General features: G+C 37.1%; 1 protein-coding gene across 3 annotated transcripts; it reads right to left on the bottom strand.

The window, feature by feature from the left end:
• Positions 1-4,228: 4,228 nt before the first annotated feature.
• On the bottom strand, positions 4,229-43,871 carry LOC115410618 (uncharacterized). 3 transcript variants are annotated; one of them, XM_030122342.1, is made up of 13 exons: positions 37,791-38,060; positions 35,905-35,907; positions 33,714-34,563; positions 30,973-31,153; positions 27,645-27,784; positions 24,753-25,318; positions 23,334-23,607; positions 22,990-23,185; positions 20,689-20,873; positions 18,700-18,795; positions 13,920-14,084; positions 11,052-11,145; positions 4,229-5,666 (listed from the first exon to the last, which is right to left on the bottom strand). In XM_030122342.1, exons 3-13 carry the CDS (start codon positions 34,528-34,530, stop codon positions 5,603-5,605), a joined length of 2,778 nt encoding a protein of 925 aa, XP_029978202.1. In that variant the 5' UTR covers positions 34,531-34,563; positions 35,905-35,907; positions 37,791-38,060; the 3' UTR covers positions 4,229-5,602. The 3 variants fall into 3 exon arrangements, with proteins under 3 accessions (XP_029978202.1, XP_029978203.1, XP_029978201.1); XM_030122343.1 differs by lacking the exons at positions 35,905-35,907; positions 37,791-38,060 and adding an exon at positions 43,778-43,871; XM_030122341.1 differs by lacking the exon at positions 35,905-35,907.
• Positions 43,872-64,214: the final 20,343 nt, after the last annotated feature.

Here is a 64,214-nt window from a genome sequence, read left to right as displayed (position 1 = left end):
AATAGGAATTCAGCATGATAGGACACTCAGAGGAACGCACAAGCCATGTGCCTTTGAATATTAGTCATCTTAAATTGGCTTCTCTTCCTGACTTCACATTCTCCTACTCTTTGACTGTAGCTTTTACTGTATATTTGGGGTGGCCATGGCTCAGGAGGTAGAGTGGGTCATCCAGTAACCAAAGGGTTGGTGGTTTGAATCCCACTCTGTCCTAGTCAGCCTATTGTGTCCTTAGACAAGATACTCCACCCACCTTACCTCCAGTATCACTCACTGGTGTATGAATGTTTGGTGGTGGTCAGAGGGGCTGAATTGGCAGCCATGTTTCCATTACTACAAACATTCATTCATTCATTCATTATCCACCGCTTATCCGGGGCCAGGTTGCGGGGGCAACAGTCTAAGCAGGGATGCCCAGACTTCCCTCTCCCCAGACACCTCCTCCAGCTCTTCTGGGGGGACCCCGAGGCGTTCCCAGGCCAGCCGAGAGACATTGTCTCTCCAACGTGTCCTGGGTCTTCCCCGAGGTCTCCTCCCGGTGGGACATGCCCGGAACACCTCCCCAGGGAGGCGTCCAGGAGGCATCTGAAACAGATGCCCAAGCCACCTCAGCTGGCCCCTCTCGAAGCGGAGGAGCAGCTGCTCTACTCCGAGCTCCTCATTACTACAAACAGTTAAGGATATTTCTTTTTTTTTTTTTTTTTGGGGGGGGGGGTAATTTTTTTGGTCATTTTTGCCATTTGTAAATAAAACTATATCTGGTCATTAAAAAAATGTGTTTCAATTCAATTCACACACAAAAAAGTAAAAAGCACTGTGCAAGAATCCCAACTGAAAAAAAATAGCCCAAAAATTAAAAATATCCTTAACTTTCTGTTTGTAGTGTATGTAGTTTAAAACCAGAGTGTGAATGAATAATGGATCAGTTATGTAAAGCGCTTTGGGTGCCTTGAAAAGCAGTATAGAAATGTAATCCATTATTGTTACTAGTGGCATTGTACCTGTGGTGCCATTGTACGATAGCATGAGAGGCTAAAATCACCCAGCACACCTCACAACATTTGAATACGGATATAAAATTGTGCCCAGTAGATAGTCAGGTAATGTTTCTATTCATTTGGCGAGTTTGGCAGCGATCGGGCCTGCGAAGGCTGAGGAAAACCCGTACAAACACCCTCCTATGCTGCAACATCGATCACACATCGAGCGGACACAGGACGTGCATTATATAGTAGGATTATCATTATGATTTTATGAATATCACAAATGTGCAATCATTAGCTTAGCTTCCTTTTTACAACTAGTGATGCAGATAGATGACATGTGACAATATTTTCTTCATGTATATACATTTAAGTGCATCGTAGCCTGAGATTCCATTGCACATTGCATGAAGACCGAGCCTTCGCTGCAGCCGCCCCCACCCTATGAAACTCACTCCCACAAAACATCAGGAACTCTGACTCAATACAAAACTTCAAATCACTACTTAAAACTCACCTGTTCAAACTTGCATTTTCTTGAGCTTCTTTGTTCTTTTGTTTGTGAAGCGTATTTGAGTGTCCAAAAAGTGCTATGTAAGTGTGATGTATTATTATTATTCTCTATATGTCAGGTTTATTAGATTTACATCTCACGATTCACTTGACAATAAACTTATGAAATGAGATGGAGAATCCTTTAAACCATATGTTGTCGTCAGTGATGCCTCCTCCATTCTATTGTCAACAGGGGTCTCGTTGCTGCAGTCCATCAGGCATCAAAACAATGTTCAAGCAGATTAAATAACTTCTTAATTTATACAATTTCTTAACTTCTTAAATATAGTCCTGACTGAAATGTAGTGTATGTAGGGATAAACATTTAAGTAGGCATAATATCTGACATATCTTTATCACTTTTGCCATGTACATAACTGTTAAATGAACTTGTGATTAGTATTTCAAGCTTCTTCAAGACTAATAATTCAATTTATTTGAGACACATTTGAGATGTTTAAATATTTTTAAGCATTTATCAACAAAAAAAAAAAAAAAACAGATAAAGGGATTTCAGATCTTTAATAAACATCAAATCATTTCAAAAGGGACTTCAGGGTTTGTTCCAGTTTTACATTTTCATACAACTGTCACTTTAACATGGACTAAAACTGATGTAAATATATGTGATTTTATGGGAGTGTTTTTGTTTGACAGAAAAATAAAAGTCAGTTTTGTAAAAAAAAAAAAAAAAAATTGCAAATTAGGGAAATGGTAGTGAACGGGAAAATGTCACCAAGGTGGTAAAAGCAAACTGAAATGATGCATACCTCTGTGAGTGAAGATGCATTACAAGGCAAGCAGGAAGTGGAGTAAATCCAAGCATACATGTTTATTTCATGGCCCTTCATCTCGGCAAATGTAAAACAATTTTAAATTAACCTTAACTTCAAGAAAAAAATTAAATAAAAAAACTGGAACAAAACTGTTTTAATTATTCTAATCAGATTATCAGTTTAACCCCTCGCTGTCAGGAAAAACACTTATCCACAGTATGTACATGTATGGCTGAAACAGAACTGGCTGTAATTTTGCCTCAAACAAATGAGGAATTAGTCCACCAAATTACACACACAAAGGCACAATAGGGGTTTCTGAAACACTATTAACACAAATGATAAAACAGCACATCTTTCCCCTTAAAACCAAAACAGTCTCTCATTTATAAAAAACACTTCATTTAAGAAATCTCGTCTCACATCTTTTTCAAATTTCCAGTAAAAATGTAAACAATTTGCTTTAAGTAAGCACACAAAGTGGTTACAGACACTCATCACCAGTTAGCTTAATTCACATTAAAAAGACAATCAAGGCCTCTGACTGAAATGGACAGCTGGAGTTGCAAAGAAAAGCGTTAAGTGTGGATAAAGGTCAGCTGAACAAAGACTGTTAACTGGCTGAATAGGTTGCAATTAAAGTGTGATGAATGACAGGTCATTTTAATTGTTGGAGTATTTTGACATGGAAACGCTGCTACCACAGTAACATTAAAAGACCAGTGTGTAAGATGTAGGGAAATCAGTTTCAAGCTTAAAATGAGTCTTAATATTTTTGTACAGAAGGTTATCCTACATTGATGGCCAATCCCTCTGTAATAAGATACTGTATGTAAAGACATTTAGGCATATTAATTATTATTTAAAATTTCCAATATACTTGTGTAACTTAAAGACAGAACCCATGGGTTGCCTAATGTTCTGCAAATTTAAACAGAATTTGAGAAAATGTGCAAAAAAAAAAAAAAAAAAAAAAGAAGTGATTTCTTGTGCATTTCCATCCACTGCTGTTAAAAATTGGTTTATCAGCATGTTTTATATCTCTTCTAGTGTTGAATTTAATAACATACTGAGCTTTTTCAATGAGGAGCAGAGAGATGTAACAGGCATTTTGTCTGAAAACTCAACTCCCCGGCTGAACGGTATAATATTATTTCAAACTCTACATTCTTTTCAGAATTTTCCACAGTTTGTCAAAGCCTGTGTCTAGCATTAGGTCCTGCAGCTTTATACATACTAGTATTTCATTACTCTTTCCATCTAATATGGCATCTTTGTTTTGCTACATTTTCCTTACTGATCCACACATGCACCTGCATGATAATTTGCTATATAAATTTAGATGCCAACTTTTCATTTACAATATTGTAAACATTTCTTCCAGCATATTAAAGCTATACCGCACGATGTGGCATTTTTACACTTTTCTTTTGTCATCTTAAAATGCTCCTAATAAGCGTGTCAAACTAAAATGTAAAAGAAATCCACCAGGTTTTGAAACTCAAAAATGTTTAATTCTCATATATTTCTGCTAAAAGTCTGACCAATCATTTTATTCGGTCCGAATGAAATAATTGGCTGAACCTGACTGAGCCTCCTGTCAATCATCTATTACTGCCGTCCAGCATCTGATCCATTATCGCCGTCTCCATATCCGATATGGGTACCCCTGAATCTGACACTTCACTCACGGTGCTTCTCCTTTCTCTGACCACAGTCTACTGTCTAAGGATGTGAATGGATAGGACTGAAATGCACATGTGGAAGGAAAAAACAGATTTATTAACAAAAACAACAACTAAGGAGAACAAACAGGAGTCTGATGAATGAAGGATGGAGATAAGAGTCCGGAAGTCAGGTGTACTGGACTAAACAGACAGGTCTGCATAAAGGTCAGCTTTTATGACTGCAGTACTCATACACGTACATGTACTTGGTGTCACACAATGTAGGATTATGTAGGATTTTAAATGTATGGACTATGAAACCTCAAATGTCCACGGAAAATTCGCGGAGGCCACGTGTTCACAGTATGCACGCCCGTCTGGGCACCTCATCAGTTTAAGACACTGACCCAGCACTGCACAGACCAGACCCTTAAATTCAGGGTCTACTGATGAAACAGGAGCTGCGGCAGGTGGATGATGTATCTGATTACCGAGGGAGGGGTCCGCAGACATGCCGAAGTGGACTGGACGTCCACCTCCACCTCCGCCGTGCGCATCAGGTAAAAGGAGGAGAGCGTCAGAGCTCAACGACACTGAGGGATTTACATGCAGTTCAATCAGGCTGCCCTGCGTTGGATTTCGACATGGAAGGGGTACCCCCTGCGTCAAAAAGTGCTGCTACGGGGCTCTGACCATGTGTTGATTTCTGACGACTTGGGAAGCGGGTGGGGCTTTGGAGGGAGGCGGGTTGTTCATGTTCAAACTTTTACTAAGTGCTGTGAGAAATGCCACATTGGTAGGTGTAGCTTTAAATGGGGGATTTCTTAGGATCAAAATGAAAATGCAAATACAAGCAGCTGGATGGAAATGCACCTATTCTCCCATTAGCCTAACTATGTAACCACATAAGTACATATAGACCTTACACATCACACATTTAACACCTCATTGTCCTAGCATTTGACATATGCTTTGCCTTTTAACCAATCTCATCTAGTATTCAGATTGTTGTTTTTATTATTGGATTGTCAGTCTTTTGTGAAGTAGTTTGACCAGCACTAAGCTATATGAAAGGAGCATGTAGAAATAAAGCCTGACACGTTGGTACAGGAACCCACAATAAACAAACCAAAGGGAAGTACTTGGAACTTGGAACTAAAGGGGTATTAAGTCAGCCACAATCTACAACCTCACCACTAGATGCCACTTAATCCTACACACTGGTCTCGAGGACATTTCAGACGTTACTTTTCAAGTACATTCAAAATCCTCCCTTTTAGCTTCCTTTTTTTTCTTGTAAGTAGTAACCAGCACTGCTCAAAGGCAAATAACTTTTATAAAAATATGCTACTATGTTTTTATTGTGTCACATTCCTCATGGGTTGTCTGATTTTATGTCTCCTAGGCCACGAAAGATCATACGCTGGATGCAACCACACAGTTTAAGCATGACTACATTTTCATAAACAATCTCCTAAAAACACAGGACACTTGTAGAGGCACTTGCATGAAAGCAACCCTCTTTAAGGAATATACAAGTCAAATTCAACCTCTTTCTACCCGATGTCATCCCATGCACAAACACACTCACAGATGAAAACACTATGATTGCGAGCATTAATTATAGATCTGAGAGTCCCTCTGCGTGCTCACTCAGCTCCATGGTGTAGTAGTCCAGAGGACGCCTGAGAATAGAAACAGCATTGTTAACAATAAACAGATTCAGTTTGCAGTGCATTAACATCACAGCTTTAAGTCACTCATGTTCACAGTTCTTGTGGAATGTAGTAGTGTTAGTAGTTTTAACATGTACCCACACTTACCCACACTCTGCCCTCATGTGATTCATGTTAAACCACTTGTTCACTTACTGAGGAGCTGTGAACTTTGTGGATTTAGTTGTGAAGTGTGTGCATACAGGTGAGAGATTTTCTTGTCTTTGCAAAGAATACATTTCATCATTCAGTATTCCAATGAACTCATTTTGATAATCACAAATCCTTATTGTCATTTTTACTTTTTGCTTGATTAATAAAATATAATTAATAAAATAATAATACAATATAATAATATTGATAATATGATTTAAAAAAATAGATATATAATTTTTGTGTCCCTGCCTTTCTGATATACAACACAACTCTAGTCATTCCTTATATTCACAGTGACTGAGTGTTTCTTTGTTATATCTTTGAAACTAGGGATGTAACGATAAGAAAACTTCATATCACGGTTATTGTGACCAAAATTATCATGGTTATCATTATTATCATGGTATTGTTAAAATGTGCTCAAAACATTCAAAAAGTACTTAAACACACACTGAAATAATTTAACCAAGCTGTATTTTGAAAAAAACAAACAAATAAAATAACACTGGTCAACAACAAATTTATTGTTTAAGTTTTCTGAGCTGATTTAGGATCATTTTGGTGTGCTGAATCCAAAAATCACATTAATTTTGCTCAATCAGGTCAACTTTCTGAACTATGCTACATATTGGCTTTTTAACATTTTTGCTTACATTTATGGCCATTTTCACGTCATATGATACGAAATTCTTTCATATTTCTAGCAATAAACGAGTTCTGAAGATTTTACTTTTGCCAATTTATGATTAATGGTTTTTTTAATATGACAGGTGAATGAAATGGCTTCGACTAGAAGATCTTGCAAAAATAAGCCCGACGTATTCTGCTACATCTGCGGTGAATACATCATTGTACCTAACGGGAATCCTGTTAGAAAACGATTTTCTTTCTCTTAAAACCTATTTTGGGTGAGAACTATATAAAAAATCAACTGATAAAGTCACAAAAATGTAATCAATTTTGTGAGAAGATCAAATTTTTCAAAATCAAATTAGCAAACAAACCTGACCTGATTGAAAAAAACAGATGTCATTTTTGGATTTGGCGGTGCAAAATGGTCCTAATTCAGTTGAAAAAACCTAGATAACTTGCAAAAAACATTTTTTAGTAACCCAGTGTAATAAGCACAATGTACTTTCTGTTGGTAGAAAAACATTTAAATATTAGCATGTAAACATCTAACATACAAATGTGCATTAAAGATGGCACCTTATGGCCATTGTTTGACCATTTTCCCTATCAAGTTTGAGTTAAAAGTGCGGTAATCAAACATGGTTACCATGATAATTAGAATTTAAATGGTAATACTAACCGTCGAGAATTTTACCGCAGTTTATCGTTACACCGGTAATCGTTACATCCCTGTTTGAAACAAAAGCATTTTATCACCTACTACTACAGGTATGCATTAAATACATTCACTGGCCACTTTATTAGGTACACCTATTCAGCTGCCCATTCACGCAAGTATCTAATTGGTCATGGAGCAGCAACTCACTGCATTTAGACAAAATACTGTTGTTTAGATCAAAGGTGTTTTAAAGAAGTGATATTTTGCTTTTTTAAAAATGGTAGTAGAAATCCACTCGATTTTTGCCAAAATCAATATAAAGATAGCTTTGCAGCACCTGGAGGGTTCAAATTCAAACTTTTTGGAACTATTAGGGTCCAAATACACAAATAAATGTACCAAAGACTAATAAAAGTGGGTTTAGCAAAATATGACCCCTTTAAGTAACTTTGAACATGATATGGTTATTGTTGCCAGACAGGCTGGACTACTGATCAACTGGGATTTTCATGAACAAACATCTCTAGTGTTTACAGAGAATGGTGTGAAAATGAGAAAATATTCAGAGCGTGGCAGAAAATTTTGTTTGATTGATGCCACATCAGAAGAGAATGTCCATAGTGGTTTGAGCTGATAGACAGAAAACAATAACTCAAACAACTACTGGTTACAGCTGAGGAATGCAAAAGAGCATGTCTGAAAACACAACTACTTGGTCTTTGAAACAACACCAACAGCAGCATATACACTCACTGGCTCATTTATTTAGGTCCACCCTGTGAATACTAGCACCTAATAGAGTGGCTGGTGCGTGTATATTACCATCGATTACTAAAATATATACAGTCTAACCAAAAAAAAATGTCCTCACATAGATTTAATCAAGCAAATAGTTCAGATTCTTCCATTGGTTTGGTTCTAGTGATTAATATGTTTCAGCTGCAACAAGTTACTTAACCCCTAAAATGATGCAATCAAACCCATTTTCTAAAGAGTATAAAGGTTGGACAATGCCAGGATTTAATGAGCTTATTAGGCTCCTGAAATAATAGTTCATGGAGCATGAGACATCATTTTCACACATGGATAAGCCTCCACAGAGTCCAGACCTGAACTCCACTGAGAATCTGTGGGATGTAATGGAGAAGACGTCATGGAGTGGGCTGAGGAAAATGAATGTAACCATGGACGTGACATAGACGAAGACACAGTGAATAAGTAATGTCACCAAAGCTAAAGGCATCCAAAATTGCATGTGGGATTTTGTTTTGTATGTTTATTTTGGCCAGAGTGTGTACATGTACTATGCACATATCTCTTACTTTGTGAGTAAAGATAGGTCTTGTATTTCTACCCTACCTTTACAGAAAATACCAAAAAAAACTACAAAGACCATAAATAACAATTCTCTCTCTCTCTCTCTCTGATATGTATATGTATATATAGCATAGTATTGTTATTTCCCTTTATTGACTGCTCAGATAAGAATGTTGGTAAGGGTGGATTTTGCTCTTTAGTTCTGTGTAACACCTAAAACTGACATTTACTGCTGACATTTCACACATTTATTATGCCACCATGCTGAAAATGTGTCAGCTAAAGTCTACAGAAATGCGTCATTGGTATAGATCACATCCCTAAAACTGTCCACATAAGGCAACCTTTAGTGTTCTGTTACCTAAATCCTGCTGCAAGAAACTGTCACATGACATACAGCACATTTAGAAATGATGGTAATGATTTTTCATTCATAATAAAATGCTATAGTAAAGAGCTTGTTTGCAATTTTTTTTTTAGTTTCGTTTTTTTTCGAATAAGCAACAAGACAAAGTATTCTTACTTTGTCCTTAGAAATAAAACAGGTAGTAATAAGGCATGTTGGAATGAAGGAATACATGACTTCATTTGTACATTAGAAAAGGAGTGGGAGGAAGTATAATTTATTTAATCCCACCCCTTCTCCACACAACAGTCTATCCTTTAGCTTCCTATCAGCATAATATATGAAAAGTCAAGTCCCTTGGAACTTTCGTAAGTAATTAACCTCACGTACCATCCTGACATACACATACATACACACCCACACTGCCATACCAGAAAAGTAAATAAATAAATAAGTACATACATACTAGGGTTGCATGATTAATCGTTAAAAGATCGTGATCTCGATTCACACATGTATACGATCTCATTTCTAAACACGGACGATTCTTAAGCATTTTATTTCACAGGCTGCATTACAAACAAATGCCCACAAACGCAGAACCGCCACTGCCTCTTTCCTCAACCAATGGTAAAGCGTCTTTACAACATGTGAGCCTGCTGCTGTCGGCTACAGGTGAGTGAGGAAAGAGTGAATTACAGCGGAGGAACATTTGCAGTAAATAGAGTGAAACGGTTGAAAACCAAAGTGGTAGTGGCAAAAGTCACCCATCCAAACTTGTGCCCAATAAAGGTTCCCATTCGGCGGTGTTAATCTCATGTCGGTCTTCTTTTCTGTCATCCAGATCCAAGTGTCTTTTCACTTTCACTTCTCTGACTTCTGCTGTTCTTCTTTTCTTTTCTTTGCCGGTGAGGATAACTCAGCCTTTAACCAAGAATCAAAAGTCCTGCCCTCTCCAAAAATTTCATATTAAAAAAATTCCATTGTGCCGGCTGGGAAGTTTCTTTGCACTGCAAACTTTCACAGATCAGCTGACGTCGCTTAGCAACTGGGACCATAAGTGACCGGATTACTTGCGGAGTGATATGAAAGTCGCAAATCAGAGGTAAAAGCATCCATTTTCCTTGATGGCAGTGCAATAAATATTTTGTGAAAAAAGTCATGCAAGAGAATCGTGATCTCAATTCTAAGCAAAAAAAATTGTGATTCACATTTTTGCCAGAATCGCGCAGCCCTAATACATACATACATAAATCCTTGAAGGCAACACAAATGAAGACATAATAAAGTAAACAATAAGACAAAGTAAACAACAACAATAATCAAACAAACATAGCAATCAACAAATACACAAGAAACAAGGAACAAATAAAATAAGACAAGACAGAATTATTAATGTAACATAAGTATTAGGACCCTCTACCTTTGTACTGGGACCAGACCATCTGTTTATATATCAGTTTAAATCTGTGGATATTTTGGTATTGCTTGTGTTGGATATCCAGACTGTTCCAAAATTTCACTTCACATACAGACACACAAAAACGTTTACGAGAGGTTCGAAATTTTGGCAATGAAAAGTCTCCAAAACCTCTCCGATTATGAGTACTCTCCCGAGTTGTGAAGTTTTTTTATATATTACTTGGTAGTAATTTAGTCACACACAAGACATAAGTGGAGTTATTGCGTTCTGTGTGACTAAGTATTCTTATGAAACAGTATTATGATTAATTTTGAATTTTCTTTTGTATTCAGACATAAAAAGACTAAATATATCCATTTGAAGGCATAATAACGATAGACCTTTTTCACAGCATACATTTCGGTCAACCGCAAGTTGTGCAGTTAAGATCACTAATGGCTCTATTCCGTTCTGATACCCCAGGACACTATTTTAGCGAGCCAGCATGACCAGTTCCAAAGACCAGAACAAACGCACCTAAATAGAGTGAATCACTTTTTAATGATGTCATTCACAATTGTATGCTCTCTGTTTGAAAAGCTCAAAATGCACACTCCAAAAGGTGTTATGCTCCTGTTTACAAAAAGTTAACTGTGTAAACAACTGATGTAACAGTTCAGAATCATGCCTGAATTTCACTTGTACTCCTAAATACCAAAAATCATCATGAGTTCCTTATCATTTTACAGGACAAAAGACAAAGAAAAAAGTGTAGGGTCTGTCGTTATGGTGTAAAATCTGCTTGGTGTGGAAGAGAACAAATACGCACGAAGCAGTTCCTACCTCCTCCTGTAGAAATATGTGAATAGAGCAGCTCCGAGTCCAAACAACAGGAGCACTGCTATAACCAGTCCAATCTGTAACCCCAGGGCGGACGCTGAAAGAGAGACAAAACAGCTCAGATCTACTTGAAGTGCACGCTTCTTAAAAAATGCCAAAAACCTCATAGCAATTCAGTCACTTTTGTCAAACCGCAAAACATTCAATTTCCTACAGATGTTAGTAAATGTACTACACAAGGCACTAAAATATGTCTGCAAAACAGATTTAGGCAGGGTGCCGTCTTTCAGAGTACTATTTAACACAGACCATTTGAGATACAACAGAGAATATCATATAGTGGTGTGTTTTTATAATTTGGATCACGCCTCAGAAGAGCTGCAACATTTTCGCCTCATTACTTTTCACCTTGTGGTAAGCACAAACAACATCTCTGAATGCCTGTTATGTGCTCCTGCTGGTTTGTATTTATGTAGATTAGTGCAATTTAGAGTCACTTCTGTTTTAGTGTCTCTGGGTGACTGCTGGGGTATGAGACTTTGAATAAGTTATGTCTGACAATGACAAATGTTGAGGTGTGTATGTGGATCATGTTTCTAGAGAGCAGAACAGGTTGGATTTTATTTTTATAATGAAGGCTTATGTTTTGTGTAGCTTCATTATACATTGATATTTTTCATTCTTTTGTTTAAATATATTAAGCAGTGTAATGAGGTGCCACTGTAGTGTTTTCACGCCTCAACACTTTCATATAATTCTACAGCATCTCTTCTTGTGTTTCAAGGACCGAATGAAATAAGCAATTAAAAGATAGATAGATAGATAGATAGATAGATAGATAGATAGATAGATAGATAGATAGATAGATAGATAGATAGATAGATAGATAGATAGATAGATAGATAGATAGATAGATAGATAGATAGATAGATAGATAGATAGATAGACAGAAGCTTTATTGCCATTGCATAGTGAATACAACGAAATTGCACGTGCCCCCCATATAAAAGGAACACAAAAAACATTCAAACTACACTCTTCCCACACATAAATACATTCATCAAGCACAACAAACACACCAAACATATCAGTATTAAAATATTTCTGTATAAAAGTGCAACTATATAAAAAGTGCTTCTGTATAAAAGTGCAACTATATAATTAAAAAAGCCATTTTTTACATACAGACCAGGTAAAAAAAAAATAATAATATGCATACATTTCTTGTGCTTATATTGTACTGTTGGATAAGCAGATTATTTACTCTTACATTCAGCAATATAATAAGCCATTTTCAACAGTCTTAAGGTTAAGGTTAAGATTAACTCGCTTTTCTTGCTATATTCCCCAAAGGCAAATTGGGTCTCTGCATTTTACCTATTCTAATACACACAGCACCTAGCATTACCATTAGTAATGAGCATAAGAACGTAACTCTGTGAGCTGCCATTGAATGTGCTCCAGATCCTCATCAGCACTAAGAGGAGAGTTAACCTATAGTAAATGTACTTGTTACCTCTGCCAAGGAGGTTATGTTTTTGCCAGGGTTTGTTTGTTTGTCTGTCCGTTAGTGTGCAACATAACTCAAAAAGTTATGGATTGATTTTGATGAAATTTTCAGGGTTTGTTGGAAATGGGATAAGGAAGAAAGGATTAAATTTTGGTGGTGATCGGGGGTGGGGGGGCCCACGGGGGGGGCGCAGACCAGAAAATTTCATCAAAATCTGTCCATAACTTTTTGAGTTATGTTGCACACTAACGAACAGACAAACAAACAAACAGACAGACAGACAAACAAACCCTGGCAAAAACATAACCTCCTTGGCATGGGGGGGCCCACGGGGGGGGGCCACTGATCAGCCTTGGTGGAGGTCTGCGCTCTCCGAGTGCTTCTAGTTGTTAATGGAAACTGGAGGACTTGGACATCGAGAAAACTCAACAGGGGGTGGAGGGAACAGGTACATTCAACAAAGAAAGCCTCCACTTTGTGAAACCTTCATGCTGTGACATACAATTGCTAACCACTATGCCACTGCACTGCTAAATCATCCAGTTTCAGTCACTGCAGGAGTGTGTCTTCAATTTCAATGACATTATAATTTCTAGAAACTTTATAGAAACTTACAAGCACAATAAGAAGATGTAAATACAACTAGAAAAGCAGTCGGAGAGCGCAGACCTCCGCGCCAAGGCAGATCAGTGCCCCCTCAATCACCACCAAAATTTAATCATTTGTTCCTTGTGCCAGTATCAACATTTCCTGAAAGTTTCATCAAAATATGTCCATAACTTTTTGAGTTATCTTGCTAACAGACAAACAAACAAACAAACAAAAAAATCTGCACCCCTCCCCCCGATCTCCACCAAAATTGAATCATTTGTTCCTTGTGCCAGTATCAACATTTCCTGAAAATTGTATCCAAATCTGTCCATAACTTTTTGAGTTATCTTGCTAACAGACAAACAAACAAACAGGCAAACCCCGAGGAAAACATAACCTCTGCCGTTCCTTGGTGATGGTAATAAATGTAATGAATAGTTTATATCCACTAGAACACTCGAGCACTGTTAGAGCCTTAAGTTTGTAGTCAATCCACACTCCAGCACTTTTAACTTTGCAAACTAGAGCTGGTCAAAATAAGTAAAAAGAAAAAGTTATAATTATGACCACGTGTACTAAAAAACAAATTAAAACCTGACATTAAGGTCTGACTCTTAGTACAACTCTCCCTCAAATACAGATACAGTACCACCTGCAACTGAGGTAAAAATAGGCTGTACCTCCTACACTGCCTCTATAGATACTGCATTTTGATAGCACACTATTAACTGCACTGCTTTTATGTTCTACATTTGCATCATGGTGCTAACCTGCGCTTGTGTAGCGGTCAGCGGTGGGAGCGGAGCAGACATCTCCCTGAGCAGGTGCAGGATTCAGGTGGGACGTCTGGATGATGAGGGCCTTCTGATGGTCAGACAGCGCTTGGATTTTGCCCCATACTCGCAGCCAGCCAGACACGCAAGAAAAGTTGGCCCCTTGACAAATACATACTTTTTTATTATTCACTTCAATTATTCAGTCTTATATAAAAAAAACCTTAACTCATAAAGATCCAGAGCTACTTTTGTGTCAGTTCCCAAGTGAAATTTTCTCTATATTTAACCTTTCTTAAGTGATTCATCACCATTTATTATCATATTCTAAGATGTATTTTGCATTTTATCAGTATAAATCAGGTATTTTCCTGTATTTAATTTACTGATTATGTAGATGTTCATAAAAGTTCAGATTAAAGTTGAGGGTTATTATATCAGAAACAAAGAAAATGGCAGAAAAAGTGACGTTTTCTGTAAAATACATCATTATCTGAACATAAACCCAGTGTCTCCATCCACTGTCCAACTCCATGGGTTTTACTGGTGAATCAATGTTGTAGACGATGATGGTGTTCCCATGGTAACTATGGAGCCTCTGAACGTCCAAACAGATCATATCTGATGACTGTGAAAAGATGAATAACTGTATTTTCCAATTACTGACATGGATTGATAGGATTAATGGATCAACAGGTATTTAACTTGTTATATAATATTGGTCACCAGTGGATGTTTGGGTCCTTATGGGTTAAACTCTTACACGTTTTGCAGCTTGAAAAGTAAAAACCATTTGACATATGGGATGCACAATATACCTTAATGTGAGTCCTTTACTGTGCTTAAGCACTGCTTGGACTTAAGACTCTTGAGCATGAATGCTGAGGTCTCAAGACTAGACTACTGTAATATCAAGGTCTACAGGGGAACTTAACAGCCAACAGTGAGCCCGTTTACATGACCGTAAAAGTCCGACATCTGGGAGTAATCGGATAATTGTAATAATCAGATCTAACCCATTTACATGCACTTAAGAAATGCGATAATTGAAAAACCCTGGTTTAGACACTTCAGTCCATTATCGGCTTTCTTTCGGAATATGTACGTATGTAGTGATGATAGACTTACACTTCCTGTTGTCTTCCACTCACGTTTGAATACGCAACTTCTGATCTCTACTATTTTTAATTGTGTTTACATATGTGCAGACGTAAAAGAACCAAATAAATCAGATTAACCTGTATACATGCGGGAAGACATCAGAGTATTGGGGAGAAATGTGTGTTTATCCGACTTCTCATAATCACATAACTGCTGTTCTTAGATAGAGCCTGTCAGATTATCCTGTTTACACAAGCACTTGATTAATCCGATAACTTCAGAAATCGGATAACGATCGGAGTATTGGTGTGCATTAGAGCTGCACAATATATCGTTTGAGCATCATCATCACAATGTACGTGTGCATAATAGTCACATCGCAGTCCTGCAGTGTAGGAGGCAAATGAACTCAATGTGTTCTCATGTAATTTCAACCTGGGTACCTGACACGCACTGCGCACAAGTATTCACCAATTACAATCATTCTTAGTCAGTTTGCCCAAGCAGACCACACCCCTGCACATGGAGTGAGTCGCTGGTAACAACATTGAAAAATGAACAACGAACAAGAGAAAATCCCTGAAAACGAAGACTTGGTGCCAAAAAGAAAAGCAACGTTAGTTATCTGGAATTATTTCGGCTATAAGAAGGATGAAACTGAAACATGTGTTCTGTGTTGCCACAGTGAGAGGTAACACAACTAATTTGTTTGACCATTTACAGCGGTGTCACACAGCTATTATATTCTCTTGAGTATTTTTTCATATCGCAATATATATTGCAGGGTTAAAAAAAAAAATCACAATGTCAGTTTTTTTCAATATCGTGCAGCCCTAGTGTGCATGACCTTGTGGCCTTGGTTATGTACTGATGTGGTGTCTTCTGACATGTTGTACTCCTGTACTGTCTGTTGTCTTCTGCTTGATGTCACTGTTGTTGCTGTTGTTGCTGGTGTGTTCTTCTATGTTCAGGAACTGCTTGAACTGAATTGCCCCCTTGGGGACTAATAAAGTTGTCTGTATCTGTATCTGCATCTGTATCTGAAAACAGGCTCAGTGTTATTAAATGCTCCGGCAGACCTTGAGATTAGGGCTGCAAAATATTGGAAAAAACTGACGCTGCAATTTTTTTAACCCTGCGATATATATTGCGATATGACAAACTACTCAGGAGGATATAATAGCTGTGTGGTGCCGACATACATGGTCAGACAAATTAGTAGGGATGCACTGATACCACTTTTTTCTAGACCGAGTACAAGTACAAGTATTTACATTTGAGTACTTGCCGACACCGAGTACCGATGTGAGTACTTAGTAATACCATTACAGTTCTTAGTTACTTTAGAAAATGTGCTTTATTGTCGTTGTCATTAGCCTGACTGTAACAAAGAGCTGCTACTGATATTTAATGCGTCGGAATAAGCCTTTCTCAGTCAATCCACCAGGGGGCGCCACTATTAATTAACCATACTGGCTGAATACCACAAAGAAAAGTAAAGTTTTTTGAGACGAAGAAGACGAAAGTCAATAATAATAAACATGGAGACGACAGAGGTAACACTAATGTGGATGCTAATGTTGGTACTAGGGCTGCACGATTAATCGATTTTAAATCGAAATCGGATTTTTTAATTAGGACGATTTTTAAAAAAGGGAAATCGTAAAATCGATTTCATCTTTCTTCTGCCTCCGGGCCGCGCGCCTCCGCGCGCCCGCGGGCTACCGTAGGCTCTTCCTGTGACAGCGGTCTGTCACAGAAGTCTGTGTAATGACCACAGACGTTAAATCTGTTAATGAGCCCGCAGTACTTATAGCAATATAAGCCGTGGCTTCACGCAGGGATCCCGCAATTGAAATATAGCGAGATGGGGATCACTCATCTTCCGTTGTCCCGGATCCGTACCGTACTGTCTTCCGAACCGGGTCTGGGTCTCGGGGTCATCAGCCTCAGCAGAGGAGCCCACACAGCCCTGTGCCCACACACATCCACCAGCTCCAGGACAGAATCCCTCCAGCGTGTCCTGGGTCAGTCTGTTCCACACACAGATCCCTCAGTTTAAACAGAACCACATGTGGATCACTTATATTAACCTGGTCCACGCACGCACGACTGATGCCTGTCACTGACTGACACTGGTATCACTGCTGTGGACCAGATACCCAGGAAAGGGTAAGGGTAAGGAAAGGGTTTTAAATAATTAATTTAGTCCTCTTACTTGCCTAATTTTTCATTCACAAATGTAAGTTCTTTAACACAAAACCAAATATTATTTATATTTTGTAAGATGTTGAACTTTATTTAAAGCTGTTAGATAAATGTGGAAACAAAAAGGCTATAAAAAACATAAGTATTTGCTCTGATTTGGACATTTTATTATAGTGTATTCCCCCTGACAAACTTATGTTATTTTCTTGTTGTATACATTGTTTGAATACTCTACTTCATTTTAAAGATTTAATGAAGAGAAAAAACAAAACAAAACTGTGGGTTCATCACGTGATCCCATCACAGCTTTGAGGTCAGAGCAGTGGCTTGCATTGTGGGCTGCTCATGAAAACGACATGCTGACTTCTGTTGTCTTTTCTAGTTATACCCAAAAATCGAAATAGAAATCGAAAATCGAGTTTTTAGAGGAAAAAATCGGGATTTTTTTTTTTGCCAAAATCGTGCAGCCCTAGTTGGTACTGATATTGATGAGGGTAGTTGTCATAAATCTGTCAGTAGTTTTTCTCTAACTCACACAGTCGCTCTGAACAGATCCTCTACCTCCACGGTTCCCGCTGGTATTCTCCGTCTGGGTACGCATCTGTGAGCACCTGGAAAACGGATGGAATGTACACAGAGGACGGACAGAACGCTCCGTCTGTATTCATCTGTGTTTTTAACGTTACTTGCAGTAAGCTTTACTTTTGTCACTGTCATTTATTGTGAAAAATCTCCACATTGCTGACATTACTCCTCTGCCGCGTACCTGCTGCACTTAACTGCAAGTATCACACTGCTGTAAGTGGTATCAGTGTGGTTGTATCAGAGTACTTTTACGAGTACAAGTACACACGCTGAGTATTGGACCCGATACCTGATACTGGTATCGGTATCGGTGCATCCCTACAAATTAGTTGTGTTTTTGCTCTCGTTGTGCCAACAGGTGCAAGACACTCTCGACACAGAACACGTGTTTCAGTTTCATCCTTCTTGTAGCTGAAATAATTCCAGATAACTGACGTTGCTTTTCTTTTTGGCACCAAATCTACGTTTTCGGTGATTTTCTCTTGTTCGTTGTTCAATTTTCAATGTTGTTACCAGCGACTCACCACATGTGCAGAGGCGTGGTCTGCTTGGGCAAACTGATTAAGAACGATTGTGATTAGTGGATCGCTGTGTGCAGTGTGTGTCAGGTACCCAGGTTGAAATTACATGAGAACACATCAAGTTCATTTGCCTCCTACATTGCAGGACCTGTGATGTGACTATTGTGCACAAGTAAATCGCAATGGAGCAGATACATTGTGCCACTCAACTTGAGATGTCACAATTATTGCTTTATGTGTTCTTTTTTTTTCACTGAAAACCTTAGAGAGCATAGACCACAGCAAGGACAAAGCAGCACTGTCTTCATTTTAAAACAACCCTACATTTTGCTCTTAGTTTATACCAGATGGATTTTCCTCACCTTGAAGATACAGGGCGGATATGCCACAGTGACACCTCTGTTCCAAATAATCAGCAACTTCTGCGATTCTCCTCCCCTGAAGCAGACCAGTACAGTCTGGAGGAATAAAACACATATTCATTACGGCTATTTAATGAAGCGAAACAGTTACTTTACATTTTAATTCAGAGACAGATAGAAAAAAAGATCAACAACAAAAAGTTTCTGTGGTTTTACTTTTCATTGTCTAAATTTAACAGTATTGAATTAAGGGACTGTGGTATTTCTCAAATCAATCTATCAGCATATATTCTAGGTGAAAATTGGAGTTAGAGTCAGTCTGAATTTAATGTGGGTGTTGTTCGTGCTCTGTATTTTATATTACATTATGAAAGATTTGTTATATGTCAACAGGTTTCCGGATGTGTGCAAATATGACAAGCTTTTAAAAAGGGCAGTTGAAAGAATGGAGGCTGTTTTGTGCGTGTAAATGTCCACAGGGTAGATAAAATACTGATGAGTGTGGATCTGGGTTGCGAAATGACATGAGTAGTCTGCAATGTTTTATTTTGATTTATCTTTAATCAAAATGAAATCTTAAATTGGAGAGCTATTAGATTTAATATTGATGACATTTAATATTTAGTTTGATCCTAATAGAATTTGCGCGTCTGAAACTTCTCTCAGGCCAAGATCCAGATCAAGCTGCATATTGTTTTGGTTTGTTTAAAATGTGAAAATACTTTGTGGATGGATTGGACTTTTAGACTGATTTTGTGAAGCTAAATGATGCTACTGTATCAGAAACAAAAGAAGAAAAAAAAACAAATGGAAGATGAAAGAAAAAAGATGAGCTGAATTAGCAACATTCCAACATCTATAACTAACCAATCAATGTCACATACAGTGAGACAAGTGATGCAAAAGTATGTAGTATGTGCATGTCCCATGGTGTACATGCTTTGTCCTTGTATCCGGTAAAGCTTTTTTTCATGTATATTTGAGAAAATGGCAAAGTCAAGGGAAGGTTAACATCTGGTCAAAAACATTTTATTACAATAATCTACACCAAACTTATATTTTTGGGTAGGTAATTACTTATATTTTCAGGAAAATGTACTTTGAAATGAGAAAAAAAAAATTGAGGAGTTTTATTAGTGTGAATGTTTGGAAAGTGACAAAGTTTTCTGAGTTCATTTTATAAACTCTCATAAATAAACTAAATTTATTCCAAATACATTGATATTTGACTATTATATTATTTGTGTCAAATTCGAAGCATACAGTGTTTAAAATTAATAAATGCATATATCAACGCAAAATACATTTGAATTTAATTTTAATATTATTTGTATGTTGTAAATATAAAATAAAAGTATATGATATCGATAACTGAAATAAAAAATGCTTACTTTGATATTTACTTTTGTTGTCCATCTGTGACACAGCCATTTGTCAAAACTCTTGCTATTTAGGCATGATCAAATACTTTTTTCCTCTGACCAATTATTAAGTTGTAAAATAGAGGGTTTAAGGTATACACTGAATACATTTTAGGATGAAAATGTCATAGAAACTTCACTTTTGAGAACTTTGTAATTCTTGCAAAAAACAGACGTAAATTTTTTGTCCCTCCGTGACGCAGTAGTTTTTGATATTTTTCATTTAAAAATATTTCAAATTAAATTTTGCCCTTTGAGTATGTTTAAGATGGTATTTAGACCTTTCTAATTATGTGTAATATTTGTCTTAAACTTGTCCGATTCAAAAGTTATGAATCCAAAAGTAGTGGGCTGTCCATCTGTGACGCCCTTGACCTCACCCAAATGCTTCCCTGGTTGGTCCAGTCTTAATATTTGATTTTATCTTTCCTTTTATGTGTTGTTTTAAGTGCTGTATAGATAAAGTTTAATTTTCTTACTAAACATATTGTGAATAAGACCATAAAATTTATGTACGTCATGTAAAGTTGTTTAACCTGCTCCAAATGCTTATTGTAGAAACTCTTACCTCCAGACTGTTCCTGCCAGTCACTGGACAAAGGTCCGAGGCAAATGTCGATTTGACTGGAGAAGGCGGAGCTTGGGCAGACGTTGGCGCTGTGAGGTGTTGGCGAGGAGCTGGTCCATGAAGACGGGCTTCTGACCTCACAGCAGGAACACCGGCTCAGTGACACAGGGCCATCCTCCACTGACCTGCATGTGCATGAAACATGTGCAATTAATAATAATAATAATAATAATAATAATAATGATAAAGGTTCATATATGTACTACAAATATTCATGAGTGACTAAGTTCTACATTCTTTCATTGTCCTATTAAGATAGATTTTTCGTAGCAGCAGTGTTGCTAATAAAAGAAGAAATGATGCAATCATTCACCTTATTAATTACACTGGTCTACATTTTTTTAGAAATGATTTGCTTCAGACATTAAATGTGCTAAATGTTACGTATTTTAATAAGATTAATTGGAAAATAAATGACAAAAGTGCCGGTTTGCTGATGTTTTCAAGGTATATGATTAAGTGTTATTACACATACATATTGGTTTATGTACATTTATATAATAGTTTTATAAATCTTCCACTCAATAGAACCTGTAAAGTGAATGTATTCTAATGTGCAGACAGTGTTTTGAAGTAGATCTTGTAGCTTTGAGACAAATATTCCTTTTGAGTCAAACCCATTCTCTCGTTAATTCTTGAGTTTCACATTTTGACCAAAGGCTGTATCTTGGAAAGTTCAGCCACCCAGCATTTTTGACTCGATTTTTCTTTATCAGTGACTCTCATGTGGTAAAATTTTATTACTTTTATTCTGGAAGCATTTTCCTTGTAGACCAGTGTTACAGTATTGCTTGAGTGCTCTTACAACATAATTATTTGTGTAGTTTAGGTTACCTTGTTTTTCACTGTTAAAATCAAGTGATAAAAGAACAAAAACTGAGCACAGCTGTTTTGTCAGGTCTTGACGTCAGTGTCCACCCCTCACGTAATATGAAACCCTTCATATAACATTAGTAATGACAAGATTTGCTAATTTATCCACATATAATCAATAGGGAATTGTGTTGTTATTTGTTAAAACAATGACCAACAATTTTGTATTTCCAAGTGGACTGATTCCTCATCTTTAAACTTCTTTCTCAAGCAGATCTCTTCACTGCTTCACAGTCAGTTTGCACCAAGCCACATAACCAGCTCTCATGGGAGGATAAACAAAGCTTAAAGCTGCTACGGAGGCTGAGGTGTGTTATAGCAGAGTAACTGGAGACAGAATAAGAAAGAGGGAATTAAGGTGAGATCCAGATCTGGGCTATTTCTATTATCAGAGGCTTTTTTTTTGCACTATAAACCACTTGTGAAAGGCCGTCTTTGTGAAAGACAAAGTGGTTTTTAACAAGTGAAAAAGATACAATATAAGTGGGATGTAGCACAAGAAAAATAAATATGTGAAGTCAAGTGACACTTTTTTTTAGTTAACTTATGATTTTCTGTCTACTTAATAAAAGGCAAAGAAATAAAATAAAATCTGTAATATTAGTGAATTCTCTGGCATCATATTCTTTTCCATTGTGTTGCATTAGAAGTGAAGTGTAGTGTGGGGGACCGTGCTTTTTCTGTTGTTGCCCCAAAGCTATGGAAGCAGTTGCCCTTAGATGTTAGACAGACTCAGTCTCTGCCTGTCTTTAAATCACGTCTAAAAACACACTTTTTCTTGTTGGCTTTTAATCAATGACTGAGATGGGTTTTTTTTTTTTTTTGTTTGTTTTTTAATATTTCTTATGCTGTTTTTACCAGATTTTAATTGGTCTTTGTTTATATGATGGTTGTATTTTGCTGTTCTTCGCCGGCTTTGCATCCTGTGTTACCACTGGTTTTACTTATTTATTTCCTTGTTTTATGATTCGTGTATGGCACTTTGGCCAGCTGTAAAGTTCTTAAAGTGCTTTATAAATACAGTTGGTATGGTATGGTATGGTATGGTGTATCGCAGTTGTCGTCGCTTCATATGTACCTATATTTTAACACATCATCTCCTTATTTCCGACTGTTGTCTTAATTTACTTTCCATGAGTGTATCCCCCTGAAACTCAGGAACGTGGAAGTTTGGTCTTTTTTATATTAAATAATAGTCTTGATTGAAAACTCCATGGTGCAACAGTTTTTTCAGATACATTTTTTATTTTTCTATTGAATGTCCTTTGCAGTGGACAGGGTTTTTTTTTTCCTTAGTAAAGCTGTGAAACTCGTCCCCTACAGAGGACAAACATGCATTAGGATGTTAAAGTTCTTGTCAGTCTTTACCTCAGAGCTGGAATCACTTGTCGCCCTCTGCTGGTGGAAAGAGAGGAGAGCAGCTGCTGCTTTTCACTGAACACCAGAACATCTCTGAGGCTGGAGTTGGTCAGGGCGGTGCCGGCTCTACAGACACTGAACAGGTCATAGCACAGAATGACTGCTCCTCGAGCTGGCACTGTGGAGCCCTCTGGGAAAGTCTGATCTATGCAGGACACAGAGGAGGTGAGGGGCAGATGGTGGGAGTGGGTAAGAACAAATGTGGAAAGTGAGTGTTGGATAAAGACAGGAAATCTAAAATCCAAAAGTCTCTGACAGTAGTTCATTATAACTCCATTTAACTCTGCCCTCACCTGCTTCAGTGACATTTCCAAGGACGTAAAATCCATCCTGGTCAATAAATCCAGTCAAGGGAAGGGCCATGACGGTCCCACTGCGCTCCTGGTCAAACACACTGAGTACCAGACCCTGCAGAGATGTCATAGCGGGCCCATGCAGCTCCACGAAGGCCCTCTGCTGGCTGTGATTGGTCCAGAGGCCACTGGCGACCTCGCTGATGACCACACCCTCAGGTGCCGGAGGAGGGCGGGGGCAGCTGTTCTCCCTCAGAGGGGTGGGAGGAGCCACCTGCATTAACATATGCATTATTATTACAGAGTTAAATGCAGTATATTTGTGGTGAACAACTCAAGCACGTTTACTACAAATGAGCAATAACATTTTCTGCAACTTCTATAGTTTTTACTCTGCTTCATCTCAAAAGAAATATTGTACTCGACTGATTACTAATGTAAAATAAATGTCATCTACTAAATCAGGGTGTATTATTATGACATGCAGTGATTCAAATGAGCCCTACCATTAAAAGCTGCAACTTTAAAGATGAACAGACAGATGAATGCTACTGCAATAATAATCTATTAATATAATAATTATGAACTTTTGAAACTTGGGGTACAAAAAAATGAAAGAAAATAATAATTCAGGTTAGTCTACAAAATAAATATTGCACTGCTGGTGTGATTCTAAATTAAATGTATTCAGTCATATTTTCTTGCACAAACTCTGGAGGTTTTACTTGTGTAACTTTGTCTCCCACAATTTTTCATTAACAAAACTGACCCATTTGTGTCATCGATGCCTGATGAAAGTCGTAGCAGTCAAACATTATATTAAAGTTAAGAAAAGCAACACAGCAAGACAGTGTACAGGAGCTTTTCTTGTTTTTTCCAGAGCTGACATTGTATTGTAACAGGAAAACTTCAACCAAATAACAGTTTTAAAATGTTGTAATCATGGTCATTGAAAATATTCTAATTTGACATATCTTCATTATGTGGACTCAGGAGCACATGTGAATATAAAAATATCTACATTTATAATATATACAATATGTATCTGACATTTCTATTTTGTGCACTTTTGGTACTTTAAGTGTATTTTGATGCTGACAGTTCTGTACTTATATTTAACTAAGTTTTTGTTGTTCTATTTTTAAATACTACAACAGAATAACAGTGCGTCATGGTAACAAAGACAGAAAAAGTACACTCAATTTTTGCTTTTTGATTTCAACAAAATAGACAAGACAGGAACAGATGAGATTTGATGAGAAGACATAATCAGATGAATGAGACTTGGCGTATAAACTATCCTTTTATTTTCATACCACTGTATTACTATTTTTTTCTTGAGTTAAGACATCTGAGTACTTCCTCTACCCCTGTGCTCATTTTAGTATTTATATGTAGAACCTCAATATTTGTACTCACTGAAAAAGCAGACAGGTCAAAGGGATAGAGGCCTCTGCAGCGGCTCAGGGCCTCATCACCAGGCAGAACCTCTGGATCCTCCAGCAGAGGCAGCTGACCTGGGGTCAGAGCTTTACTCAGCTCCTGTGCCTCCATGTCTGAGCCCCTCTGTCTGTACACCACTGCATCCAGCAGGCCTTTGGTGGGGATCCCCCTTTGTGTGGCTGACGGTGGGCCGAACGGACTGCGGTAGAGCGCCACAGCATCTGGTCCATTTTGGATTGTGTTGGGGGGTAAACGGAGTGACGGAGCAGGCACCAGCCGGTCGCTGCCCAGAAGAAAGTAGCCCTTTGCAGTAGTGAAATGGCCACTCAGGCTGATTTCCCTGTAGGGTTTGTTGTTGTGTGCACTGAACAGTAGTATCCAGATGCCCTGCAGGGAGACACGGCGACCTGATGGATGCCACAGCTCAATGTACTCGCCATCCTCAGCCGCGCCCGGCGTGTCCGTGTTCACCTCATTAATCAGAAAGTCACTGTTACCCCACGGTGGGATGTGTGGGGGTGCATCTGTACCTCCAGGAACCACTGCAATGGAAAACAACATTGACCATTCACCATGCAGATCATAGATTTTTTTTTTTTTTTTTTTTTTTTTTTTTTTTTTACTTTTCATTAGTTATCACAATCAGTCTTCAGGTTTGTTTCTTATATTTCAGTTCTGATTTTGTTGTTGAAGTTAGTTTTCATGGTTAACTTTTATTTAAGTTTTTGTGAAACAAACACACTTTAGTCTTAATTATTTTTTTCTAGTTTTCTTTTTTTTTTTGCCATGGATTCCTTATGGATCACAGCTGTGCACTACGTTGGAGTCCACTCAGAACCCTTTCCAAATGTTTCCCTTCCTTCCTTCCTTCCTTCCTTCCTTCCTTATTAGAAAAGGGGTGTTCAGTAAAACATTTTAATTAATTAGAATGGTTCAGCTCATCATCAATTCAAGTGAGAAAAAAGGAAAGTACACCAAAGGGTTTCCTCAACACAGTTGTTCTGCAATCAGCTCATTTCTCCACCATCTCTCATTGCTCTAGCAGTAGTATCAGATACTCCATCCTGTCGAAGATTGTCACCAGTCACAAACTGTCACTTCTTTCATTTGACACACTTGCTGCAGTGATGTAGCCCTTCTGTTCTTATTCCTCTGCTGCTGTTGATGAAATCAGTGACTTCAGGGTCAGTACTTTGGTCTCCTTAGGTCCATTTTCTGCAGCTCACATAAATGGGTCTTTCTTGGTCTATAACATCTCTATCATTTCCATTAACATTTCATCTTCCTAAACACTATTGATGACTAGGGGTGGATGATGAGGTCAAAATATCACAGTATATTTCATTCTGTATGAGTGTATTGTAGTGGTATATATCAATATATAGTATTTAGTCTGTAAATTCAACTAAAATGGCTTAGAAATAAACAAAATAACCAAATTTAATTATATTCTTATCTTCTATGAAATAAGTCTTCTTATGCCCTGTGCACACACAAACACTTTCTTCCTCTGTTTTTTATGTCCACATTATCTTCACTTTACAAAATGTCCTGTCTACAAAACACAAAAACAAGAACAAACTGGTGCAAATGCTCAGACAAACGCTTGTTTGTTTTGGACTTAGAACTGTGAACACTGTAGATAATGCTGGACGTGGCAGACACAGAGGCTTCAATATGTCATGAAGGTGAATGACAACAAGCTAAGCTATAAACTTAGGTAAATTTGTTTTTCAATCTACAGCAGGTCATACACTGATTTATACACCTGGATAGAGTGCTTCAGGTGCAGCTTCATTACATAAAGCCATAATAAAAATGCACAAAAAGCATTGGAAACCATCATTTTCCAATATCTCCATGTTCCCTGAGCACACACATAAACACAAACTAGAGTTTTTAGAAGAACTACACTTAAGAGTCTCGGTTTTTGTGACTTAAAATGGCATTTATGTGTGGACGAGAAGCCAAAATGTAGAGAAAAATATGTTTTGTTGAGCATTCACATGGGTCATCATCCTAAAAACAAGACTTCAAAAACATTCTTTCAAATTGGGAGATTTAAGATTTAAATTTACACCAACAACACTTAAAATAATAAAATAAGCTTCCACATGCAGCTTATGTGTCTGGTAATTATCCAACATCAGCATCAATGCAAGTAGAACAATATTTCAAGATTTTATCTCACTGGTTGTGATCCTAAGTCACATTTACTTAGAATTGTATATACATGCTACATACAAAGGCAGCTGAATTTACTAGATGTGGAAATCTTACATGTAAACTATGTATTTTTGCAGGTTTTAGGCTTATATTATTACAATATTTAGAAAAAAGTACAAAAAAACAAAGGAAACTAATGAAGTCAGTTCTTATCTCACAGATATACAGGGTGTCCCATAAGTCTCCATACATAGGAGACATAATACATTCCATACATATATGGTTCTAACATGTATTTCTTTATATTTCAGATAACCCAAAGAATGCATTTGAATAAAGAGCAACAAATTGAAATCATCCTGATGGTCGGTTCAACAAGCAGCCGTATGGTTGCAAGCGCATTTAACAGAAAACATGGGACGAGTATCACACACGACATTGTGGCAAAACTTATTCTCAAGTTCAAAAAAACAGGAAGTGTTTTGGATCAATTTGTTCCCGACAAAATGGCAGTCATATAGAGAATATTATATAAATAAAAATGGTTTATGTCAAGAAACGTTTATTTTTCCTATGTATGGAGACTTATGGGACACCCTGTATTATAATACTCTAGCATTTCACAGTAGACTACCTACTCCATAATGTTGACTGGATATTGTCGGCACTGCTAAAAAAGCTATAATAATGAAATATACTTACCGGAGCTGTGAGGACAGATCCTTGGCCAGGGGCACTGGTTGGGCTGCCCAGGAGTCTGAGGGGCCTCCCAGAAGACACCGGGATCTCTGGCCCATGTAGCAACACCACAGCGACTGAGGTAGAAGCCTCCCTCTCTCAAGCTGAAAACAAAAATAATAAAGAATAATCTTTACATTGCACAATGGCCAGATTACATGACTTGTTCTGTTGTTGTTAGGTGACAAAAAGCATTAGTACACTGTGACAGAGAAGGTACATTTCGTTAGCCTCATAGCATAATTGCCTAAGTCATACACTACATGCACAAAAGTATTGGGACACATTGAATTCAGGTGTTTCTTTTCTAACAGGGGTCTGGGCTATAAAACAATAATGACAAATGTCATATAATTATATATTGTGATAAATATAATGACTATTAATATTGATGTTTACATCTCAAATCAGCATGAACAGGACATCTCACAGCTTGAGCATGATGTGTCCCAATATTTTTGTGCATATAATTTATAAACATCAACATTTCCTTAAGGTTTAATGGGAGATTTTTCTCCCTAAGTGAAATGTGAAGTAGATGGTTAGTTGAGGTACAAAATTATTATTTACAGTCAGAGCACGAGAAGTCTTTTAGAAGTTTAGAGGTAGAACATTTAAAATCATAGTCATGAATTAAAAAAAAATCAAAAATCAAAAAACTAAATCAGTATTGAGAGAAATTAAGTAAAAACTATCTCTGAGGCATTTTGGAAGCAAAGATAACAATTTAAACCAAACTAACCAATGCAATGATATTTATTGTTTTGTAGCCCAGAGCCCTGTTAGAAAAGAAAAAGCTGAAATCAACATGTCCCAAAACTTTTATCAATGTACATATAGTGTATGACTTAGCCTCATAGCATAATTGCCTAAGTTCCAGGTGGACAGATCTGTGGTGAGTTTGTTTAACAGATCTTTTACTGAGTCCATTATCACATTCTCTTTCATTTGCTGGTTAGCCTCTATCAATCTGAAACCAAAAAACTCATTAATCAGGATAATTAAAGTCAGCAGTAAAATCAGTGGTACTACTAAAATCCCTTTCAGAAGTGTAGAATAACCAGGTGTCAAAAAATGTCTTACAGCACTCACCCTGTGCACTCTGAATGTAAGTTCCTGCCTCAGACAACCATCAACCAAAACCAACAGAGACTAATTCTCCTTCATACCGTCTATGTTTAACTCTGTACAGCACAGGTAGCATTAACATTAGTTTACATTTTATTTAAGTATATGTTTTTATTGCACCATTAGTTTTATTTATTTTTATTTCATTGGTTTAGAGAGACCATGTATATTTATGAACATTGCTGTATAAAAAAAATACACCCATGTAAATACGCCAGAATTAGTAAAATTCACTACTTTTCATCTGCAGTCCGTAGGCAGGTGACAGAAACAAGACATAAAACAGCTAACATTAATACATCACTCGTTCGCTATAAATTAAAAATAAAAAAAAAACACATAATGATGACATAGGCATCATCAAAACAAACAAGCAAACAAACAATAAACAAAAAACAAACAGACATAGAATGATCACATTAGCCTATACATTCACCTCTATACTTACATACAACTTCACAGAAAAGAGTTAAGTTTATATGTGATTATGGTCTTGTGTCTCACTTTGCTATTGTCATTGCTCTTTGCTGTTGTCAAATTGTTGTTTTAATTGCCACTGTGGCAGAAACTATTGCCCCCTGAGGATAAATAAAGGTCTTGAATGAATTGAAACCACAGGAAAAGATAAAAAGGATGATCAACTCTGATCTCATATCCTTCTTATTGGTATTGATTTTTTTCCAACCACTTTTTTTTTTTTTTTTTTTTTTACATATTTACTTATAATTTTTTGGTGCAGATTTAAGTTGCATTGAACATTTAAATATTCAATTTCAGAGGCATTAAGCATGTCCCCATTCTTCCCACCCCCTCACCCTCCCACTCCTGGTCCTACATAACATACTTAATGAGAGTAATAAAAAACACCAAAGAACTCATTAAACAAAACAGGTAAAAATAAATAAATAAATAAATGATAAAGAAAGAAAGAAAAGAAAAAAAGAAAAGAAAATAATAAAAGCAAAGCAAAGAAAAACAACAGCCTAATAATAGACAAATCTGCTTATTCACAATTACGTCCCACACACAAGATATGGACATGTAGTGTTATTAACCCTTTCATGCATAGTGGTCACTACAGTGGACAATTATTCTACAGCTGTTCTCTTGTATTTTCATGGATTTTGTTGTTTTAGTTCCATATCAGCCAACACAGTGGACGCCTACGCATCATCCCATACACTGCAGTTCATACCATCACTGTAACTTTGCTGTTGTAGATAAACATGATCTGCACTTACACGTTTGAGTGTAAAAAAAAAAAAAAAAAGGTAATTGTGATTAGACTGTAATTAACATGTTTTTTTTGTTTTTTTTAAGTTTTTGGGAGTTTTTTTTGCATATCATCTCCATGAAGTGAGTAATAATAGTGTTAGAGTATGTTAAAATGTGAGAAAACATCAGATTAGCAGCATTAAAAATGTCTTTATTTCATAGTTCTCACACAGTATATCAATAAATTCATGTTTCTTTGCTTCTAAAATTAAAGGCATGATGTCCAGCTGAGTGGACATTTTTGTAACTCCATGAAAAATAAGTTCATAAAAAAATTCAATCACTTATTTTTTCATGCCTAAAGAGGAATAAAAACACTCAGGAAAAAAAAAAAAAATCTTGATTACGATTCTCATAATTCATGCATGAAAGGGTTAATATTATTAGAGAGTACACAAGTATATATAGCACGCCAAACAGGAAAAAAAAAAAAGGTGCATATGGGAAAACTGCATTAACAGCAGTTTTTATAGTTTAGAGTGTCTTAAGTTTTTTTTAAGTATTTAACCATGGAGCCCCATACTACTTGAAATGTTGATGGCTGACCTCTCAAACTGTATTTAATCTTCTCTAAATTAAAAAAAAAAGCATGAGGTCGCTAAGCCATGAGGATGGTTTTGGGGTAGATGTTGATTGTTGATTTTTTTCAACCACTTCTAATAAATATATGACTGTCCAGCTGGTGGCAGGCTTACTTTTAATATCATACCATCAGTAATTGTAAGAGTTCAATCACTGTTAGCTGAGATGCTCCATTTAATACTGATATTGACTTGATGACGTTGTGTTGACTCTGTTATGACAAATACCGCATTTTATGTTGGCTTCAGAAAAATAATGACTCATGTCTCAAAAACAGGAAACACAAAACTGTGACTTCATGTCTTGCCTGTTGCTCAGTTGGAAGGGCTGTCTGCCTGGGATGAGAGTCTCGGTGAGCCCAGCACTCGGCTTACTTCCAGGTCCAGCAAACACAAACGCATCTAGCGGCTGTACCTGGCTCAGTGGACCGCCCACGGGAAAGTCTGTGACTGTGCCACTGTAAATGGCTACAGCCCCAGACGCATCCCCTGAAAAGAAAACACAACAGGGACAGAAAGGTAAAAAAAAAAATTTAATCAAAGAATGACGCCATTGGATACACTAGATTTTTTTTGTTTGAAATCATGTGATGTGACCCTCTCTCTTTAACCCAACTGGTCAGGGCAGACCACCATCCTCCAAGAGCTGGGGTCTGCTCCAGGTTTGTGCCTGTTAAAGGATGTTTTCCTCACCACTGTTACCAAGTACCTGGTCCTGGAGGATTCTGTTGGTGTCTGTGAATTGGGTTACTAAGAGTCTGGTTTAGACCAGATCTAAACGTAGTGTCTAGGGCTGCACCATTTTGGCCAAAAATAAAATCCCGATTTTTTCTTCTAAACACTCAATTTTCAATTTCGATTTTTGGGTAAAACTACAAAAGACAACAGAAGTCAGCATGTTGTTTTGTGAGCAGCCCGCAATGCAAGGCACTGCTCCCCACCTGAAATCTGAGATGGTATCACAGAATCCCTGAAAATTCTGTGATGGGCCCACAGAAGTTATACCACTGTAAGTCAGTAACAGGCATTAGTCATGCGTGCGTGGACCACATAACATGAGTGATCCCCATGCAGTTATATTTGAACTGGGGGATCCGTGCATGGACCATGGCTTACATTGGTATCACTTCTGCGGGCCAATTACAGATTTAAGGTCTGTGGTCATTACAGGGACCTCTATGAAAGACCACTCCCACAGATAGGAGGAGGAGCCTATGGTAGCCTGGAGGCGCGCGGCCCGGAGGCACGAGAGAGATGAAATTGATTTCACAATTTCCCTTTTTTAAAAATCGTCCTAATTAAAAAATCTGATTTCAATTTAAAATTGATTAATCGTGCAGCCCTAGTAGTGTCATGTGCTAACTTTTATTATGATGTGGTGCTATATAAATAAAATGTGACTGGTTGATTGATCGATTGAAGTGTATCACCAGTGAAGACTATATACAGTTGCAGAAAAAATTATTAGACAACCCCTTGTTTTCTTCAATTTCTTGTTCATTTTAATGCCTGGTACAACTAAAGGTATATTTGTTTGGACAAATATAATGATAACAACAAAAATAGCTCCTAAGAGTTTAATTTCAGAGCTGGTATCTAGATATTTTCCATGTTTTCTTGATAATAACCAAAATCACTTCAGTTCTTACGTCAGTATCTATGGCATTGTACTGACAAAAACAGTGCTTTTAGGCATTCCCTGTTTTCTTTTCTGTCTGTTTTAGTCACATGATACACACAGGAGTTAGTACTTATTTTATAACCATTGTTTGTGATGACTTTTGATGGTCTGACAATTTTTTCCGTGACTGTATATTTATTTTTAATCTATTAATTCTTCCAATTAGAGTCACTGGGAGCAACATCCATTTCTCAATTAACATATTTATTTTTGTTATTTGTTGTTGTCATTTGTTTGTTCATCATCATTTGTTCTAATCCAAGCAATATAAAACTGTGTTGAATCTGGATTAGGGTTGTCTCTTACTTGGTTTTGTTGACTCTATAACCTCAGATATCACCATGTTTTTTGAAATGTGGCAAATCTGGCTGCCTTTGTCCTTAATATAATGTACTAGTTGTAAATAAAAACAGCTACAGCCATTTAAAAAAAGTTTTTATTCTTTTTGTTTTTAAAATTTTTGATATTTCCATGAACCTCTCATCCACTGGTCGTCTGAATGTACTGTGCAAATTGTGTAAAACACACAAACTTAAACTGATACTTAAGTCGTAGCTAGCCATTTTTTAAATATTTTACGTGTTTTGATGTCACATTTGTGTGTGTTTGGAAAAAAAATGAAAAATGTGCAGAACAAATGGGCTAAATATTAATGTTTGTACATAACATAACTGAACAGTTTTTGCAGGAAATTATCTGCAACAATAATCAAGCAGTCCTAAAATACTAGATAGATGTGATTTATAAAGGCACCTGTAGCCCTCATGAAAAAGTACTTGTTAACAGCGTGAACCTATTGTCAGTTTTGGTCATGTATGGATCTTGTTAATGGGAAATGTTGAATTCTGCCAGCCTTACCTTTGTCTAAATCAATAACATCTTTGTTTCTTTTGTTCACACAAAAACATTTCACTACATTTGTTGCCTCGGGCTCTGAGTCTGACAGTAACCCCAATCGATTTGTAACATCCAACCATTCAGAAAGCCTGTCTGTCTTTATAATGTCTTTCTGTGACATTCATCCTTTAAGATCAATCCAACAACACATTTTTCCTCCATGATGAATAAGTTTGTTCAGGATTTTGAATAGAATTCCCAAAATTAGGCTGGTCAGCATCATAAAAATTCTGGGAAATCTTGGATGTGTTTGTTTATTTGGCAGGTGAACAAGAGTGAATTTTTTCAGAATTTTCTGAGGGGGTCATGCGGGGCACTTTCTGAAATCTGGTTGATTTGGGATGGAATGACCCAGTTATAAAAGGCTGCAAACAAGGAATTTAGTTTTTTTTTTTTTTTTTTTTTTTTTTTAACCTCTGATTAATTAATTATCAAACCAGTTGTTGATAAAATCAGTCAAGTTCAACCCACCTTTCATGTAGTTCTTGTCTATGGTCACAGAGACAAGCCCACTCCTAGAGGTGTCCATATCCAGAGTCACACTGACCCTGTCTGTTTTCCCATCCACCACTACCAGAACCAGAGGACCTACACCTGGGGCCTCTGTGACCTCCACAAACCCATCCACCTGGCCTCCCCCCAGCCTCAGTTCCGTAATGAGAGGGACTGTAGTTGGGGTAGCAGGTGGGGTGCAGTTATTCCTCTGGCCTGGGGAGGGGAGAGAAACCTGAAAGCCCCAGCGGTCTTCAGACAGCAGGCACCTCTCGATGGACTCGTCCCCGTCATGCGCTGTATCATCCTCGACAAAGGCCGGTTCACCAGGTGTCAGAGTTTCAGCGAGGAACTCTGCCCCTCCAGAACGTCGACTCATGTACACAACGGCGTCCACCAGGCCAACTGCTGTCACGTTCATCTTCTCACTGTAGCGGGCGGCGAGTGTGTGGTAGATGGCGATGGCATCCGGGCCGTTCTGGACTGTGTTAGGGGGCAGGAGGATGGCCGGTTTAGGCAGCATGTCCACGGAGCCCACAAGGAAGAAACCTCTGTCATCTGTGCTGTGGCCTTTAAGGTCTAGAACCTTGTAGGCTATGTTTCCATTTCCGTTATAGAACACCAGCGTATAGCCATCTAGAGATGCTCGTTGTCCACTGGTGTGATACAGCTCCACAAACTCAGTGGTGTCCAGTCTGGGGTTGTCAGCGTTGATCTCACTGATAATAAGGCAGGGGTCAGCGGTAACTACCACCACCAGGCAGAGGCAGGCCACACAGGACACACTAAGCACCATGATTTACAGCTTCCTGACAGCTTCTGCAAAATACTGAACAAAGTGAACTCCAATAAATTCCTCAGTCAAATAAAGCAACAGTTTAAATACCCCACATTGAGTCTTTAATTTATTTAAAGGAAAGAGGTCTTAAAGAATAACACAGGCACAAACAATACTGCGTAGTAAAAGAGAGGTTGGTTCACAGGCCATTTGTGTAAACAGGTTTTTGGCCACAGAGTTTTACATGTTATCCATGTTCAGAACAGTGACAGGGTTAACTTTTTAAGGATACACATAGGTCAAGTTAAGACACACAGAAAATGTAGAAAATACAATTATATACCATTTTTTCTTCTAGTAAATTTCATCAGGTTCAGGTGAAAAATGCAGGGCTGAATTGATTCAAATTTAGAATAGTAACTGTTGAATCTATTTTAGAAAAAAAAAATAAAGGATGGAGTAGCAGGATGATGTATAAGAACTTTTTAGTTGCTTCAGTTTTGCACAAAAAAGATTTGTATTCTTTCTACTTTCCTGAAAAAGGTCTAAATGGACAAAGGGTGGAGTTGGAGAGGTTACATGAGTTCAGAGAAAGAGGAAAATAAGGACGTTTTCATCTTAATGCCTGATAAGAGGCAGCTCATTCATATTTCATGGTTTGTAGTTCTATTACTAGAAGTTTACTATTAAGTGAGGGCATGACCACAATAGATATATTTATCTATTAAAAAAAACAAACAAAAAAAAACCCATACAAAATAAAAGAGAGGTTGGTTCACAGGTCCTGTGTGTAAACAGGTTTTGGCCAAAGGGTATAACATGTTTTCCATGTTCAGAACAGTGATAGAGTTAACTTTTTAGGAATACACATACATTAAGTTAAGACACTCAGAAAATGTAGAAAATACAATTACACACAATTTTTTTTTCTTCTAGTAAATTACATTAGGTTCAGGTGAAAAATGCAGGGCTGAACTGATTCAAATTTAGAACAGTAACTGTTAAATCTATTTTGGAAAAAAATAAAGGATGGAGTAGCAGGATGATGTTTAAGAACTTTATAGTTGCTTCAATTTTGCACAAAAAAGATTTGTATTTTTTCAGCTTTCCTGAAAAAGGTATAAATCACAGGTGTCAAACAGGCGGCCCGGGGGCCAAACCCGGCCCACCAAAGGGTCCAGTCCGGTCCCTGGGATGAAGCTGTGAAATGCAAAAATTGCCCTGAAGATATTAATCATTTTAGTTCAGGTTCCACATACAAACCAATTTAATCTCCAGTGGGTCAGATCAGTAAAATACTATCATAATGACCTATAAATACTCACAACTCCAAATTTTTCCCTTTGTAAATGTAAACATTTTCATGCCATTTTACTGTATTTACACTAAAACAAACTAACATTTCACAAAAACACAAATAACTTCAACAAATATGAAAATTTTGAAATGTCTGAAGTGTAATTTTAACAAATTTCTGGCTGTTATTAAATGTTTTGTGTATTTGTAGATCCACTGTGATCTATACGTTGTAATGTACATGTGTAAATGATAGACTGAGACATAATATTGTTAAAATTGCACTTAGTTTTCTTAAGAAATTTCATTTTGTTCATGTTATTCACATTGTTTTAAAGGATAGTTGGTAATGTAAACCTTTTCATTGCATAATTTTACTTTTTTTTGCTCTAAAACATACAGGAAAGTTTGGAGTTGACATTTTTTATATATTATTATGTTATTATTTCACTGGTCCGGCCCACTGCAGATCAAATTTGGCTTAATGTGGCCCCTGAACTAAAATGAGTTTGACACCCCTGGTCTAAATGGACAAAGGGTGGAGTTGGAGAGGTTACATGAGTTCAGAGAAAGAGGGAAATAAGGATGTTTTCATCTTAAAGCCTGATAAGAGGCATTCATATTTCATGGTTTGTAGTTCTATTACTAGAAGTTTACTATGAAGTGAGGGCATGACCACAACAGATATATTTATCTGTAAAAATAAAAAAAAACCCAAAACAAAACATAAAAATAAAAGAGAGGTTGGTTCACAGGCCCTGTGTGTAAACAGGTTTTTGGCCAAAGGGTATAACATGTTATCCATGTTCAGAACAGTGATAGGGTTAACTTTTTAGGAATACACATATGTTAAGTTAAGACACTCAGAAAATGTAGAAAATATAATTACACACATATTTTTTTTTCTTCTAGTAAATTACATTCAATTCAGGTGAAAAATGCAGGGCTGAATTGATTCAAATTTAGAATAGCAACTGTTAAATCTAGAAATTGAATGCTCCAAAGGATGGAGTAGCAGGATGATGTTTAAGAACTTTTTAGTTGCTTCAATTTTGCACAAAAAAGATTTGTATTCTTTCTACTTTCCTGAAAAAGGTCTAAATGGATAAAGGGTGGAGTTGGAGAGGTTACATGAGTTCAGAGAAAGAGGAAAATAAGGATGTTTTCATCTTAATGCCTGATAAGAGGCAGCTCATTCATATTTCATGGTTTGTAGTTCTATTACTAGAAGTTTACTATGAAGTGAGGGCATGACCACAATAGATATATTTATCTATAAAAATAAAATAAAGCATAAAAAATACAAGAAAACATAGTATTTTTAAAGGTGGTTGTGTCTGTTTAAGTGATAAAGAAGATGCAAAAATAAATGTGACTCATTTAATAAAGAATAGGAATCAGTAAATCACAGAGACACAAAAGTCACTGTTCAATATGAAATATGTGATCAGATTTTTACTACTTGTAGCCCAGATTCCCCAGAGGCAAAAATATCATCATGAATGGCTCTCTCTGAGTCATTTTTTGTTCATGGTGACATTGAGAATGCACGTCTTCTGCATGAGTCATGAAATGTTGCGAAACACATGAGAGCAAATGGAAACTTTGCAAAGAACGGTGAAAAGCTTGAACTGGGAATGACAGTTCTACACCAGCAACACAAGAAAGAGCTGAAATTAAAAAATAAATCAATAAAATAAAAAGTCATCTTTCAAAGTCACCCTAATCTTAAAATGTGCAAAAACAAGCTGCAGAAGTCTATGGAGGAAAAAGCTGCGGTGTTAGAATAAAAAAGCCGCTTTCATTTCAGCTCTGAATGGGGTTAAATTCTTCTAGAAATTTTCTCCCATGTCACGACATCCCATCTTATTCCAGTCACGGTTCGGGGGCTATGCATGCATCTTCCCGTCGACTAAAAAAGGACTGTCAATCCGGTTTCTATCGGAGCCTCTAAAGGTCCGGGACCACCGATCTGGACTTACTGTGTTTCCGAGCTTCCGGTCCGGGCCAGGTGTCGCTTGTTGCGCCGTCGAAACCCTTTGAATTGCGTGGAAAAATCGGGAGCCGTCGGAAGGAAATAACATTGGTAACATGAAAGTTTGTTTCCTGCCCTCCGCCGCTCCCTTCATTCACAAAGCAGCACTTTCTCCCCCCGGACTGTGGGCGGTCAGAGCCACTGAGGGGGATGATGCCTGCCAGGGAAGAGCTTTTTTCTAAGGCTCAGTTCACCATTCAGACACCCACAGCTGAGGAAAACACAGCAGCCAAAGCACCAACGTAATGCTCAGAGAATTAAAAAAACAAAACAAAACAAAAAAAAAACACTCCATCACTTCAATCTACACTACTGTTTATTATAAAACACACTCCTTTTATGGTTTCTGCTGTAAGTTTTTTTTTTGTTTATCCTAATGAGCCATGTCTAGACCTGAAGTGGGCCCCTGACCCCACTTTGTAAAATAGGGGAGAGAGGGTTCACTTGTAACACTTCAATAAGAATCAAGTCCCGCCCATAAATCAGGTTCCCTCTGCCTCAGCGAGCCTGTTTACACACACACACACACACACACACACACACGCACGCACGCACGCACGCACGCACGCACGCACACACACACACACGCACGCAAGCACGCACACCAAGGCCCAATCCCAGTTCACCCCTTAGCCCCCCCCCCCACCCCTACCCTTTGGTCCTTGCACTTGGCACTACCCCTTGAATGGATTTGCAAGGGGCAAGGCAAGGCAGATTTATTTGTATAGCACAATTCATACACAGTGCAATTCACAGTGCTTTACAAAACTGGAAAAGAGACAGATTAAAAATACACAATTACAATTAAAACATAATCAATAAAACATAAATAATAATCAATTAAAACAAAGTAAAGGAGAAGGGTGCAGATAGAACCCTTTCAGTTGTTCTATGCACAGTTGAACAGAGCCGTTTTCAACCTGGACTTAAACATAGTCACAGTAGAGGTCTGTCTCACATCATCAGGAAGACTGTTCCAGAGTTAAACTGCATAGAACTGAAACGCAGCTTCACCCTGTTTAGTCCTGACCCTGGGCACCAGCAGAAGACCAGTCCCTGAGGTTCTCAGGGTCTGAGATGGTTCATATGGGCCCAACATGGGGCAGCCATGGCTCAAGTGGTAGAGCGGGTCGTCCAATAACTGAAGGGTTGGCGGTTCGAATTCCGCTCTATCCTAGTCAGTCCGTTGTGTCCTTGGGCAAGACACTTCACCCTCCTTACCTCCAGTGCCACTCATACTGGTGTATGAATGCGTATGAATGTTTGGTGGTGGTCGGAGGGGCAGTCACGCTTCTGTCAGTCTGTCCCAGGGCAACTGTGGCTACAGATGTAGTTTACCACCACCAGAGGGAGAATGTGAGAGTGAATGAATAATGGATCAATAATGTAAAGCGCTTTGGGTGTCTAGAAAAGCACTATATAAAATCCAATCCATTATTATTATTAACATGTCACAGATGTACTTAGGTGCTAGACCATGGACAGACTTGTAGACCAGCAGAGCTGTTTTAAAGTCTATTCACTGAGCCACAGGAAGCCAGTGCGGAGATCTGAGCACAGGACTAATAGCGGTTGAAACATTCCCCTATGAAATGAGACGACCCTTCCGGACCTGTTACATCATCAGCAGTCATGATGCCGCAATAAACAGATGCCATGACTTTGTTTCCGAAAGTATTCACCATGCCGTCAGCAGCTGTAACCGTCTCTGTTGCATGGGCTTTGGGCATCTTATTGCGGCTATCAACTGCAAACCACAGAAATGCGGTCTGTAACACATGAAAACGGCATCAAACGGTCCATCAAATGATTACGTTGTTTACGAAGAAAATGGTAAATGGACTGAACTTATATAGTGCATTTTCTACACCTTCATGGTGCCCAAAGCGTTTTACAATTCCTCACACTCACCCATTCACACACACATTCATGCACCAATGCAAGGTGCTGCTGCCATGCAAGGCGCTGCCTGGCCCTACTGGGAGCAATTTTTGGGTTTAGTGTCTTGTCCAAGATAAATACATATGCTCAAAGGCACATCATTTTGTAAGATAAGAAATACATGAGAAACCATTAAAAAAATGTAAAAATATGATTTCACTAATCGATCAGTACTGGGATGATTCTAATGAAACTTGTTTGTGTGATATTCATACACTTTTGTGATTTTCATATGTTTTGAAAATGTTTCTGTCAGTAAAACATAATTTACTGCAAATTATGCATTCGTTCATTCATACATTTATTAAAATGAACTTTCTCACTACACAAAACTGGTATAATCTCAATTAAAAGAAGTAGGTCAAGGTCTTGGGGAAATAAATCACAGTTTTGAAAAAGTCTGGAATTTTTACTTGGATAAAGAGCAAGCACCCTGAATATTTGGTGGACTTATTTGTCAGACTTGTGCATGTCAGTGAAATTAGGCATTCTTTCTTTCTTTCTTTCTTCTTTCTTTCTTTCTTTCTTTCTTTCTTTCTTTCTTTCTTTCTTTCTTTCTTTCTTTCTTTCAGAATTTCAGTCTTTATATGTCTCACTTCTGTACTTCATTTCTTCACTTACGCACTAATTTTCATCAATTTAGTTAAACCGTTTATTATGAGCAAATGGGATGATTTAAATTAGATCATTATTCAGTCAAGTTTCGCAGTTGGCTTTTTTGGCAGTTAGCATAATTTTTAGGTTTAAATTACTAATGAAGAAAATTTGACAGTCGCCTCATATTCGACCAACACTGATCTGCATGTTGAAGTATTTTAAAAGCAGTTTTACTATATTTTACTGTCTCAAGTTTCTGAAACTTCCCTTTTTCATAGCCAGACATCCTTTACTACATGTATGGATGTAAATGACAATGAAGGTGAAGGTTATCCTTGGGAAACAGAAAGTGAAAATAAACAGTATGAACGCTCAACTTTCACAAATTTCCAACACACTGAGCACAAAATGCATGAGATTGGCTATGACATAGATCCTGAAAATAATTTTTATAATGATATAAACAATAGTCATGAATATTACACTGATGATCCATTCAGAAATGTCAAAATTGAAAATGCATGTTCAATAGTACATTTTAACCCTATAAGGCCAAACGTGGCATATTTGATACATGAGTTTTGAAGCCCTCTACATGATCAATGAGATATTTTTTGCTCTTGAAAAACCTGATGTATACAATTAGATACATGCAATACACAGATAATCCACCAGGGGGGAGTAATTCGTTCACCAGAGGCCTTTCCAGTGACACTACAAGATTGTCATAAATGAGGAAGGAGGCAGAACTTTGCCAATTTTGTAAAGGAATGACCAATTTGATAGATATGTTTGTGTTATGTTTTTGTTAGTTCAAAAATAATAATATTTGAACATTGAGACCTGATGTATGAAATATGATACAAAATTTAAACTCATACATGGAAATTGATATTTGGAAAAAAAAAAAAAAAAAGGGGGTTTTCAGAAGCACCAATAAAGGCTCCAGTTTCAAAGAACTGGAATTTTCTGTCAATGATTTAATGGTTCAGGCTTTACAGGGTTAATAGTAGGAGCCTGAATATAAAAATTTCGTGAAAATATCGTGTAAACAATCTGTTTTCTGTTTTACGTGCATCTTGAAAGGACCATCTTTCTCTGGTGAAGGCCCTTTCTCAGGTTTATGTTAAAGTCTATGGACGTACCATCGACCCCTTCAAAGAAATCCTTGTCACGGTGGGGGGTTACGGTTCCTAATTCAGCACCATGCAGGGTCTGGTGGAAGTGGGAGATGAGGTAAGGATGCTGGGGTATTTACTGAAAACATCCCTTCAGTGTTTGTTGTCTATTCACCCTAATGTCGCACTTTCAGGTCATCATTGTAGACCCTTTCTTTGACTGTTATGTACCTATGGTGCAAATGGCAGGGTTGAGACCTCTATGCCTTGTAAGTTTAACTTGAAGCCTTTGTTGCGTATGTGGGGTGTTTTCCACATACAGTAGTTTCTTTACCAGTATGTTATTAGATTGAATGTGCTGTTGTTCTGCATAATTTTAGAAGCCTGGAAAGACAACAGTTACAAGTGCTGACTGGTACCTCAACTCTAAGACAAAGGCCATCATTATTAACACTCCCATCAATCCTATAGGAAAGGTATGGTAAAACCAAATGTGTTTACGTGACAGGCACATACAGTTATATAGTGATATGTATCATGTAACAAAACAAAAACATTTGCAGTATCACCAATCACACTCACTAGGTGTATATTACAATACTTACTTTGCTTCTGTAGTTTAGATTTAAAAGAACTTCATGTCTACATTCAGTATTTCTTATACTAATATATATGTCAGGCCTGCACTCATTTTTTGTTTGCCTCTACACTGTAAAATATATGTTTGGGTTAGATCAGTGGTTCCCAAACTTTTGTGGCTCGTGACCCAATTTTAACAAATTTCTGGCAACCCCAGACATTCAAAACAGAGACATGTTTTTTGCTAAAAGCGGCATTGCACCCATACGCCCTCCCGTGCTGCAACATTGGGACATCATTTGGACACACACGCGTCGGACACACATGTGACAGACCCAGAAACGTCCAGTATAGTAGGACTGTCTGTTTTATCTTGTTGTACAGTGTCCTTAGGTGTCTTGAAAAGCGCTTAAAAATAAAATATATTATTATTATTATAATTATTATTATTATTATTATTATTATTATTATTATTATTATTATTATTATTACTAGCGGCATTGTACCCGTGGTGACATTGTACGAGAGTGCCCTCCCGTGGTGCAACAGCAGCATTGCACCCGTACGCCCTCCTGTGCTGCAACATCAGGACATTGATCGGACAAACACGCGTCGGACACACGTGCTGGACACAGAAATGTCCATTATAGTAGGATTACTAGCGGCTTTGTGCCCATGGTGCTATTGCACAATAGCACCCTCCTGTGGTGCAACAGGAGCATTGCACCCGTACGCCCTCCCATGCTGCAACATCCGGACATCAATTGGACAAACACGCATCGGACAAACATGCGCCGGACAAACACGCACCAGACACAGAAACGTCCATTATAGTAGGATTATTATTATTACTAGCAGTATTGTACCCGTGGTGCCATTGTACGATAACGCCTTCCCTTGGTGCAACAGCGGCATTGCACCCCTACGCCCTCTCGTGCTGCAACAGGTATCAGACACACGTCGGACAAAGACGCGCCGGACAAAGACGCGCCGGATACAGAACGTCCATTATATTATTATTATTATTATTATTATTATTATTATTATTATTATTATTATTATTATAAAAAACAACAGTAACATTTATGCATAATTAAGAAAGCTTTGAATCAGCAGCACAACACTATAACTCTGAGTAATACTAATGCAGCAAACTCAGTAAACTCACTTTTCATTCACTATAGGAGCATCACAGTATGAGTCTATATGATTTTCCATTTGTCATGTGAAAAGGTCACCCTGTCAGTGTTGATTCACAGCCCTCTAGAGAGTTAGAGGAATGTGTAACAAATGGTTCAGTATGTTGCTACATTTGTACAATCCATAAAACACTAGGGGATCCCTATCCTGAACTTTTTATTATTTTTTTGAGTTCAGTAATAGGCAGCCTTTTGCAGACTGTTAGTGAGCTTCATGTATGTTACTGGTGTTGTTACTGTGAGGACAGGACTGAAAACTGATGCAAAGAGTCTGGTCCCTGTTTTTCATTTATCTTGTTTTTCCGTTTGTCTCTCAGTTCCTATTTGTCTCCCTGTCTTTTCCCAGGAGGACATAGCAACACAGAGGCTGGCACAATGGCATCCAATCATTTTCAACCACAGTGAATAACCCCAGTGTTCTTTGTCAACCTTGCCAGAAAGTTGTCTAACCTCCCATGATAAAGCACGTCTGGTTCAGCTCCTTTGGTTTACCCTCTTACCTGTTCCTCAGTCGACTCCTCCGCCTCACAACAGTCCCACCTTGGTCAATACACCTCCTGGTTTCCACCGGTCCTCTGCCTCCACCGTCTCTGATCCTTCCTATCACCTGTGACCTCTCCCTTTAACTGTACAATGACCTGCTCAAACCACTACTGCCTGATTTTCTGAACATGCATAAGGGTCCTCATTCTCCTAGCAGTGACACAAAGTTTCATTTCTGCTCTTCGCGAAGGGAAAAAGTTCAGTATGTTGAAACTGCCAAAAGTCAGATTTTCCAGTCGTATATTATAGTTTGTCTTACTAAGGCATAATAGATCTTCCGTATTTCAGATACTTTGAGAAGACGCACTATGGGTCTTATTTGTGATTATTAACATAAAATACAAACATTGTGACATTAAATCTTGCATGTTCTAGAATTTTGGGCATTTGGTTAGTGATAAGATAAGATAAGATAAGATAAGATAAGATAAGACAGGTACATAAGAAATTTTATGCAGAGGTCTCTCAGAGTATAATTATAAAAGATTAAAAGATACAATCAGAATAAACTAGAAAAGCACTCGGAGAGCGCAGACCTCCACCAAAGCAGATCACCCCCCCTTCCCCCAATCACCAGCAAAATTTAATCATTTGTTCCTTGTGCCAGTATCAACATTTCCTGAAAACTTCATCAAAATCTGTCCATAACTTTTTCAGTTACATTGCTAAATAACCAACAAACAAACAAACCCTGGCAAAAACATAACCTCCTTGGCGGAGGTAATAGAAGTCATAAGATATAAGCAGTATAAAAGCAGTGCCAAAAGAATTAAAAGGCATCAAACCAGTTACTTATATTTTAAAACAGCAACCTTTTTTTCCCCATTGTTATCTTACTATTTTAAGCAGAGTTGAATTATTTTTGTCAGTATCTGAAGCCCTCTGCTGCAGGTTCTGCTTAGTATTACAGTATGTAAGTGGTCCTCAGTGATGCATGATGTGGTTTAGAGTATTTAGAACAGCTGATCCACATTCAGATATTTAAGTTTCAATCAGACAAAGTTCCTCTATTGTGGAGAAACAGTAAAGAAGAAGAAGAGGTGTGAGTTACCACATAAAAGGAACTGAAAATGTTGCTTTTGGGTCTTCAAGTAAATGAAAAGTGTATGAACATGATTCAGAGTCTGTGTCAGAGGTTGGTGGAAAGACTGTAAAATGGTATTTTAGGAAAACTGGGTGATGACTACTTCTCTGTTACATTGTAGCCCTTAAAATAGTCTTTAAAAATCGCATTTCAGTGTTTTTCCTCCTTTTTTAAAATTTACTCTTAACATAATGTTTTAATTTTCCTTTTTATTTCCCCACTTCACACAAGCGTGGATTGATGATGTAAGATTTGTAGGCTAAAGACTTGACTTTCAGTTTTTGAACTCCAACATATCCATCTTTTTAATGAGTCTCATTTAACATAAAGTCACTCTAAGTGGTTTAAATGTGTTAAGAAGCATAGAATCACAAAACAGATCACATGAGATCAATCACAGTTCAGGAAGTGAGAGGAATAGTGTTTCTAAGGCCGAGATGAACGTACATCATGTTCTAAAAGAAAAAAAGCAAGTGAAGACAGTGGATGCTGTGATATATCATAGAAGAGATGCGTCATATTTCAAAGACTCATACAGACTTATACTTATATTATCACTTCATATCAATTTTTTTTTTCAAATTCTTTAAACCAGGGGTGTCAAACATGCGGCCCGCGGGCCAAATTTGGCCCACCAAAGGTTCCAGTCCGCCCCATGGGATGAAAGTGCAAAAATTACACTGAAGATATTAACAGTTAAGGTTGTCAAAATCATTTTAGTTCATGTTGCACATACAGATCTCAAGTAAAATAATATCATAAAAACCCATAAATAATGTCAACTACAAATTTTCTTCTTGAAAAATTATCTAAAAAATAAGAAAAATAAAATAAAAATAATAATATTACACTATGAAAATATTTACATTTACAAAAATATCCTTTCACAATAAAATGCAAATAAATACATACATAAAAAAGAACAACCTGAAATGTACAATTTTAATAATATTTTATCTGTTATTAAATGTTTTGTGCATTTATAGATCCACTGTGATCTGTAACTTGTGTTAATAAGCTGAGATATAATAATATAGAAATTTTTCTTATTTTAGTTCTAAACTCCAGACTTTTAGCAATATTATGCTTGTTACCAAATGTTTGTGTGACATTGTGTATAATGTACACGCATAACTAATAAGTTGAGGCATAATATCGTTAAAATTTTTCTAATGAAATTTCAGTTTTTTCAGGTTATTCAATTTTTTTTTGTAAAATGTAAATATTGCTATAATTAATGTTTTTTTTTTTTTTGTACTAAAACAAAGAGAAAAACTTGGAGTTGTCATTATTTATAGCTTATCATGTCATTATTTTACTAGTCCGGCCCACCTGAGATCAAATTGGGCGAAACGTGACCCCTGAACCAAAGTGAGTTTGACACCCCTGCTTTTTTTGGCTTTTTTTTTTTTTTTTTTTTTTTTCAGTTCCATTATCAACAGCTGAGTTTTTTGAGATTATCCAGATTTTATTATGGCAAACACACGAAATAAAAGTTAGAATCAAATTATTTACAATATGACCATGACTGGTATGCTGGTCTAAACAGAGCCATATGTCGTTATTATTTGACTCCTCTTTGTTTTTAAAGCTGGTGTGTAAATTGTTCCAGTACCTCTGAGCACCACAAGATGGCCCTGCAACCATATAGAATTGGTTTGATCTGATATTTTACTGGCTGTGTACAAAATTAAACTGTCAGCTGGAGGAAATGAGCAAAACAGCCTCCAATAAGTGAGGTACCCTGAGGTGAAACAGCTTATCTGTGATTCTGTACAGGATGGTTTTCTGTTGATATTCTGCTGCATGTGTAGGATTTGTGCACTATATTAACAAAGATAGAGAAGATATTTTGAGTGAGAGAAAAAAAAGGTCAGTTGAAATGTTAATGACAGATTTTGTATGTAATGGAGTTGCCAATGTAATAAAGGCACATTTTGACCAAATTTCTGCCAAAACAGATGAATCCAGGAGTCAACGAGGTACATCTAATTCATTCGTCTGGTTTGTTTTTAGTGACTCATTATGTTGCATCTGACTCATCACTGGAAAAGAGTTCCCTGCTGATAATATGAAAACATGCATTCACAATATAACAAGGGAGGTGAACTTAACAGCTTAAACACACTGTACACCTGAATAATTAGTTAAATGGATTTTAATGTAAGACTTAACTGAAAGGAAATGTGTAGACAGACCATTAGTTAATAATGACACAGCTTTAATATGCCCTTTTAACTTTGGTTTCTTTCATATAAAACTAGTAGGTCAGATGAAAAATATGGCCTTTTCTCCGTTATCCTGCATTATTTATCACCACACACACACAAGAAAAAAAAAATTACATCTTCATGCCAGTCGTGCAAAAATGCATCCACCTCAGCATAATGAGACAAGGTTTTATTTTCAACCACTGTGCTGTCATTCCACTTGTTTGATGTGAGTGTTGAGTCATTTTGTTGGAAGAGAAGACAGCCTGCATCATCTCTGCCTAAATCATCAGATGAATTTCAGCAGCAGCAGTAGAGGAGATATCCACCCACTGGGACTATGGGACTGGCTTCCAGACAGATCAAATACTGTAGCATGGGACATCCAGATTAAACCACCATCCATCCTCACCATTTCAATATCACAACACGTACATTTAATCCTTCATTTAAACAGGTCCTTCCATTGACATTGAGAGTTCTTTTTCAAGAACATGTAATACAGTTAAAACACAGAGGGCTACATAGACATAAAAATTAAATTATAGATTTTCATCATTAAAGAGACACTAACATTAAAGAGACACATGCATACATACTAATACATACACACATACTTCTTCCTACTCCTTTTCAGCCATGCAATATTCAGACTTGTATGTGCTTGAAAATAGATTCTGTCCATTTAAATGTTATTTTGTTTTTGTCTTAATTTGATTTGTTTTGTTTTATTTTGTTTCTTTGCATGTTTGAAATAAATAAATAAATGAAATGAAAATTATGGGTATGTTACACATACCCAAGTATTGGATGTACAGCTATCTTAATTCTAAAGATTTGCATGCAACATAGTTTTCTGAGGAAGGTTAACCCTATAATGCTAAATGTATCATATTTGATACATGAGTTTTGAAGCCCTCTACATGATCAATGTGATTTTTTTTTTTCTTGAATAACCTGATATATACAATTAGATACATGCGATACACAGATAATATGGAGTAAATGACAATGAAGGTGAGGGTTATCCTTGGGAAATAGAAAGTGAAAATAGACAGTAAGAACATTTAAATCTCACAAATTTCCAACACACTGACCAGAAAATGCATTAGATTTGCTATGACATAGATCCTGAGAATAATTTTTATGATAAGATAAAGAATAGTTGCAAATATTACACTGATGATCAATTTAGAAATGTCAAAATTGAAAATGCATGTTCAATAATACATTTTAACCCTATAAGGCCAAACGTGTCATATTTGATACATGAATTTTGAAGCCCTCTACATGATTAGTGTGATTTTTTTTCTTGAAAAACCTGATGTATACAATTTGATACATGCAATACACAGATAATCCACCAGGGGGAGGAATTCATTCACCAGATTTTCCAGTGACACTACAACATAGTCATTAATGAGGAAGGAGGCAGAACTTTCCCAATTTTGAAAAGGAATGACCAATTTGTTAAACGTGTTTGTGTTCTATTATGTTTTTGTTTGTTCAAGATTAATAATATTTAATCATTGAGACCTGATGTATCAAATATGACACAAAATTTAAACTCATACATGGAAATTGATATTTGAAAGCATTATTTTTGGTTGTTCAGAAGGACCAATAAGGTCTCCATTTTCAAAGAACTGGAATTTTCTATCAGTGATTTAATGGTTCAGGCTTTACATGGTTAATGTCAAAATGTCCTGTGATCTGAAATTGTAAGCAAGGTAAGAGGCAGCTAGGAAACTCAACTCACACACAACTATGGCAAACAGAAAGCCAAGTCTAACAGTAGTTGGAATTTGACATGATTTGCTTAGGCCTCAAACAGAGGTTTATAGGTGTCAAGCTGTACCTCATGTCATCAAAATCTGTTCACCATGACCGAGAGGAGAGTCAGCTGAATGTGCTGATATTCATTTAATGTAAGTTCTTCTAGATTTGAACAAAAATGTATGATTTAGCTCCTGCACCAATGGGTGGCTGGGATGAGCTCCAGCATCCCTGTGACCCTTCAGAGGATTAGGTGGTTCAGAGAGTGAATGAATGAATGAATGAATGAATGAATGAATCTTATCATCTTATCTGAAGTACTTTGTCATTGCTACAGGACCAGCAAAACAGGTGGAACAACTCCAGAAAAACACAAAAAATATTAAATTATATCTGGAACTGAATTATCGTAACCCTTTCATGCATAGTGGTCACCACAGTGGACAGCTATGCTACAGCTGTTCTCTTGTATATTCATGGGTTTTGTTGTTTTAGTTCCATATCAGCCAACACAGTGGACACTTACGCTCCATCTCATTCACTGCGATTTATACAATTACTGTAACTTTGCGGTTCTTGATAAACCTGATCTGCAGTAACATGTTTGAGTGTAAATCAGTTGCTAGTTGTTATTAGACAGTAATTAACAGTTTTCTTAAACAAAAAGTTTTTTTTGTGTGTTTTTTTTTGCATATTATCTCCATGAAGTGAGTAATAACTAGTATTAGAGTATGATAAAATGTAAGAAAACATCAGATTCACTGCATTTAAAAAATTATTTCATAGTTTCCACACAATATATCACTTTCTGATATTGCATTTTAAACACGTTTCTTTTCTTCAAAAATTAAACTCATGGTGTCCAGCTGAGTGGGCATTTTTGTAACTCCATAAAAATAGGTTCATAAAAAATTTCAATCACGCTTTTTTTTTTTTTTTTTCATGCCTAAAGAGTAATAAAAACACTCAGGCAAAAAAATCTTGACTAAGGTCCTCATAATTCATGCATCAAAGGATTAAAAATGCTTAGCAGTAGTAAATAAACTTACCTGAATAGAAATAATACCAATAAATAACAATAAATCAACAGCAATACCAGCCATACCAAGCAGTACTTGATACTGTGTGAAGTGAATTTTTTTTTGCTTTTTGTTTTTTTCAAAAATATTTTTATTGAAATGTTTAACCATGCAGCACAGAATGACATGGTTCTGTCTCATAAGGAAAAACATGATATTATAGCTGCATCCCACGCAAACACAAACACAACAATGAACGAACAGTGCCTCTCAAGACAAAGGCAGTGCAACCTCTTGAAAATGTCCTTCATAAATGAAATATATAAGGTACCATGAATAAATAAATAATACACAATACATAAGTAACACTAGAAAAGCACTCGGAGAGCGCAGACATCTGCCAGAGCAGATCAAAAATTTTCATCCAAATCCGTCCGTAACTTTTTGAGTTATCTTGCACATGGACAGACAGACAGACAGACAGACAGGCAGGCAGGCAGGCAGACAAACCAACGCCGGCAAAAACATAACCTCCTTGGCGTAGGTAATAAATACAATATCAATGCAGAAGCATCAAGCAAGATTAGGGACCATAGTTTCCACATATCGTCAGCCTCATAGCATAATTGCCTAAGTTACACTATATGGACAAAAGTATTGGGACACATTGAATTCAGTTGTTTCTTTTCTAACAGGGGTCTGGGCTACAAAGCAATAATGACAAATATCATAAATTAGTTTTATATTGTTATAAATATTATTTTGATCATTAATATTGATGTTTATATCTCAAATCATGATGAAATGGACAGCTTATGAGCAGCTCCCAAGATGTGTGCCATTATTTTTGTCCATATAGTTTATAAACATCAAAATTGCCTTTTTAAGTTTATAGCCTACACCTAATTAGTGAGGTGCAAAGACAGTAGATGGTTTATTATGGTAGAAAATCATTATTTACAGTCAGATAATGAAAAATATTTTAGAAATTTAGATGTAGAACATTTAAAATCATAGTCATGGATAAGAAAAATTTTATTTCTGAGGCATTTTGGAAGCAAAGATAATAATTTAAACCAAACTAACCAAGGCAATGCAATGATATTTATAATATAAAACTATGATGACAGTTGTCATTACTGTTTTGTATCCCAGACCCCTATTAGAAAAGAAAGACCTGAATTCAACGTGTTCCAATACTTTTGTCCATATAGTGTATGACTTATGCTATGAGGCTAATGATATGGTATTCATTTATGCAGTCTTCCAGCGAACATTTCAAGTCTTTAATGTATTGGATAAAGAGGTTCCAGATTAAATGCTTGTTCTTTAACCTTCAATACATAGGTGATCTTCTCTAAGGGAAGACTTGACGACATCTGTCTGATCCAATTAGTAATATATACTTTTTTCCCAAAATAATGCTATACGCTTTTTGGCAGTGATCTATCAGTACTCATTCCCTTTTATTATAATTGTTTTTCTCTGGGTATAAAAGTAAACAAAACCAGTTTTGGTTCCAGTAATATTCATTTGCAAATGATTTTCTCAGTTATGTCCCTCACCTCTTTCTTAAACACTCGAATTTTCCCACATTGCCACATGCCATGAGCTATTGCACCTCTACACTCTTAACGGAATGTTTCTATTGTTCTATCCATTCCGTTCCTCTGGTGTCACATACACCTGCATTAACCATTTGAACTGGATCATTTTAAAGCTTGAGTTTGTTGACACAGTTTGAGCCGCAGCACAGGCACCTTCCTCTGAAAGTTCTAATGACAGATCTGCTTTTTGAGCTCTGAGTTTTTCAAGTGTGTGAGACATCAGTACATTATAGAATTCAGAGATAACACCGGTCCTCACACTGTATTTTATCTGCAATTCTTCCAGAGGTGAATGAGTGGGTTTGTTGAGTGTGTTATTCTGACATGTGCTCACAAAGCGTCTGAGTTGCAGATACTTGAATTATTTATTTTTCTAATCAGGATGGAATTCTTCCTGTAGCTCCTGGAAGGACGTGGATATGTCTGATTCTGGCAAGTAAAGGTCCTGAATCGTGCTGAGACCCCTGGTTTCCCATAGCTTTAAAGCTGCATCTGCTTGACCGTGTTTAAAATCATTTACCACATATTGGAGTGAACTGAGATAGAGGGTGGGGTTCTTTTAAAAAGCTTTTTAACATCACACCGAACTCTTATCATATTCCTAAGAATTGGGTTTTTCGTCTCTTTGTGGTTTTCGTATTTCATTTGAGTACATGTATGAGGGAGGAGGTATATGTCGCCCATGAGATTCCATTTCATTCCAATGTGGGAAATTTTTTTTATATAGTAAAATATAATAGACCTCAGTTGCATCGCACAGTAATACATTCTGAGATTAGGACATTTTAATCTGCCTTGATTGTGAGGCAAGTACAGTAAAAACAAAATGCATGAATATCTTCTTCACTTGTTAAAATAACCCAGGAGGAGGTGGCAGGGGAATATTTTGAAACAAATAAAATAGTTTTGGATGTACAGTCATGGAAAAAATTATTAGACCACCCATTGTTTTCTTCAGTTTCTTGTTCATTTTAATGCCTGGTACTGTTAGGGCTGATGGTACGTGAACTGAACCCAGATGCAAGACCCTCAGACAGGAATACAGTTAAAGGGTATTTATTAAATACAATCAGAGTAATTGGTTCACACAGGAAAGTAATGGATGAATCTTCAGCGGGACTGTGATGGGGAATCGTCTAGGCTTCAGATTCCAAGTGAACCACTTTGCAGCCCAGGTCGGGAGCACACGAGGGGAACCCGACTAGGAGAAAGCAGAGGATAGTCAGGGGGCAGACCAGGTCATACACGGGCAGACAATCAGACAGGCAAACGTACATTGGGATAGGCAGGCTCACGTACCGATAGTCCAGGCAGGGGTTGAAACCAGGATAAAGCACAGAGGCGGATAAACAGACAGGGGTCAGGCGAATTCTCAGGTGTGATGGACTAACCAGGTCGAAGACAGACGAGCAGGCAGAGGCAGTGGTCAAAGGGCAAAACGGGTCACAACAGACAGGTAAACAGGCAGGATACAAAAACGCTGGTAAGTTAACACACCAAAAGGAGGAAAACGAACTGGCAACGAACAGGGGAAAACACAGGGTTTAAATACACAAGAGGGCGGGAAGACAATTGGACACAGGTGGAGACAATCAGGGAGGAGTCAGGTAATCAGAGCAGGTGGACACAATCAGGGAAGGGAAGTAAAGACACCAGACATGACACATGAGGGAAACTTAACAAAATAAAACAGGAAGTGACACACAACACAGAGAAACGAGTAAAAGTCCGGGGACTGATATGACAGGTACAACTAAAGGTACGTTTGTTTGGATAAATATAATTATAACAGCAAAAATAGCTCATAAGAGTTTAATTTCAGAGTTGATATCTATCCATTTTCCATGTTTTCTTGACAATAACCAAAATCACTTCAGTTCTTAGATCAATATCTATGGCATTGTACTGCCAAAAACAGTGCTTTTAGGCATTCCATGTTTTCTTTTCTGTCTGTTTTAGTCACATGATACACACAGGAGTTAGTACTTATTTTATAACCATTGTTTGTGATGACTTTTGATGGTCTGACAATTTTTTCCGTGACTGTATATTTATTTTTAATCTATTAATTCTTCCAATTAGAGTCACTGGGAGCAACATCCATTTCTCAATTAACATATTTATTTTTGTTATTTGTTGTTGTCATTTGTTTGTTCATCATCATTTGTTCTAATCCAAGCAATATAAAACTGTGTTGAATCTGGATTAGGGTTGTCTCTTACTTGGTTTTGTTGACTCTATAACCTCAGATATCACCATGTTTTTTGAAATGTGGCAAATCTGGCTGCCTTTGTCCTTAATATAATGTACTAGTTGTAAATAAAAACAGCTACAGCCATTTAAAAAAAGTTTTTATTCTTTTTGTTTTTAAAATTTTTGATATTTCCATGAACCTCTCATCCACTGGTCGTCTGAATGTACTGTGCAAATTGTGTAAAACACACAAACTTAAACTGATACTTAAGTCGTAGCTAGCCATTTTTAAAAAATATTTTACGTGTTTTGATGTCACATTTGTGTGTGTTTGGAAAAAAAATGAAAAATGTGCAGAACAAATGGGCTAAACATTAATGTTTGTACATAACATAACTGAGCAGTTTTTGCAGGAGATTGTTATCTGCAACAATAATCAAGCAGTCCTAAAATACTAGATAGATGTGATTTATAAAGGCACCTGTAGCCCTCATGAAAAAGTACTTGTTAACAGCGTGAACCTATTGTCAGTTTTGGTCATGTATGGATCTTGTTAATGGGAAATGTTGAATTCTGCCAGCCTTACCTTTGTATAAATCAATAACATCTTTGTTTCTTTTGTTCACACAAAAACATTTCACTACATTTGTTGCCTCGGGCTCTGAGTCTGACAGTAACCCCCATCGATTTGTAACATCCAACCATTCAGAGTATTTTGGATGATCTTTTGTTCATCCTGTATACAAATTCGCAATGCCCTATCTGCAGCTTTCTCACACCGAAAATTGCTTTGCATGCTGCTGACCCTAAAAGCTTCCCTGGTGTGCCTCAAGCTAATTTTTCACCTCATTAGTCTGGACAGACATAAAAACTGGGACACTGCGAGGACAAAGCAGGTTTGTGTATATCCGCAGCAGGAAAGCAAGGAACAATGCAGCGGAGATGGAGGCCATGTTGACTGGGGTGTTTGTACACTACACTCTCCAGAGGTGTAATGACAATGAATTATGTGATACGAAAAGGGCAGCAGTGCATTACACAGAGTCATGTGTGTGTGTGTGTGTGTGTGTGTGTGTCTGTGTTGAAGTATTTCCAGCTATGTACGTCGATACTGGTGTGTATGTGATTGCATGCACGTGTACGGTCTAACGAGGAGGTTAGGGTAGGGTTTGACATTGATGAATAATGTGGGAAGGTCTGTTTTTTCTCACTCTCTCTCCAGCTCCCCTTCCTTCCTCTCTGTCTTGCAGGCACAGAGGAAGCTTTCTACTGCTCCTTCTTCTTCTTCTTCTTTTTCTTTTTTTTCACGAAAGCTCCCAAAGAAGCTCATCAGCATTCAACATGCATCACCAGCTCACTGCATCCAATCACGTGCACTTACCATACACAGTGCATGTTTGTCTGTGTGTGTATATAATGTGTTTTTGTTGTGTGATGGAGGAAGACAGGCAGAGACAGGCAGAGAAAATCCCTTTGTGTTCACTGTGAATCCCCAAGGTCATGTACCGGGACTTGTGAACAGATCCCAGACAGGCATCAAGTGTGAGGTAGAGATGATATTTCAGGTCAGAATGTGGGATTATTTTCCATTTTTAACAGTAAATTTAGGTTAATGGCAGCAGAGACACCACCAGTGTGCCTGTTTCCAACCAGATGTGAGTTGGATTGTTGATCTAAAGTGAATCTTCATCTCTCCTCTCATCATCAATCGAGCTGGCTTAGTTAGAGCTTGTTTGCACGATGTTAACTTTCTCTAGTGAGTATTTCTACATAATCTCAGGGATAATCGGAAAGGGTTAACTGCTGAGAGGGGATGAGAGGTGCGAGAGCTAAAGCTTGGCCGCAAGTCGATTTCTCTGAGAGATTGCAGTCTTGTTTGATACCCAGTTCCCATGGCAACCGGCGACTGTGGTGTACCTGACCTACATATGTGCTTGTATGTACACAAACATGCAGGAACCATCTGTTACTGAGGCTTTTTACACTGGGTCGTCAGGACGTTGAGTGGCTGTTGAATGAGACTATCAGATATTGTAAGAACAAACAGCAGAGCCAAGAGCCGCTTTCGCTTTTTTTGAGAAGCTGTCAATGAGTTTTGTCAACAAAAGCTGAGTCACATTGAGACAAGCAGCCTCTCTGTGATGAGCACTGTCAACGCATTAGGGTATTATAGTATGCTAACATCATGTTTGTTAAAAGATATTGAGGAAAATACACTTTGAATATTTTTTTTAACTTGCCAAATATATATTTCAGTTGATGAATTCATTTGAAGTGTCAAATATTTCATTTCTCATTTAAATTCAATCAACTGGAAAGCGTTCAGAAAAAGCAAAGCTCCACCAAAGCATCTAAATTCACTGCAACAACATGTTATTGCTTGCACGATTATGCAAATGTTTGCAAATTCAATGAAGATTTTATTTGGTATTCTGGAAGACAATTGTCCAAAATCGCCTCAAGTCAAATTTGAAAGCAATTGGTGCACAAAATATTAAAATATAATCATTTTGACTGTGTGACCCTACACTGGAAAAAATTGAAATCTTACTGAGCGTATTTTTCTCATTTCTAGTCAAAATATCTCATCACACTTAAAGTAAGACATAATCACCTAAAAAGTAACTTTTCAGTGAAACAGAAGAACTTATTTTTAGACAATAGATCTTGAAAATCTTATTTTAAGAAATCTTACCAAAATAATTTTCACTTGTTCCATTGGAAAATTTTTCTGCTTGAATTAAGAAAAAAAAAAATCTTGAATTATAAATGGTAATAAATCACTTAAAAAAGTTTAAATATAGAGTTAAATTCATTTGGGAATTGACACAAAAGGAGCACTGGGCCTTTATGGGTTAAAGTTAATTTATTAAAAAAAAAAAAAAAAAAAAACTTTCTCTGTATTATGTATGATAACTTCACGTTCATTTTTGGCAGTCAGGTGGTTGTGTTTTCTATTTTCATAAAGTCATGACAACTGAAAGGGAGTTTGGACTGTCTTGTCTGTTGTGATATGTTCAATTCATCAGGCTGAGGTTAGTTTTAGTAAGCTGAGATGAATTGCAGAAGAAAAAAAGTTGTAAAACAACAAATATTTCTTCGAACCTTTATCTTGTCTAATATGTTGTATATGTCAACATAGTCATATTACTAGATGTCTTTGTTGGTAAAAAAGCACCACAGTTTGATCTTTTTCCTCCTGTCTCTTTGGTAAGTGAAAGCCAAATTCAGTTCAGTGTTAACATCAGTGTGTCACAGAAGAGCTGTTTAAGAACCATCTGGCTGGACCTCTGCCATTTTGGATCAAAAGCTGCACCATATTATGTATGTATTCAATTAGAGACAAAATAAAAATAGGGTTTTGTAAAAATTCAGTCCATGGTAACAAATAGAAATTGACATTGACCTTTGACCTAGAAGGAACAAAAATGAAGTCATCAGAAAAAGTCAGAATGATTTGTCTAAAAGTGTTGATGCTAGCTGGTTAACAGAGAGACAAACAAACAAACAATCATACAGACAGATACATCCATCCGTCCATCCATCCATCCATCCATTCATCCATCCATCCATCCATCCATCCATCCATCCATCCATCCATTCGTCCATCTGTCAATCCATCCATCCATCCATCCATCCATCCATCCATCCATCCCAGGAAATTATTGCAGTCTTGAATATTTTACTTGCACTTGTTTTTCTTAATCTGCTTGTAAATGTTTTTTTCTTTTCTTTTTCTTTTTCTTTTTTTTTTTTTTTTGTTACCAACTATTTATTGTCAGATGTGTGTGTTTTATGCGTTTTAATTGTGTAATCTTGTAACTGTGTGTTGTATTTGCTGCTGCCTATCTTGGCCAGGACTCCCTTGTAACAGAGGTTCTCAATCTCAATGGGATTTTTCCTGGTGTAATAAAGGTTAATTAAAAAAAAAAAAAAAGACTTTAGTATATATTTCCTTTGTTCAGATAGCCTAACTACCTCATGATGATGAGATGACATTTAACAGTAATATTACAGAAAATTTCAGCAGTTATGATATTTCTTACTTTACTTACTGCCCTTATTGCCAGTCCTGGCATGTAGGGCAGCAACAAAAGTTCTCCACTCCAGTGGAGAACAGTTATGATATGGCTACTGGTAAACTGGAAATGGAAAACACCACAGCAATCACAAATAATCAGGCAGCTACATGAGGGAAAGTTGACACTGTTTGTGCCACTTATTACAGAGAGTCTTTCAACTTTTCAAGGCTGACAAACAACAGGACTCTTTCTGATGGGACGGCCATGGATACAGTAAACCATTCTGAGCCTTTTGGCATCATTTCCCAGGTACCAGGAACTTACATTTGGAAACTTTTGGTCCACTAAGAACATGACAAAATAAATTAAAAGTATTGTCTCTAAAATAGCCAAATCAACTAACAAAGAGAATACACAACACAGCAAATTTGTGGAGTAAAACAATCTGGAGTTAGGTACAAAAAGAGTGACAGAGTTAAATTTCTGGAGTTCATTCTGTATGTTTAACTCCAGCTTGTCTCTTTGATGGTGTCATTTTTCGGGGTACATTTACCAGGTGTTGAGGAGCATGATTGAACACCATAATGGGTGTTGATTTCTGGACAGAGCAACAGAGTAGACCCGTGTGCTCATGGACATCGTATGAGGCGTCGTATAAGTACCATTTTACTTCTGAAACAAGGCTATTTATAAGGCTGGAAGGAACTTTTCTTTCAGCTCTGTCAATATAATGTGTATATTTCTGTTCGGACCAACTTGCTAACCAGCTGCTAAAATTAGCTCTTGCTGCAAACTTAGAACATCCAACATGCTAATTTTAGCCCTTCTTGCATTGTAGTCTTAGGTAATTCATACAATTCATACAAGAGTTGAGACCAAAGCTATTGAACAAATAGTAAGTGTCATGGTGCAGTTCTGCGTTGCCACAGACCCCTCCCTCAGACTCTTTATTAACTTCACCTGCTGCCACCTGTCACACCTGGAGCAGATCTGCATGAGGAGCCCATAGAAGCACCTCCTCTGCTCTGGAGCAGATCTGCATGAGGAGCCCATAGAAGCACCTCCTCTGCTCTGGTACGGTGCCAGATCATTGCTGCTGCTGTCACTACTTCAGACCTCCATAGACGTTCATCCCATTTCACTTCAGAGCCATAACGTGGACTCTTACCTTCCTGATCCTGTCTTATGTCTTAGTCTCGTTCTTATGTATTGTTTTATGTTAATAAACCCATTTTCTCCCTTCAGCACCGTGCGTATGAGTTCAGTCTTTCATTCAGTCATGACAGTAACTGGCTAAAACAGCAACAATGTTGAGCTGTTTCTTTTGTTTTATTTCTGTTCAGGCACCTCAAACAAATTCATGGATTGTCTCCTGGGCTATTTATATTGTTGAAAGAAAGCACTTCAGGCAAGAGCACTTTATAAGCATCTATATAGCATGTGTTTGAGCACACTTTTAAAAAAAGCAAACAAAACAACTAGTCATTAGATGGTGTTTATTGTTTTTGTAATCATTTTCACCCCCCCCCCCCCCAAAAAAAAAAAAAAAATCAAAATATTAACTCCATTTAGTGTTGAATATTAACCCCCATTAGTTATAACATATTACCTCCATGCCAGAGTTCACATACAATGAATTCCAGGCGAGAGTTGTGTTTTATTCTACATGAGATTAGTTTTTGTAACTCCCAGAAGAGTTAAATTTTAACTCCTGAAAAGAGTTAAAAGATAAACTCTCTGAAAAGAGTTACTTTAACCCTGCTCTAGAGTGTATTTCAGGGTCTCACATGTACACTTAAATCGAGTTGATCTGAACTCCCATGGAGTTTATTCCAAAGACCAGAATTTGCTGTGATATACTGTATATTTTGTCGAAATTTAAATGACTTTGAGTACCTCAAGCATACAAAAATAAATCATTTAGATAATATTTCGTCATATTTAACAGACAAGGTCACATTCTCCCTGAGATATTTGACATCTACTCTTATTGAAGTCATTCATAACTTTAGACTTTATTTGTTTTTAAGAAATATGAACTATTATTCTCCTACAAGATGCATTAGCTCATCTATTTACCCAGCGACTAGAAATAGATTTTGAGATTTTACCATCCGTCACTTACACTCAGGCTGCTTCAGTCAATAATAAAGTGTAGTCTGGTGATAGGTGATCAATGGCTGAGAAATAACTGGATCAACATTAAACTAAAGCAGTGCGGTCCAAGTATAAGGATTTATAGTCAGAAAAAACTTTGATATATGGCAGATATGAGGGCTGAGATAGCCTGAGAATCTATTCTACTGCTGAGACACTCAATACTCAGTATGTCATCAGGAGTTTATGAGGTGGAGTGAGTGGGCATTTCTTTATGCTTGAGGATAAAAGGTCACAAAGGCTGACAAGAAGTGATTTGGTGCCTGTACCTGTATTTTATAGAAGTATGTATAGGCATGACTGTAAAATAACTTGTAGACCTTGTGTCATCATGCTCCACTCTCTGCATTTTCCTTCCTTTTTAAAGATGGTCTCTGTCTGTCTTGGGTGCGCTAAAATCCAAAATAGCTGTTACTTTTCCTCTTCATCCTGCTCTTTTCCACTCTTTTCCTCTCCCCTCAATGTTTCATCGATTCTGCCTAGACAGGGCAGGGGACAATGTTCCCCTGTGGGGCATTCTGGGTAATAAATCTAATTCCTGTCTGCATGCAGAGGCTCATGGGAAGGTTCTGGCCCACTTTTCACCCAGACGAATATATCCACAAAATGGTGGAAAGTGGGCCGAAAAAGTAGTGTAGAGGTGCACCTGAATAAATGGTGTTTGATAAAAGCTAGTCAGTTCTTTTATCCCAATTACAGCAAGGCCACCAAGTGAACTTTTTGACACAAATGATTACAGGACACAGACAGAAAGCGATGAAGAAGAGGTACTCCATCCACTTTATTGCACAGTTTTATAGATAGATAACAAAATAATTACGGTAATTAGTTTTTTGTGAAGCCAGTGTAATAATTGTAATATTCTCATGTTTAAACCTGAAGTCTAGTACTGCTGTTAAATAACTCAGAGGCAGAATTGCTCTTTTTCTTATCTTCACGCAGCAGGCATATGTTTTCCAGGCAACTAAGTTTTATTATTCATATTGTAATAATGAATAAAGAAGAGTCTCAATAAAATAAAACACTGGGCGGCTATCCATCCCTCTCTCAGGGTGTGGACCCTGGGGGAAAGAGGCTTCTGTGTTCATTTCTCTTTTACTCTCAATATCTAAAACGCTGAAACTTCAGGACATTTTAACCCATTTTTCCAGTCTTTACTTTTCTTTTTATAATAACCTTTATTTAATTGAAGGAGATTTTACAAAATATCGCAAAACAAAAAAACATACCCATTTATACTTAATAACCGCTGCCGTGGACCAAGAAGTCGAAGCACAAAACACAGGTTTAAAGCTCTGGAAAAGGGATTTATTTCCCAGAAAAATATCTTTACAAAACAGATAACTGAAATCAGAGTTATAGGGCCCTTAAAAGAGGTCAACGAAATATAATGCTACTGAAGATAAATGGGTGGTTCAGTGGTTAGCACTCGTGCCTCACAGCAAGAAGGTCCTGGGTTCGATTCCAATACCAGTCGACAGGGGTGGGACCTTTCTGTGTGGAGTTTGCATGTTCTCCCCGTGTCTGCGTGGGTTCTCTCCGGCTACTCCGGCTTCCTCCCACCATCTAAAAACATGCACCGACAGGTTAATTGGTTAAACTAAATTGCCCATAGGTGTGAATGTGAGAGTGATTGTTTGTCTCTATATGTCAGCCCTGTGATGAACTGGCGACTTGTCCAGGGTGTACTCCGCCTTCGCCCTTACGTAGCTGGGATAGGCTCCAAGTGACCCCCATGACCCTAGTGAGGATAAAGCAGGTTCAGATAATGAATGAAATGAAATGCTAGCAAAATTATACCTCAACTAACAGAGTTCCCAGACTGAGATACTGGGGCAACATATGTACTAATAGATCAAACCACAGTTAACACACGGGGGAAAGTAAAAAATACAGAAAGTAAAACTAACACAAAGAAACCCTAATCCCCCCTCTGATGTACAAGCCCTTGATCTGGTCCATGGGAGGGACTTCAGCATAAAACCCTGCTCCACCCTTAGCCCCATCTTTTGTTTGCAAGCAGAAAATACCACCCTGCAGCCAGGTAGCGCAAAGAAAAGAAAAATTAAAAATTAATAGCAAAATGACAAACAATGTAAACTAAATGTGCATGCTCCATCTAGTGATAGTGTATTATCAAAGTTCTAATAAGCCGATTTTAAACAAAAAAAAACAATGAGTGTTGTATGTATACCAAGTGACTGCGGCTCAACGTAACTCAACATGTGGTGGTGGTGTTTGTGAGTGTGGCTGCTGCAACCTTTTGTGTGGTTGTGGGCACAGCCATCACAACCACACACATATTTCCCCACCCGTATATACGCCCACTCATAAAAATATACACTTGCCCATATTCACAATAGTACATAAAACTAAAATATCTGTATATACACTCACACATATAAATATACACCCACTCATATGTTTACAATAACAAATGCATACGCGCTTAAACTAATATGCATACATGTCTACACGCACACATACATATACACACTTACACCTCTTCCCCCTCTTTTTTTATATGAGAAACAGTCTTAATATTCTATAGTATTCCATGGGAGTGTCTGTAATTGGTCCAATGTTCTCCTTCTACGTAGTTCGGTCAGAAGGTGTTTGATCACTGTGTTACTATCTATAAAGTTCTGGTTAATGATTGTTACACATCTTGTTTTCCACAGTTTGACCGAAACAATGCAAATTATTAACTGAAAGAGTCTTTGTTGATTTAATGGCATTTTTTTCTACTAGGAGTCCATACGTGACAGAACGGTAGTTGACTGAGCAACTCAAGCCAGTGTTTTTGAAGAAGGTCCAAACAGCTTGGGCTCTGTAACGGTCAATGAGGACGTCTTCCTGGGTCTCATCCTCTCCACAGTTTATCATTGGACATGTTCAGCCTTTATATCCCCTAACCATGCTTTTTGTCCTACTGATTTTATTAGTACTTTAGTCTATGTTTTATATACTATGCTATTTGTCTTTTGTCTGTGCTGTTTGCCATCTTCATTTGGATGAAAGGCACTTTTTTATACATTACATAACTTATTATTATGATGACAGAGAGTCTTATTAAATGTCAAAAGGCCATATCAAGCCAGAATACAACATATGACTCATATATTTACAGCATAATTTTCCCTATTCATTACTCTGCCTTTCATTATAAGTTTTCTTAGATCTCAGTCCATGCTTATTTCTACTCATCTTTAAGTTGTTAAAAAAAATAAAATAGCCCAGTGCATCTCTCCAGGGAAATAATACATGAAAATACAGGACTGTAATCAACACCTATTAGGAGATGATAATAAGGACAAAAGGCCTATAGCACTCTATAATGACTACCAAATTAAAATGTACAAAAACAAGACGGGGCAGACCTTCAGATTTCACACATGGCAAAATTGTCAGGCTTTGTTCATACTTTGCAAAAACAACCCGATTAGAAATAAGCTTATATTCTATGATACAATTTTTTTTAACCCTTTATAGGGCACTCATAGAAATACTCTGAAATTCAAAATTTCAACCTTAGTGTGTTATTGGAGGACATAACAAGACTTTTTTTTCTTTTGTGAAATTCAATTTTTTATTGTTACGTAAAAAATCAAGGTCAGTGACGTTACCATATTTATTATTATTTTCCCCCTCACTCCCCCTCTTTCTCACTTCCATTCACACTCCACTCTTCCCCTTTTCCCTATCGCCCCTAACCAAGCTATACTGTTAAGTTGCTCTTTACATTTATGATTTATATTTTATTCATTCGATTATATATTTTACACATTTATATTTTTCATTGTAATATGATTCTGTCATTGTTGTTGTTTGTCATTACTCTGTCGTTGTTGTTTTTGGTTTGCTTATTTGTTTGATTTTCCCTCTGTTTATGTGTTGTTGTTATTTTTCTGCCCACAATGTCTTGTTAACTATCACTAATAAAAAATAAAACAAAAAAAATTAGCATATTTGGTTCCTTGCCCATAAGTGGCAGAAAAAAAACAAATATCCAAGAAGTATATATAAAAAATACAAGAAAAACACATGTAATGTGAAAAGAACATGTATTTTAGAACATTAGAATAACATACGTACCTTTTATTTATTTCCGTATTGCCCTTCATCCCTTCTCCAAAGACTCTTTTTTTCTTTTTAGCATGTTAACAACAGATAATATACTTTTATCTTTGTCTTAGCTCCCTTGTTTGCTCAAATTTATATCACTGCAATTGGAATCATATAATCACAATGACTGCAATTTAAGGTCCAGTGTCCATGTGTTAATATTGTGCACTCAGTGATGCTAAGCAATGTGTAAAGACTGCA

Source organism: Sphaeramia orbicularis, chromosome 19 (genome assembly GCF_902148855.1).
Source record: "Sphaeramia orbicularis chromosome 19, fSphaOr1.1, whole genome shotgun sequence".
Taxonomy (NCBI): Eukaryota; Metazoa; Chordata; class Actinopteri; order Kurtiformes; family Apogonidae; genus Sphaeramia; species Sphaeramia orbicularis.
Note: the sequence above shows the minus strand (reverse complement) of the source record. Positions and strands in the feature narration are given on the sequence as shown.

Bases quoted from the DNA above. Each gene is read 5' to 3' on its own strand.
- LOC115410618 (XM_030122343.1), bottom strand. From the start codon at position 34,530: ATGGTGCTTAGTGTGTCCTGTGTGGCCTGCCTCTGCCTGGTGGTGGTA. The intron at 27,785-30,972 runs GCAAGACATGAA...TTTTGTTTTCAG, and splicing joins CCCTTCCAACTGAGCAACAG to CTTGAGAGAGGGAGGCTTCT. The intron at 25,319-27,644 runs GTAAGTATATTT...TTTCCATTGCAG, and splicing joins GATCTGTCCTCACAGCTCCG to TGGTTCCTGGAGGTACAGAT.